Raw genomic sequence first — 72,089 nt, forward strand, 5'->3', positions numbered from 1 at the left:
GAACATATGAAAGTTTAGGAACAATAGATAAAGCAAACCTGCCTCTAAATCCAGCTTAAATATCGTACTGGGGCTCTCATACCCTAAAAATGGCCCGGCCAAAGTACTCCGCCGCTTGAACCTATCAACGAACGAATTCAAGAAGACTTAACTTCACTCTGCATCCTGTAATATGTTGTTGATGTCAATCGACTAATCTTCGTAGGCATGAATGTTCTCCTAAGGATGTAGCATTGCTGGCTGGTCTAAAGGATGGACAATTATGCGTCGCAGCTTAATTCCTACGAGTGCAACTCTTCTTAATTGCGAATGGTGTCATATAAGGTACTGAAGTTGAAGGGTGTACTATAAGACTACCCAGGTCCCAAATTAACCTTGAACCCTAAGGCAATGGGTGTCGGAAGTTTTGGGGGAATAGAGAGTGGTTTTTGCAAAGGCGGGGAAATGGGGAGTGGCTTTCGCTTCTCGCGTCCCACCTGGTAGGAATGTGTGCTGAAACTTGCCATCATTCAATTTGTCTGAACCCACTAGAGCACCAGTTGGTTCCACTATTGGCCAAGTCGATTGCATTTGCTCTGTTCTTGATGGACCCTAGCTAGAGGATCCAGCTGGATATAACCCTCCTGAGGGAGGGTTTTGGTTTGGAAATAGATACAAGCTTGGATAGAGATGCATTTGGATTTAGGAATGGATATGGATCTGGGTTTAGGTTCTAAAATATAAAATGGGTTATAGAATATATTTTGATTGGAGTTTAGGTTGTACTTGGCTTTGAGTTTGGGTTCAGATTAAACATGTGTATTATGGGATTTGGGTTTGGATCTGAATAGTTGGAGGGAAGAGGATTTGAGCGAGAAAAATTGTTTTGGATCCGGTCCAGAGGTGGCCCGACACAGATCAGTTAAAATAAGGCATTTGGGATCAATTTGGGCCCAGATCCGGGCCCCAGAAGCTAGGTTCAAAGCGAGCTGATTTGGAGCAACCCATGAGGTTGGGTCTGCCTCCTTCAAGAAAATGTGGGCACCCACCGGCCCCTTGTTATAGGTGTTAAAAAATATACATGTAAATTTTATAAAAAAAAAGTATAATTTGGCTCCCCTCATGAAAAATTTCTTTGTTTCACCGCCACTCAAGTGCTGCCCACCAATGAACCCAAAAGTTTATGGGCAGGCAAAATCCAGTAGCTCTACTTTTTTGTTTTTAAACTTTTCCCTTCATTTTCCTTACCAAGGAATAGAATCCCACTCAGTGTCATATCACTTCAAGCAATAACACTCCATATTCTCAGAAAATTAATGGGCACATGGCCATAAGGTGCATATACTTTCACATCAGTGGCAGAGCTAGCTACATTTTAAGGCTGTTGTGGGTAATTGTTTACGCCAGCCCATAGAATTTGTCTTATTTATCTATCGTTTTTCACTTTTCTATACATGTGTACCCCCCTTACAGTTTGAAATTTAAAGTGAGAGTGCCTCTTAGCCATAAATTTCAGGCTCCGCCACTTGTTTGCATCATCAATCCAATGCGTGTCTAGTGACAAAGCCAAGCCAAAAGGTGGCTAGTGTGGGCCACAAAATATTAAAGTTATTGAATTAGTGCACTTCCAACCAAAATTTCTTGCTCCGCTACTGTAGCCAACTGCTGCGCTTCAACGCATTTACAAAATAACCAACTAGCTCTGGGTTCGAGTGACATTTCACCCCTAACCATGACCCATCCGCTGATTCGAGCAACCCTTAGGTTTTTGGGGCATTGGATTCTCACCAATATTTGTGTTCCGCTTCATCCACACCAGTAGCGGAGTTACCATGGGGCTGGTGTGGACAACTGCCCACCCAGCCTATGTAAACTTTTGTAAAAACTTTATTTTTTCATGTGTTGGACCCAGGCCTAGCCATATGGGCGCCCACACCAGATGCAGGCTAATGCCTTGTAGTTCTAAGTGCACCCAATCCACTGATCTACACCTGCTCGCGCGAGTGCTCAAATTGAATGTGGAACGCTCCAAACTACCTGTTGATCAAAAGTGGCTTGCTTAATTTGCAAAAAGTTGGCACCTCCATGGGATAAGTTCCATGGACTTAAGTGCCTCCTACGCATGTGAGAAAAAGAATGCTTTCAATTTTTAAGGAGAGTTGTTTAATGCACATGGCGTCTTGATATTCGATGGCCAAAATCAAAATATACTAAAACGACGTCACATTCATTGTTTTCATGCCCACTAACGAATGGTGCATAAATGAAAAGTTTGGCATTTCATCTAAATTGTCTTGTGCTTATTTTTTTCTCACCTTACTGGCTAAAATGATTATTCTATTTTAACTTTGATTTGATAGATGTGCTATCTATGAAAGATAGTGCAGTACAAGTGTCGCTGCATGTGTGTGCGTGAACATTGAAATGACATGACAACTAATTGATAAATAAATGACAAGGAAAAAATTTATTTATATATTAAATGAATTTGATGAGAGCTTAACGTTGAAATTGATGGGTCGTTTGGTTCAGATGTGCCAAATGTTGGATTGTTAAAAGTTAAAATTTGTGATTGTAATTATCATAAATAGCTGTTAACTGTTGGTGCACTATAAATTGTCACTAATGCAATTATATTTTAACTGCACATTCGGTATATTTGAATTTCATCTCAATTAAAGTACTAAAACAAAGATATCAACAGGGTAAGTTTTCCTTGAATTAAATTTGTTAATCTTCTAAATAAGAAACTAAAAAGGCCATATCTTTTGAGATAGAAAGGTGATTCGTATTAAAAAGTTTGTGAAAAAAGCAAGACTGCTTGGCTCTCGCAAAGTATTTCTCCATCAATGTGAATGTGAAGTTCTTGCATGCATGCCTATTTCATATAAGAGAGGAGTCCTTTCCATTGTTTTTAAGCCATTTTTCTTCTTTTAATTAGGTTGTGTTTGATAGCTTGGGATCTTAAATCTAAAGCTGCATTAAAATGTGTGTTTGGGAGATCCTCGCAAACTATACATTTAAAGTTGGGTTGAAAGGTGGAGAGAGGTCTGACCTTAAAATTCATGGATAAGAGTCTCATATCACTATGGATCTCAGGTGAGTGGAAACAAACACAACTTTAATGCTTCGTTAGTGGAGGATTGTTCTAGTTCTTTATCTCCGTTTCTAGTGGAAAACTTGCAAATTTCACAATCTGCAAATGAGCTTGAATTGGTGGCAAATCGATTCGATTCTGTGGTCGTCGATTCAAATTGATGAGCAAGCTCACAAAAGATAAGTACTTTTTAAATATATTCAAAATTTTTATTGTTAAATGTCTCTTGTATATTTTTCTAATCATTTTTTAAAAGATGATTTTTTTTTCTATTTTTGGCCGTTTCATTGGCCGATTGCGTTACATAACGGGATTTTAATAACACGGAGACAATCCAGATCTGTTATGCAGTTCCGTGTCCCACTCTAAACCCGAGTCCAAAAAACCCAACAGATCTCGACCCCATTTACTCTCGTCTTAACTTAAAAGATCCATATCCAAACGTCCCACTTAAAAAACGTGCCGGCCCAACCGGTGCAGCCGTTGGGATCTGTGCACCGATCGGGTGGACCCCATGGGAGTGGGCGGGTCTTCCACCCGTTCCTTGGATCCATTCGCTTTTTGGATCTATCCAGACTGCGGCCGTCCACGTCTCTGCTGTCCACTCTGACATGAGAAAAAGCAGTGTGGGTCCCACACACTCACATGGTCGGCGGGGCCCCTGCGCTGCCCCCCGGAATAAAGGGGACTCCTTGTAGCCGCTTTCACCGGCAAACGTGGTGAGCTGCGATTCGGTTGTCCGCTGAGGGCCGGACGTCTAGGGGACAGGCTGGCCCCACGTCCACCCACATGGGCCACCGGCCGCTGGTGAACGCTGAGGGCTACCAGCCAGGCCCGGTCACAGGGTCAGGGCGTGGGTCGGGAATTTGCTTCATGGCTTGGCTGACTTGACCGTCCGTCTGGTGACTTCAGGCAGGCTGGGCTCGGATACAAAAAACGACTCTCAACAAAGATTAAGTGAACTTGGTTGGCAAGATATGCTAAATGGGTTGAGTAGGCTGGGCCGTAAAACCTCGCCAATGGCCCCGTGAACGAGGTCTTCGAATTTGTTATAATGGTCTAAACCTTTATAAAGGCTGAGCATGAAGCCGACCTTGTCTACACCAGTCTCTTAAAATTTTTTATTTTTAAATGACTATATATATATATATATATATATATATATATATATATATATATATATAAAATATAGAGCCTGGTTGTTTGGACGTCCTCAAAAGGTTTGAATTATTTCCCTTTTGGTGACAAAAGGGAAAGGAAGTAACATAAAAGGGTTCGAACAAGGCCTACGATGCTTTTATAACTAAGAAAGATGTATCATGTCAAGGGAAAAGATTCTGGACCCAAATAACTGGACTGACCAGATTTGTCTTGGAGTTTGCTGACAAATCTTAAATCTAATAGGTTATTTGAATATGGATCCTCAACTTTTTTTTCCACTTACCTGAATATGGATCCAATTTCAGTTACACCACTGTGATCATCTGAGTCCGGTCCATCCTGCACCAATGTACTTGGGGATATCAGAAATTAGCGTTTGAAATCAATGGATTCAATGAGGTCCGATTGCTTTGATTCACTTAGGTATGTCAATTGATCAAATCAGATGAAAACCATATCCAGATTTATCGTATGTTCATATATGCAGATTTCAGAGATTCAACTACAAATAAAGAAAAATTTATATATGTATGTCTTTTTAGAGTCTTCCAACTATCTAACCTACACCGTCTAATTCAACATAATGGGCGGTTAAGAAAGGAACGTTGAAGAAAAAGATTATGGATATTTTCATTCTGTAATATTAATTCATACATGTTTTTTCTTGTTTTTCTCTCAATCATTCATATGTTATATATATATATAACCTGACTTCTGAATTCACAATCCATGTCCCAACAAAATATACTTTTAGATTTGCGTCTGAATCTTAATCCAACTTAAAAGCACAACCCAAACAGAACTGCATTGAATGTTAGGAACTCATTTTCAAAAGTTATGGATATTGCATGTAAGATATTTAGCTAGAACTGAATTTGATTTTGAATCAAAATCTAATCATATGTTAATGAAGAATTGAATCTAAATCAGGACATTAACCGAAGTCTTTTTTCGAATTCAAATTCAATTTGATTTCTTAATTAGGTGTTTTTTTTTTCTATTTGACTATTTTGAAGCAAATTTGGATGGATATGCAATCCAAATTTGATCCATTAAGATCCATAGATTCAATACCAACTGCACACAAACCAAATCTAATCCATATACATTTCAACCCTTAATTTTGAACTCATTTTTTACAATCTAGTAGGTCCAACTAAAAGAAAAAGGTAACATGGAAATAGAATCCAAGATCCACCAACAAACAAAACTAAAATAAGTAGATAATGTGGCCCAAGTTGCCTTCCAAGGCCCTTATTATTGCACGTATGCAAAATCTTAAGAACCAAAGGTTCCCAACTTTTTAACTTGCCTTTTTTTTTTTTTTTTTTTTTTTGCTTCGTGAAGCAATTTAGTGGCAAGGTACTTTTTCCTCGCATAAACTTGTTTATTTCTACATTGGTACCTCATAATCACTTCAACATTTATATATCGATTGCCCTTTAAAAGTTTTACTATTAAATATCACGGGGAAAATCATATACAAATTTTTTATTTTTGGTAACAAAAAGACGGGATGGTGCCAATGCACGACTCCTGATACCAACATGATGATGTGCTAGATTTTAAAAAGAAAGCATCTTCCCGAGTGTCACTGCATTCATCATTATTGGGTTTGGTCTCTCTAGTGGAACTTTCAAAAGGAATCTTCGTACGAATTCCTTTTAGAAGGAAAGGTTTTAATATTTGAAAGTATGAGTCATTCTTAGAGTAATACTCTTTCAGCCAAGGGCAGGCTGGATCAAAAGGAGAACTAAATTAAATAGCTTTCAATCTTTCTTTTCTCTTCTTTATATATATATATATATATATACATATATATATATATATATATATATGAGTGAGAGAGAGAGAGAAAGAGAGAAAAAAAAAAAAGAGAGAAATAAAATGATGATTCTGTTTATCTAGAGTTATCGAGTCATCTAACCAAGATCGTTCATCTAAACCAAATAGATGGTTAAGAGAAAAATAAAAAAATATATATGTAAATTAATATTAGATAACAAAAATATTCATCAAATTTTTATCTTTATTTTTTTTTAACTATCCATCATGTTGGATATATATATATATATATATATAATAATGAAATATGAATACAACAGCCATCTAACGAAGCCATCTAACGAAGACCGTCCATCTAAAACAGATAGATAGTTGAGAAAAACAAAAAAAAAAACTATGAACTATTATATAACGAAAAACTTTATTACTCCTTTTTTTTTATCTTAACCATCCAACATGTTGGACCGATGGTTATGTTATTTTGAAAAGTCAAAGTTACCATTATATATATATATATTGCCCGTAATTTCTTATTCTTATGTATAATTTCTTATTGTGATTGAGAAGACAACAAATTGTTTATTCAAGTGCTTCCCACGTGCAGAATGGGCCCCCTTGCTGCAATTACAATAGATGCTTCCAATTGTAAATGTTTGTCTACGAATCGTATATAATAAAGAAAACAAAATAAATCTAATTTGAAGTTGCTCATGCATGTCAATAATTTCTTCCTGAATTTAAAAATAAACAAATTGGTTTTGCCTGCTTCGCTGTGGTGAAGTGAAGCTCTGTGGATGTGGTTTCTTACTCCCTTTTTGCCCATACCTTCTTAGGAAAATTTACTTGTATGAATGTTGTTCACTTAGTATAAAGGCAGGTGTCTGTGTGGGCAATTGTCTACACATACCAGCAAAAATTGTTTATTTTCATATTGATATTTCAGGGTTATATTTCTTGTTTATATATTAATATCCCTTCAAATTTTAAAATTTTATAACTAGGACGTGACTGATAGCCAGAATTTTCTTGCTCCACCACAGTGTGGAATAGTACCCGTAAAAGCAAGCAAGTAAATGAAGAGGAGAAATGTAGTTTTGCTTAATTCCCTTCTGTTTATGGATTGCTTATACATATTTAATCTTAAATTATTTTGATCTTCAGTTTAACTACAACTGATTAAACACAAATTCGCTATGAATATCTAATCTGGAACACCTTTTTACGAAATAAAAAACAAAACGGTATGTGCTTTTTTATTTCCTAATCCAACCGCCTACTTAGAAGGCCTTACAACTAAAATGTTTGCCGCATTTTAAATTTGGTCATTCTAATTCAAGACAGCTGGTGAATGGATGTAAAGCGAGATCGATTTTTTTTAGGAAAAAAAAATATGAAAAGTGAATATAAATTGGGTGATGGCGAGAATAACAAAAAAAATATGTGTTTTTGGTAACTATGGAATAAATGAAGTTCATACTTTAGTTATGAAATGCTCATCAGACCCCATCTCTTTCTCTCTCTGTTTGTGTCTTTATATATATATATATATATATATATATATATATATATATATATATGAATAGTGATTTTAATTCTTTAGAGTCACATTTTCATCTAACTAGGACCTTTTAACCCAGCATGATGGATGGTTAAGAAAAAAACAAGTAAAAAATACTGTCAGGCCGGGCCAGGTTCACTAAAGTTGAGCCCGATAGGAAAAAAGTGCAACCCAAACCTGACCCAGCCCGACGCCCAAGCCTACATTCATGCGTTGAATGAGGTTAGATGATTGAGTAACTTAGGATAGCTAGAGTCACCATTCACATAGTGAATACAGATTGTTACTTCTGTTGTGGTTGTTGTTTTTTTCACTTTATATTGCTAAAAACCTTGAGAGAAGATAAATTAGCAACAGCTATCGGCTTGGCCATGGGTTTTCAAGAGTGGGGATACTTTTTAGGACAGTTCTAAGCAATACAAATTAAAAAAAAAAAACTATTCGACCATAAAAGTAACCAACTGATTTCAAATTATCAAATATATATAGTTGAGAAGTTGTTCATCAATACTATCAATACTTTTATTGTGTTAAAGTATACCACATATAAAACCTATTTCTTCAAAATCCAAATACATATTTTGTTCTACAAGCCACAAAAAAGAATATATGTCAAAAGTGATGACCAAATGATATAGTAATAGGGAAATGGAAAGAGCATAAAGGTAAAAACACCTCATCGAGTTTAACTCAACATTTTTGTCGGCGCCAATTTGTCCTTTTTTTGCAGGCGACGAAGAAAAAGGCACTTGCACTGCTCGTTCCAATTAGAGGTGGAGTCAGAAATTTTTCATGAGAGAGGTCAGATGAAAGTTTCTAAATTCGATAGTAACTGAAATATCATTTTTCAAAATTTTTATATAAAACAAGTAAAATTTTCTAAAATTTATATGTAATTTTTTTTCGAATGAGGGTAGGGGTTCAACCGGCCTCTCTATGGCTCACCCTCTATTGGAATGATGCTTGATCTTTTTTAAACTATATATATATATATAGAACTGATTGTCACAATTATTTGGTATTATATATTTAGATGTACATGGAAAGGCTTCTGATTGTCACAATTATTTTGCATCGAAATGATGAAAAGGACATGCATTAATATGATATATTTTTTTCTGACATGATGAAGCGAACGCCACGTTCTTGGCAGAAGGGACGCAATTCTTTTATTTGCAAAAGGAATTTGCCAGCGATCGAGAGGCAAAATAATTTAATTTTCCACGCGAATATGGTGTTTGGTGGAATCAGAAATGCAGTCGATCGATCGTTGTTCTTTTCTCTCCCCCGTTCCTTCTTTCAACGGGAACGGTCGATGGATGATGCGGCGTTGAGAAACTAAAGAACAAAATTAATTTAGAAAAAGTTCTCGATCTTCCAGTTGGCCCAAAGGAGAAAGAAGATTTAGGGTTCGGGCTTTCTTGGAATCATCCAGCAGGGATTGGCCTAACCCACTCTTCTTATCTAGCACAATATTCTTTAGGTGCATAATGTTTTTCGAAAAGAGCAAAGGGCCCCTCACCTCCAATTTTATATGCTAATATAATGCCCTCCCACCTCCTCTAAATGTTCATCAAATATACGTTTAACCGATCATCCCACATAAATTTTCTAGTTTCTTCTGCCCATTCGTTGTCCAGCTGCTTTGAGGAATCATGTCAATAAATTCTATTTTATCTGATATCTGATCGGACCTCTGATCGAACCGCATCAACAAAATCAAATAACAATGGATTCGAATTCTGATTTAAGTTAGTATGGGTTGCATTCGAATTCAGATCGGATATAGTTCTAAATAAATATCATATACTCAATGTTTATAATATGGTTTGAATTCAGTTTAAAAATGGGATTTGGATTTAGATATATATTTAGATTTGAATGTTAATCTAAAAATCGTCGTCGAATTATAAATTCGGATATGGTATGAATTTTTTGTCATCCAAATTTGAATACAAATCTCAATCCAAATATGTAGGCATCGAAAAGAAAAAAAAGATATGAAAAGTATATATTCAATTAGAATATAATCTGTTGACATCTTTACTATGGCCTCAAAAAAAAAAATTACATGTAAATTTTGAAAAACTTCACTTGTTCTGTATAAAAATTTCAAAAAATGATATTTCAGCCCCAATCAAAATTTAAAAACTTTAATTTGATCCCCCTCATGAAAAATTTCTAGCTTTACCCTTAGTGGCATGGGTGCGAAACTCCCCACTGCCAATGGACATGTCCTGGGACCCAAACCACACACTGATGTGGCTCTACATCCTCGCTTTCATTTGGGCCGTCGGATACTCCTAGTTCATTTTAATCGGAGTAATATTGCGAGAATCGATTTAGCGATCGAATCAGAAAGGCTAATGATGCATCAATTTAGCTCAATTAGCTGTGAATTGGTGAAAAATGCTTAACAATTCATCTTGTAAAAAGAAAATAATTAGTCAGAAACATTTCAAAGCGACACATGAAACTCTTGGTTCGGCCACTGAATTGAATCGATTTGCCACTGATTCAGTTCGAATTGGCCAAATTAACAGAGACTCTAACAACACCAGATCTAAGCTTTGGAAAATATACACACCATATTTTATTATTTTAAATAATTTTTAGCAGGAAATTTTACATTGTAACTTGTGAGGGGACACCCTTGTTTATATATAAACAATCGTGAGGTTTAGAAAGAAAAATTTGGGGTATTTTAACAGTTGTTTGGTACCGCTAACAAATTGTCACTGTTTAATGAAACTGGTCTAAAACTTAATGCAGATTCATGGAACTTTATAACACAATGTTTCGTGAATATGCATCATATTTTAAAACAGTAACAATCTGGATGCCAAAAGATGAATTTTGGCATAAACTTTTGAACAATTTTTAGATCAAAATCAGTTTCATCGCTTGGTGGTGACTGGTCTTCGTGGTATCTCAAGAACAATAAAGTTTGTGACGTGTTGATGCTCATGGGAAACATATAAAATGTTCAATAAATAACAATTCCAAGTACACGACAGGAGTGTCATTTTCAAGGAAGTCGATATCCCAAGTGGCCAATTGGTCTAAAGTGACAAAGCTGGAAATTTTTTATTATGGGCGACCAACATTATTTGCAAAATATTCACAAGCACCAAACAATATTTTGAGAAATGTTTATGAGGTGAAATTAACATTTTTCAAAACATTAGATAGTAAACTTTCAAAATATGAGGACAAAGCTGAAAGTTGCTACTTTATTTAAAAAAAACAAAAAAAACTGCCCGAAATTTATTTTTGGGTACTCATATTTTAAAATTTAAAAAAAAATGGTCTATCAACCTGAGTCGAGTTGAATTGGAGTTGGTGAACCCAACCTTAATCTGAAAGCAAGCTAAGCCGGAGCGGACTCTTCTCTTTTAAGACTTGAGCTGAGCTCGTGGTGGCTTCGCGCCGCTCAAATTCAGCAGAACTTGCGGTATGGTCCATGTTGTCCATCACGGCAACGAAGGTAAATCTATTACGAAATAATATGGAACATCGGACCATATTGAAGCATATGCTGACGCCGGTTAAATAAAAATATTTTAATCTAGAGAATAAAACTAATTTAAAAATAAGCTAGAGGAGCATAAGTAATTTGTTCTTCCAAGCGCCCATATTTTCCTCATTCCCATACTTTATAACCATAATGCTCATATATATATATATATATAACCAATTAGGCAATTTCGAGCCAAGAATCAAATCTAGGCCAGAAATATACAGCATATTATTATAGCTATTTACAAGAAAAGGTGACAATACCTATTTTTATTTTTCATCACTTCTATATATTCTTATAGCTATTACATAACTTTCCAAAGCCACAAGGTTCCGATTGAATATGAGCCGCAAGTATGTGAATCTTGCTATTTAAAATGTGCAACACTTTACGCTCACATAATTTTTTGCATTGAAAATATTGCCTCAATTCTTAATCACAAAGAACGAATGTTGTAAATATGAAAATAACCCTTCAGAGTTAGGGTGAGCACTTAGGGTTTTGAGTATAACCCTTTAGAGTTACGGTTCCTTGGAAAGCCATTTTCTAGTTGCTAAAAAAAAATTAAAAAAAAATTGCTGTGTGAAATTTTAAATGAAGAACCTTGATATTTAACTCATGTATGTAAGTAGCATTAGTCCAAAAAAGTGTATTCAAGGAAAGACTTGTAAATTTGTTGCTCTAATATAATTTATCTGAAGTCTGAAATTTCAAAATGCATAAGGCAATTGGCGGCAAGGCTGCTCACACTCAAGGGGTTTGATATTTAAGTCTTGTGGTTGTTGATGTTATGGTGTATTACTCTTCTTAGCAGTAAAAGGTACAAAGCATGACAACTGAGTTGAATAATGTATTGTAAGTCTACCTAAGCCGGAAGCAAACTAGAAGCTTGCAGGCATAAGGGTATATAGCCATGAGAGTTTTACACGAAGGGGATTTCCCCTAAATAAAATTTAAAAAAACAATAAATTTATTTGAAATTATGAACACTTCTCCACAACAAAACAATATTCGATCTATCGCCGTGACCAAGCCTTTGTTGAAAATTTTCAGGAGGATGCAATTGCTCAACTTCTAATCAATCGCGTAATCTACAAAACTCACTTTACAATGAAGTCATCACAAAAATGCCACCTCCAAATGGCAAACTAACAGTTCACTGTCTATCTTTTTCAAGTGAACTAGAGGTTAACAACCCCGTACCTAGAGAAAAAGCTTGAAGCCCTCCTGCCTCCTCCAGAGTAGGCTGCATCGGCACAAGGGATGGTAAATATTGGGCCGCACCACTTTAAGACGTAGAAACATAGAGCTCATGAAAATCAAACTAAATATATGTCTCTTCCCACATCTTTCAAGAAGAAAACTTTAAATTAGAGAAATAATTTACAAAAGAGTACTCTTCTCATACTAAAATATTTAAAAAGAAAAAAATAAGAAAAAGGAAAAGATCCTCGCAGACAGAGCGGGTCATTTTTCTAAAATTGTGATCATAGGTTCAGCTTTCATCGGTCAGGCCGTCGAAGTCGAGTTGTTAATTGGTGATGGGAATTGGGTTCATGTAGGTACAACTTGCTTAGTCAATGATTTTGGCGGATACGATATTATGAATGCAGTAGTCCGTGGAGTCCTCGGATAATCACTGTGCATCCTCTATTCACGTACCATATGAGCACAAATGACAAAATGCAGATAATCTTCTGAGATTAAACAGTTCACATTCATGTAAGACACAACCTAAGATTCTGGACCCGACCATCACTGGCGGGGCCGCCTTGTGTGGGCACTTGCCCACACGGTCCCACAAAATCCCTTTATTAACATATTAGTGCTTTTTCTCGTTTATTCATATCGGTGCCCCCAAGTGTAAGTTTTTCTAAAATTAATGCCTTGAGTCACATGTGGGCTAGACATAAAAATTCTTGGTTTTACATATTGTTGTCTTCAACAATTCACTTCTTTATATATATATATATATATATGTGTTGGTGCATGTAAGAATCTAAAATTATTTGAATTAATGCCTCTCAGGTGAGCGAAAGGGTTATCTCACCACTCGAAGCGAGGCCCGAAGGTTTCCCCCTGCTTCCTAGGGTCCTGAGCTGCTTTGGTGTTACAAGATACATGAGCATAGCACCCACGAGAATCGAACTATGCACATGTCGTTCTCAGGCTCCTAACCCGACCAGCTACGCTATGCCCCTTGAGGCAATTAGTGTTTTTCAATGTAAAGTAGTCAAGTCTCAAGTTTGTTCTATCTCTTCTCGCCAAATTTGTTGGCTTAGTTACACTTACGCCCAATCTCTTACATGCTCTTTAGAAACAATAACAGTGTGTTACTATTTTATGCATTTATCTCAAAAACTAAGCATATTCATGTAATGCTGTCCAATGAATCTGATCTATTTTTTACTAGATGCATAAGATAGTATCATAATGTTATTGTTCCGAAAGAGCCGGGCACTGTATAGTGCACCTAACTCAAAAATTGAATAGATTTATTGAACACTTCTCTTTTTGGCACATTCACTCGACAGTAACAATGTTTTACTGAGCCAAAAGCGCCCTTAAAAGGTCGCTTGCTAATGAAAACATCAACAAAACTACTTTATCAAACTACTTCAAAGCTTGAAGCAAACTCATGAAATAATATGTTAATAGTGTTCCATGAAACCGTTTTGTTGCTATTCCAATTGCCAAACGACCGCCTACATCTCTATCAGTCCAATCCGGAGCCTGTTTATGTTCGACATACGTTTTTAATTCATGGTTCATAGGGTTGTAATACTATTTTCAGGGATTTGAGAAGAGATCCCAAAAAATAACCACGTCTAATAATTGGATCGGGTTGGGTGCACTTTGAGACTATCCGCATGGAAATAAGAAACTGGTTCTGAATCGAGTAAATCGTAGCTCCAAAACACCGTGGTCATTGGGTCGTGGGTGCCAATCGATCCGATCCGTTTGACAAGGCACGAACAGATACATCCGGCATATTCAGACTTGACAAGGACGCGTTCTGTACGTAATGCACGGGAGAAGGCTATTTTTGTCATTTCCCTTAGCCACATGGACCGTGTCAGCCTGCCCCAGTTCCCTTCGCTAACCCAAGCACATGGTTCCGCCGTCCAAGCGACAATGACATTCATACCCTCACAGTAACACCCCGACCACGTAAATTTTTTTTTTTTTTTTTTTACTTTTTTGTATGACGACGACTACATGAGTCGATGGCTGCGTTGCTGCCTACGTTACAAGTACAGACTCGTTTATAAACTACTCGAAATGATAAACGAATCCAATTCGAGTTTTAAGAACTCAACTTTCTATTCGATTCCCAAACTAGTACTCTATATAATCTTATCAAAATCGGTTCATCGGTTTTAACTTTTAAGGTAAAAAGAAATTTTCACGAGTTACACGAATTGAACGAGTTACATAAGTTAACGCTTACACAAGTTAAACGAGTTTACGCCAAACGAGTTAAATAGATTAAACGAGTTAAGTTTAAGCTCGATTTTGTGTAGTCGAGTCGAGCTCGAGCTTGCTATAAGAAGCTCGAGCTCGAGCTGGCCAAGCTCGGGCTTGACTCGACTCATGTGCAACCCTAGTTATATAAATGAATATGTAAACATAGAAAATATGCACTTATAAAGTTATGTGAAGACAACTTGTAAAAACTTAAAGGCCGTTTGGTGAAATTAGGGTAGATTGATGAAAAGCTGTATTAAATGTGTACAAGTTTTTTGGGTAGGCACATAGGAAAGTAACAATTTAATTCCCAAACTGCCCCTAAGGGCTCACGTGTATTCCAACTTCTCATGTCATGGGCGACCCGATCAATTTTTGCATTTGGAAGTACTGGTTCAAGTTTGATAAGTTAGATTTAGTCTAAACTGAACTGGATTTGAAACATTTTTTCAGATAGTGTTTCATTTGAATCTGAATCAAAATCTGATCCAAGTATTTCACATGTCAAGAGAATTTTTTTTGGGCAGCTTTATTGGATCCAATTTAATTTTAGGTAATTTTTCTTAGATAGAGGAATATTACATATTTTTCTGGGTTCACATTTAATACTGAAAATCGTAAGATCCAGATGAGAACTGAACTATTTGCATCCTAAGTTATTTATGAATTATGTTGCTGCTATTATCTTGTTTTTGACAAAATATTACCTAAGGCATTACGAACGACTTCTAAACTATAAAATAATGTCAATAAAAAATTAACTAAACTTAATTAAAGTTGGGACTGTCCCACATTTAATTAATTATTTATCCGTTATTGGTAATTTTCAGGAATGAGTTTGACCTGAACATTGAGGAGCCTAACGGCTTTCAATTTTCAGCAAGTTGGACCCTCTATGAATGACAAGATCCACCGGAATAGAGGTTACCCAATTAGGAATTTTGTTATTGGGGCATAATTGGAAATTCATTAATAATTTAGATCAAATGAAGTAGAACTAATATAAATTTCGGGTGGATTACCAATCAGGTTCAAATTCTGTGTAGCATTTTTTTTATTCAAACCCGAAAATATCCAATAAAAAAACATATAAATCTGTAACAAAAATTCAGAAATATTATATTTTCTATGGCTTAATTCAGATATAATTCTAAATCTTATTATAATGAATTTCAATTAGTAAGATATGGTAATAACTATACTCTATCCGAATCCGCTACATCGCCAAACCTAATGGGAATGCACCATTAGCTCTTGGTACCGTGCTTCATCGCATTTAATTAGGGACATAATGCCCGCACAAATCAAACTAATGACAAGGCTCTAACTATTGGACTTGTGTTTGCAATTTGAATTTTCTAGAACTATTGACTAATTTCAGAAATTGATCAAAATTCCAACATGTATCCAGATTGGGTTCAATTTCACATTGTGTTTAATCTGGACTTAGACATTGATGTCAACGTGCACAATGAAAAATTTTATATATATATATATATATATATATATATATATATATATAGCATCGTGAGATCCAACATGAAGGATGATGAAGAGAAAAATAAAAAGAAAAAGATAACAAACATTTTCGTCATATAATATTAGCTTACACGGTTTTTTCTTTGTTTTTATCTCCGTCATTCATCTACTTCAAATAAACCGCCTTGGTTAGATAACTGAATATTTTACATAACTAGAGTTATCGTTATATATATATATGTGTGTGCTGAAATCTGCTGGCTACCATTATAGCCGGACTAGTTGCGATTGCACCTTTTAAAAAATTAACTATACAGCAAAAAAGGTAACGAATTTCGATTCATATATATATATATATATATATATATATATATATGATTCTGATCCATCGAATTTGAACAGGATAGCTGTAAACCCTCTCAGACGTCCGACCCAAATTTGGACCAACTTGTGGATTACAACACGCGCTTCAAGTTCTTAACTCTAAAGGTCGCATGTCGTCGACTCGGACCCGGAAGATTTTCTATTTGGATTCGATAATATGGATTTATCAGTTTGGATCTGGATATGGTTTCCAAAGGAAAAAAAAACGCACGAGACAGTAGTACCAAGACATAGGTAAATGTTTCAGGTGCACTAAGGCGGCGCTTCTGTCCTGCGCTTCTCGCTTCTCATCACGCCAAATCTACATTTTCCTTTCTTTTCCTCTGTTTAAAGTTACTGCTGGGGAAAAAGGGAAATGTCTTTTTTGGAGGAGGAGCTCATGGATTCACCTCAAAACAGCAGGGAGGGAGGTAGCTTGACTGCTTCTTCCTTTGCCTGTCAGTGGATTGAATAGTAGGTTACAATAGCAATCTCTCTCTCTCTCTCTCTTATATATATATATATATATATATATATAATACAAAGTGCCATTTGAACAAATAAGAATCGCCCTCCATACCTGATTTCTTTATGATATATGTAAATATAGGATCTATAGAACAATTATTTTGACATTCATTTTCTACGTCTTTTCCTATTTAATAGAAAAAGATCACATGATATTGACGGGTCTTACTGTGATCGCAAATCCCAATGATCTAATCATATTAGTGTTTATAATTGATTTCTTTTGTGTAATACCATCTTTAATAAGTGCCACAAGGTCTCACCTTTGGAGTCCATCTTTATGGATTTGAATGGATCCGTATGAGGCATTTTCTCTTCCAAATAGAATCCTGTATTATATAAAAGAATGGAAAGGTGTTTCCGTTGTTGTGGAATAAGAAGCCTTCATATCATTTAATTTATTCTGATTGTTAGGGTTTGATCCACCTTTCAGAAAATATGTGTCCAAACATTAACAAAAATGTTTTTAGTAGGACATCTTTCACAATCCGTATAGGGAGATAGTTCACCAATAGTCCAAAGAGACCAAGGGATAAGTAATTCGACTAATTCGCATACACATTATGAATGTTTGAAATCTATATTATGCAAGGAGACATTTTTTTTTTTGCTAATTTTAATAGAAGAGTGGTCTCAAATTAGTCTATTAATTGTCAGCATCATCTACATAGTTAGCACAGTTTGGCATAGTTAGGAGCTCCATATCAAGGTCATCATTATTCATTATCATGATCTCAATATAGATACCATCATGAACATCAATATCCAAATCATCAATAAAATAACATTTACTTTATCCAAGAAACCGTTCAAAATTACCAAAATGAAATGAAAGTATGAGTTTGTCGCTTGATATTTCATAGAATATGATCGTCTAATTCCTATAAAACCTATTACCTAAATACCCTAAGAGTGGGATAGGGCTAAGCAGCATGAAAAGGGCTTTTTAGGAAACAAGACCTGTTAACCCATACTTAATGCAAAAATATTCAAATCATCCACTTCAAAAATACAAACAGTAGAGATTAAATTGCAAATATAAAAGTCATATTGTTGTCCAATATATATAACAATTGATCTTTGCCACCAATTAAGTTTGTAAGCATGTTAATAACTGTTCAATTCAAAGCAGTAAACTGCATACCAAGCACTCGGAGTTAAAAAAAAATAAATGTATATATATTCATGAACCCACGAGAACCATTTTGAGACGTGTAACCAAGTTAGATTGATCAAACATACATGTAATCACATCACAAGTACTGTTTTCCCTCTCTTTTGTTCAATTAGTCTAAGCGTGTTAATTTATCACAGAAATACTTTCATATAAAAATGATGTGATACGTCTCATCGGATCTAAGTAGGAAGATTCTCAATTTTCCTGATCGTCAGATTCAAACAGCACGGCAAGATTTTCGATTCTTTTCCACGGCTATCGTGGCATTCCTTGTCAACACAGAGAGTCAAATCAAATCCCATCTTTACTAGAAGAGTTGGTGCGATGGAAAAGAGAAATGCCTTCTGGAGGGACACGCATAAACTTCCTTACTGAAGTTTTCTCCTATTTTCAAACAAAGATCTTAGATCCTCAGTCTTTCCCAAACTGTAAATCTTGAAGTTTGATAAGAAGATAAGAGTACATGACTGAAGATGGCAAATTCATGGAGTTGAAAGCCTATTTGAATGACAGCTCAAAATCATGTTGTATTCTAAACTCCGTTTCACATGTCTGGATGATATGAAAGCCTAGTTTTGCTACTTCAAGAGAGGGTGTGACATATTTAATTGCAAAGCGTTGCCGAGCAAGTTCATCTTTGTTTAAATTTTTATAGCTGCTATTCTCTTGAACCATAAATGAAATGAAAGATGAGGCAGCCTGCCACCCATTCTTGTCAGAACTATTGAATTAATGGAATTGAAAAAGGGTATGTCGTATTAGCGCGGAGCTACTGTGTGGGCTGCTGTCCACCCCAGCTCTTGAAATCTTACATAGGTCCAGCCGCATGTGGTGCTGAATCAGTGCTCAATCACTTATTCTTCTAAACTAAAGATCGATTAGTATAATTATGTCAAAATTTTTTTTTTTTGGCTCCGCCACTATGTTATGTTCTAGCGTGGAACACTGACCTTCGATGGTAAGTAAGAAAGTATGCACGCCGTACACCGAGCCGATGGTGCGTGTTCGGGAGATGTGCTCGGCGGCTTGACTACGCAACACGTTGCCCCCTCACCGGGGCTCAATGGAAAAACAACTTTCCATTTTGTTATTCTGCCGGCTTTTCTTTATCCATTTTTGAAGGTAAGCTTAGGCACTCGACGTCATGTTCGAGTCCCCAACAAATAACCAACTTAGCGTTGCGCCATATAAATGTTAAAAGAAAAAAGAAGGGGGCTCGGGCGATGGGTTTGAAAACAATAATATGAAACATTACCGGGCCCAGCGGAAATATCTGACAGAAAGGGAGGGTTTTTTAAAATTTTAAAGAAACTTAAAAGTAAAACCCGGAATTCAAGGGGAGAATAGAAAAAACGAAGACAAGAAGCCGAGCGCAAGGAACTAAGCGCAACAGTAATTAACCATGGTCAACGGTCCAGAATTCTAAACCCAAGAGAGGGTTACGGTTAAACCCCCGCCCGGGCTGAGGGGCACGTTGAGTTGTTCGCTTCCCCTTGGTTAAAGTTAAACGGCGGAGCCGACGCCTCTCTGGATCGAGCGCAGGCGCTCTGCCCATCACCTTTACCTTGTCGACTACTAAAGAGCCCCCACCCTCCTGCTCCTTTTCTCCCCCCCACTCTGCTTATTCCTCCCCACTTCCGCCGCTTTCCGGCGGAATTTCCTGCCGCCGACTGCCCTTGTACCTTGCTGTCATGCTCTTGGAAGGACCCTCCGAGAGCCAGGAACCTTGGGAGTCTGTATCGGATCTCTACGGAGATATCTTCCTCCTCAACGCAGCTATCCGGCCGCGTGTCCCCCCACTGCCACCCGCCTGAAATTTAGTCCCACAGCAGCTGCCTGACGCTCGCCTATACCGTCGAGTCTCGAATTCGCTTCAGCAGCAGCAGCGGAGAATGCGACGGAGTCCCTGTGCTTGACTGTCGAGGAGGCGTCCGCGCGATGAAAGCTCCAGCTACGGCCCCTTCCGGCAATCCAGCCGAAGGTTTGTCTGTGTGTGTAGAGAGTGTGAGGGAGAGATAGTTTCGATTTCTTTTGGTTTATCGATCCGTCGCCGGAGATTCGACGCTCGTACGAGCGTGGTTATCTGATCGGCGGCGCCACCTGCAAACTGACCAAACGCGTGCTGACACGTGTCTTTTCGGGTTGAATATGTGGAGCAGGGGAACGGAAGGGCATCAACCCCGATCTATGGCACGCGTGCGCCGGGCCGCTCGTGTCGCTGCCGCCGGCGGGGAGCCTCGTCGTCTACTTTCCCCAGGGCCACATCGAGCAGGTGATGAACGAAACGAAACGAAACCCCCGCTTCTCCTGAAACTTTATCCTCCCGCAGGCCCACATCTTTCCCCTTAATGGCGTCCACGTCCCTTCCTCTCCTCTTCCTCTCTCTTGTGGCCTTCCTCTGCAAGTTAAACTCTACTATTCGGCAGTCAACTATCTTGTCTAACTTGCACGGAACCGACCTTCATTCCTCTCCTCCTCCTGGCTCCCCGACTTGCTCAGTGTGGAGGGGCAGAACTGTCATTTCAAAGCGAAACAGCTTCCTCCCCTGCCCGGCGGTGAGCTTTTCCTCCGCCGGCTGCGGCCGCTGAGCTTCGTCCTCCTCCCTCTCAGCAGAGGACGCATTGGTGGCACGTAAGTCAAGGAGTCCGAAAGGTGGTTTCGTCATGGCCTAGGTGACGACTGATGGTTTTCGAAAGATGGTACTTGGCGGAGGCTTGGAACCGGAATCGGTGGTTTTCCGGCGGCATTAATTAATCGTACAATCAAGTGCTGATCAGGGGCAACGATTTGGGAATTAGAATAATTAATGCTTACTTTTTGTGATGTGGAGATTGATCTGAGCCTTCCCCGTCTTTTCAGAAAATGGTCCAGTTCGTCCCGGAGACGTTCTAGGCTCGAGACTGATCAGTCCTGCATCTGTCGTTCGTTGTTGGGGAATCTGAGCGGAGAATTGGTGGAATCGATGCCTGGGGAAACGCCACCATAGTATTTAAAATCATGCGTGTTTTATGAGTGAAAATATATCGTGAAAATATCGTCACATCCAAGCAACTACACGCACTATAACCTACATGGAAAAATTTGTTCTTCTCTTCTGCGTGAATTTCTCTGCACAACTTTTGCTGCTTTTCTTTTTTGCCTTTTCTTCTCGGAAAGTATGTTCCTCCGTTATGTTAAATTTATATCCGCTTTTGAAAGTATCGCTAAAAGGGGTGCTGCTTTGGGCGGTGGTTCCTGGTCGTCTGGACGCGTGGAGAAGAAGGCGTCCGAAATTTTTTTCCCCAGTAACGAAATTGACTCTGTTTTTCTTTGAACTCGATGGTCGAGTCGGAGACTCGGGGAATGCCTACCCGTGGAAATTTTCCAACTGTTCTTGCCCTTTCGGGGAAAGTTCCTCTGGTTTCTCCTCGTTAGTTCGTTACCGCTCAGCGGGCCACGTTGGTCTTCTTCGGTCAAAGAAAGGACGCTCGAGGAAGGGGACCAAAATGCCCCTGCACCCTGCATAGTGTGGCGCTGGACCATGTTCCAGCAGCTTAAGGTGGTGGAGAGCAAAGTGCTGGAGCATTGATCCATGGGTTTCGTGCTTCACGTGGTGTTCCTAAGCAATTTTGGCGATGGCCGGACAAAAGTCAGGTTGGGATGTCAAAAGCATCTGCATCAAACCCTGTTCGGTTGTATTTCATCAGTGTTGGTTCGCAATTTTTTCATGTCTTCCTGCTGAATTAGTTCTTGAACAGAAGAAGAAGTTGAAGGGATGCAGGAGCTTTTAAATTTGTTGCCATCATTTATTTTGAAGAAAACGTACTTTTTTTGTCCATTTCATACTTCATAGTGCTGGTAGTCAAGGTCCTTGTTGCAGTCTGTTAAAACCAACCATTTTTTCTTTTGCCATCACGATGGCCTAACGTTTTTGTATCCATCATATGGTTTTCTGTTGATTCAGTTCTGAAACTGTTGAAACTTCCTTGTTTTTGTGATTTTCAGGTTGCAGCTTCTATGCACAAGGGCAGCGAGACTCAAGTACCAAATTACCCAAACCTACCATCAAAGTTGATTTGCTTGCTTCATAATGTAACATTACATGTATGGCCTTGACTTTTCTGATGTGCCGTATTCTACTGTTTTCTTTTTCATTTTGCTTTCCTTCTTATCGTTGTGTCAGAACTTCTTGGCTTGTGGATTTTAGTCTGTCTTTCTAAAAGCTTCCCCTGTTCTATGGCATTTGTTTTTTCCATCAGGCTGACGCAGAGACGGATGAAGTGTACGCGCAGATGACACTGCAGCCTGTTAGCACAGTGAGTATTTAGTAAAATGCCTTTTTGCATCCAATTGTTGCATGCCTTTCTGTGAAGATGATGCCCGGCCGTCTGTTTCATGCACAAACTTCACGATTCATGCTAATTAATAGCATCGGATCCGAAGTAGAGATCTTCTTCATGCGCTCTGCGCTGCTCGTCATTTTAATCTGCTTTTCTTTCTAATCTAGTATGACCGCGAAGCACTGTTGGCATCCGATCTAGCACTGAGGACGAACAGACCACAGCCTGAGTTTTTCTGCAAGACCTTGACGGCAAGTGACACCAGCACTCATGGTGGGTTCTCTGTTCCACGTCGCGCAGCAGAGAAGATCTTTCCTCCTCTTGTAAGTGCATTGACTATGCTAACAATTTCTTTCCTGAGCTGAATAATCTACCTGGTAGTTTTCTGGTGTCCTTTCTGAATATTTGTCTTTGTTCTACAGGATTACACGATGCAACCACCTGCTCAAGAGCTGGTAGCCAAAGATCTACATGGGAACTCATGGACATTTCGCCACATTTATAGAGGTAATTCTCATCGTCTTCTTGCTCCGGCAGTTATTATACCAAAAGATATATCCTATAACACTGAGGATCTGCTCTAGTTGGATCGGTGCTTCTTTGGCTGATGCAAATATTGCTCTAGGAAAACTGAGTGAGATTTACTGTTCTCCCAGCTGAGATCATAGCCTTAGAAACATGGAATCAAATTGGTTCATTGAAATTTATGTCCATGATATCTGTAAATGGTCCACATCAAGCTGGTCTTTTTACTGTGAATGCCCACAATGCAGAAAGCAACACTAATTGTAGCTTTCTTCCTTTCTTCTCATTGCAGGTCAACCAAAGCGGCATCTTTTAACAACGGGTTGGAGTTTGTTTGTGAGCGGAAAGAGGCTTTTTGCTGGTGACTCTGTTCTGTTCTTGCGGTATGATAACAACCACTAACTGAATAACGGAATGTGTTAAAACGTACTTTATCACGTAAAAAAAATCTTTGCTGCCAAACACAACTGATTTCTGGAATAGGGATGCAAATCCCTGTTCAGCTGATTCCAGGATTAGAATCCTGGGATTTTTGTCCCACTGCTGCCAAACGCTACCTTACATGTCCACCTTTTTATAGTGTGTGTGAGACCTGCAGTTTTACCTCTTGTTTAACAAAAGGGGTACGCGGACAGTACAAACTAAAAAGGCGTGTATGCTGTTTGCTTTAGTTAATTGGTAGATTTCAGACCACTAGTTCATCTAGACCGTTCAAAATTGATTGTTGATCAAGTGCTGTTTTTTTTTACAATCTAACTTTATTACAGGCATGATCTTGAGATTTTTTTTTTATGAAAATATATGTTAAATTAAAAATTTTATAGTTTAATAGATGTTGTTATAGTAATAAAAAAATGAAAGGCCCTTGTAATAGAAAGTTCAATTTTTCATAAAACAACTTCAGTTTTGAGACATTTTTTTGTGTTAAATTAGTATTTATAAACGTATAGGAAGTTCACCTTTTATTTAAAATATTTGTTGGCTAGAATTTAAGAGGTCTGGATTTTGTCCCTCACGTAATGGTCTGCGATATATATATATAATTGGTGAAAATATTTATGTTTTGAAAAGAAATGAAAAGGTGGGGAAATAAAGGAAAACAAAAAAGAAAAATTTGGGATATTTTTAAAAAATGCGAACAATAGAAATAGTGCATTTTATTGTGTTTTCTTTTTTCGCATAAAATATTTAAATATAATTATTTTTTTTTAATATTTCAATAACTATTTTGGATGTTGATTAATGTCTTTGAGAAAATCATATAAACTCGAATTAACACAGATTTTTATATTGTTATTTTTTTAGGAAAAACAAATTCTCGTTTAATAGTTGAGAAAAAGTTTGGCAATAAAAACCAAGAACGACATTTGTGTGTGTATATACGAGTGACTGGTGTTTCAAGAAAGCCTATGAGATTCAGCAACTTCCCTCGACCACGTCTTGAATTAGTGGACTGTGTCTAGACTCTAGTCGCCTGTAGGCATTCTAACGGTTTGGACTCAGGGGCGAGGTTCCCCATTACCCCTTTTTTCTTCTCAACTGGATCTTCCTTAAACTGAAGTTGGCTTCATTCTTGCGGGATCAGACGAAATTTTGAAACCAAGTCCAGGTTTGTCTCGGATAGGATCGGACTTCCAAGTATAATCCGGTCGGATCCTTGTAGGAATTCAGATTTCGATACCTGAACTATAGACGAAATCCAAGTCTAATTATCATTCAGCCTTCGGGATCCAATTTTGGGTCGGTAATCGGAGCTTACCGATCCGTTTGCACTTCCGGGTGAGCCGGGGGCTATTTTCACGCTCGAGCGAAGGACAAAGCTTCTTCGTTTCTTCCATCAATACTGCTTTTGTTTTGTTGCGTCGGGCTTCCATTATGCACAACAACGAGAGAATTCAAAACAGAAATTGACCACTTACCTGCACCGGCAGTTGGCAACCCCTCGGGAATGCATCCATGGTCTATTGATGTTATAAATTTGTACACAGAGTCTGCTTGCGCAACTGACCAAAAACAAACCCTGTCAAGGTCTCTATCGTGTCTCGATATTCTGCCTCATGTTCTTAAGTCTTTTGGAATCGTTATAATGCTTTTTCTTTTCACTTTTGTGGCTGTGAACAGCAATGAGAAGTCACAGCTTCTCTTGGGGATAAGGAGGGCCAACAGGCAAGCTTCCAATATTTCGTCGTCAGTTCTGTCAAGTGACTGCATGCACATTGGCGTTCTTGCTGCAGCCGCCCATGCTGCTGCAAATAACAGTCCGTTCACTGTTTTCTACAATCCAAGGTCAGGTGAAATGAATTTCTTTTTACCATAATATCATGTCTTAGTATATGTATCATGAAATTTGGATGCCAAGCATATTCGGCTACTTAGTTTTCAACCAAAGGGAATTCTCTTCAAGTTATCTTGTCGAATTTTTTATTCTGCATTTTGAGTCTTTGTCCCATTCTGAGTAACTGCGCATGAAGACAAGTGGTACCTTAACTTTAACTACATATACCCATTATTTATGAATATCGTCGCATTTTTTGTTTGAACTTTTTACTGCTGTTTTCTTGGAACTTTTTAAAAGAACGAATTGGATCCTGAAATTCTTGTTGCATGCTTACAGGGCAAGCCCTTCAGAATTTGTTATTCCATTGGCCAAGTATAACAAGGCAGTTTATAGCAACCAAATATCTCTTGGAATGCGCTTCCGGATGATGTTTGAAACCGAGGAATCCGAGACTCGAAGGTACTCATGCTGTTACCGATGGTAGTATACTCTTTCGCTTGTGCAATATGACCTTGGGCAGGAACCAGATTCATGTCGAATATGGTTTGACAACTTTCTTGTGCAGGTATATGGGTACCATTACAGGCATCAGCGATATAGACCCTGTTAGGTGGAAAAACTCTCAGTGGAGAAACTTGCAGGTTTAAGTCATAACGAATGTTACTTCGTGTGCACATACTGTCCTTTTTAGTTGCTTTAACTCTAGGCGTTGTTTGATTGTTCAGGTTGGTTGGGATGAATCTGCTGCTGGAGAAAGGCGCAACCGTGTTTCAATTTGGGAGATTGAACCTGTGGCTGCTCCTTTCTTCATCTGCCCTCCTCCATTCTTTGGATCAAAGCGACCTAGGCAGCCAGGGATGCCAGGTATACCATTAAGTCTTAACTGTATGCTTGCTTGCTATGTTATTCCATGAGATTCATGGATATGAGGATAGGATGTGTTCAACTTCAAACCTTATTTCAAGTTGTTCATGGTTAGTTATATTTTAGTACTTTACCATTTACAGATTAGTAGTTGTGGAGCATTGACAGTTTGGTTGTTGGACAAGGCCAAATGGCTTAGGTTTGGAATAGGACGACTAACTAAAACACTGTAGGACTGCTTTTACAGATGATGAGTCAGATATGGAGAGCATTATCAAGAGGACTATGCCATGGCTGGGTGATGAAATTTGCATCAAGGATTCTCAAACACAGAGCTCTACAGTGCCTGGCCTAAGCCTAGTTCAATGGATGAGCATGCAACAAAACCCCCAGCTAGCAAGTATGGCAATTCAGCAGGACTACCTAAGGCCGTTGCCATCAACAGTATCGCCTGTACTACAAGGCTATGGTAACACTACGGACTTGTCAAAACAAATGGGCTTGCAATCTCAGATATTGCAACAGAACGGACTGCCATTCAACCCTTCAAAAATTCAGCAGCCACAACAGATTGATCAATTGCAGAAGCTGCCACCGACAATGGCACAGATTGGATCATTAAATCGCCCTCAACAGCAACAGCAAATCGATGATGTTAAACAGCTGCAGCAGCAGAAGCAGCAGCAATGCATACCCAACCAAACTCTCTTGCAAAATTCAATCCAAGCACAAGTTTTACAGCCTCTACTCTCTGGTGCTAATCACTCACAAAAGCAGCAGCAATTGCTTCCTCAGAGCCAACAGGGCGTACCCAGTCTCATCCAAAACCAACAACAACAGCATCAAGGTCAACAACAAATGGTTGTGCAGAACCAACAACAAAATGCAATCCCACATCAGAACAGCCTTTTCCAGCAGCAGGCACTAACTCAAACATCACAACAGCTGCAGCAGTCTGAACAACAGATCCAGTTGCAGGTATTGCAGAAAATTCAACATCAACAACAACAATCCCTCCTGTCACAAACTACCATAACGCAGTCTCAGTCTACCCAGTTACATGATCAGCATAGACAGCTTCTGTCTGAAACACCACAACAGCTTACTCAACCACAAATAATTCCTCAACAGCAAATACATGTAATGCATGTGCAACAGCAGCAAGATTCAGGAAAGAATTTACAGGCTGGGGTCAAATTTACACAGACACAGCATTATCAGCTGCCGCATAAGCTTCAACAGCAACAAAGCTTGCCACCAATGGACATGCCTGGACTGGCTTTACCACCAGCCTCTAATTTCATGTCAGTGTCTGCAAACAGTTTTATGGCAAATGGAACACCATCTGTGATTACAGATGATGTGCCATCTTGCTCTACATCACCTTCCACGAACAATGGTCCTTTAGTTAATCAGCCAGCCGTCACCAAGAACAATCGGAGCAGTGGTTTGATGGAGGAGATGGGACAGTCTGTTGCTACTGTTCTGAATCCTGGTGTTTTGGATTCTATGGCAAATGGAAACAACTTGGCTAAGATACTTCCAAGACCTGAAGTTAAGCCATCAGTTCCTGTCACCAAGCCCCAAAATCAGGTTCCTCAGACATATCTAGGTCCCACACAGATAGATTACGTGGATACATCATCATCTGGAACTTCTGCCTGCATTTCCCAGACAGATGTTGCACTTCAGCAAAATTTTGCTCCATCTCCCTACAATACATCATCGTTGATGTTTAGAGACACTTCACAAGATGGAGGAGAAGTGCAGACTGATCCACAAAACAACATCCTGTTTGGTGTCAACATTGATAGTCAATTGGGCATTCCACTGACACCTGACCCATTGCTTACGAGAAGCCTGGATTCTGGAAAGGACTTCCAAAACCAGGTTTCAGCAGCACCTATCCTTAACAACTACAGTAATCCAAAGGAAATTCAAGCTGAATTATCCTCTTCCATGGTTTCCCAGTCATATGGGGTTCCCTCAGTTGCTTTCAATTCTGCAGTTTCTGTGGATTCAGGAATGAATGATGGCAGCTTCTTGAACAGAGGTTCATGGATGCAACCACAATATCAAAGAATGAGAACATTCACGAAGGTAGATGCGCCAGCGAACTTTTTACTACACATTCTTACATTGAGCTTAATAATGAATATAATTCTTCATTTTATGAAGGTATACAAGCGGGGAGCCGTAGGCAGATCCATAGATGTTACACGCTACAAAGGATATGAAGAGCTACAGCGTGATCTTGCCCGCATGTTCGGAATAGAGGGCCAGCTTGAAGATCCTCAAAGGATTGGATGGAAACTGGTCTATGTAGATCACGAAAATGATGTTCTACTCGTTGGTGATGATCCTTGGGAGTAAGTCTGATAATCCTTTATTCTACCTTTATATGTGCTTTCAAGTACTAATGACAATAAAACAAATTCTTAAGCCCAGAAGGCTGCTAATGGCCTGAACCAACACTTCTGTACCAGAGCCTGCACAGGACTCATGAGAAGGGTGTTTTTTTTATTCTACTGTTGGAATCTAATGAAAGTTGATTGACAAAAAGGAGCTTATACAACATACCTTGAAGATTTATGCCCCAAGGCATTGTAAAGTATTTGAGCATGTAAATTCTGCTCAAATTTCTAGTATCGACTGTACTGCCTATTGTCATATCTTCTCAATAAGTTTTCTTCTTTACCATGATAAATAGATTTGGAATGACCATCCTTAACTGAAATTTTGGTTGTATGCCTCAGGGAGTTTGTGAACTGTGTTCGGTGTATCAAGATACTGTCACCTACAGAAGTTCAGCAGATGAGTCTGGAAGGTGATATCACAAATAACGTCTTGCAGAATCAGGCATGTAGCAGTTCAGACGGTGTGCATGGGTAGAGGAGTCACTCCAGCAAAAACTGGCGCACACCCTCCTTGGATCAAGTACCACTGAATGAGCATTGTGGCCAAATTAGTATAGCCACTGAAATCCGGACGTGGCCAGAGCATCCACATGATATTGTAGATTCGCTTACCACTTTTATATATAGGCAGCAGTTTCTCATTTTCCGGGAGCACCAGCTTCTAGATGAATCATGCCATGCTGTTGTCTGTATCTGCAGTGGAAAATCCTCTCAAGATTGTCGAAAATAGTGTTAAACAACTTGCACTTTCTGATTCAAGTCAGATTTGTGGGGTTGAACAACTCTATGTAATCAGTTATGAACGTTGTAAGATTATCCCCTCGCCTGAAAGTTTTGCCCTTCTAAACAAAGGTCCTTTTCAGAAACTTGTATTGAAAAGGCCCCAATTGTAAAAAAGTAATGTAGATTATTTTTTCCAATGTGCTGGTGTGAAGATATTAACTCAATGGCATTTTTCGAGGCAGATGCTGTTAGAGAGAGATTATTTCTCAGTTTCTGGGTTTAAGTCCTGCTTGAGTGCACATGTGCAACTGGTTGCCAAACAGTATTAATACTCCTCAAAGAGATTCATTCTCCGTAGGAAAACTGATCCATGGTCCATGCTGTCTTATTTTGTTAAAAAAAAAATCAATCGTCGTTCATTTGGGCATGTCACCAATCGCACTCCGGCACACTTTCGGAGCGGATCAAATCGGTCAACAAGAGTAGTCCGAGCCCAAGTGTTGCCAATTGTCCGGAACACCGAATAAAATGCCAAAAAAATATATAAAACTTGTCGTTGGTTTATTAGGGCGCTTTTTCCCTTAAAAAACTTTTTTTTTAATTTTGTCCCACTTCAAGGGATAGAAAAAATTTCTAGGACTAAAAATTAACCATTGGGAGCCTGGCCGTCGGGCTAGGCCGTGGACGGTACCCGGCTCGGCCCATCCCCCACCCGGTACCCGGTCCGGTCGGGCCCCACGGGTACCCGGCCCGTCCCCCCTCCTCCTCCCGTCCCCCTTCCGCCTCCACCTCCTCCTCCTCTTCCCCCTTCCACCTCCACCTCTTCCCCCTTCTGTCCTGTCCCCCATCCCCCCTCCTCCTCCTCCCCCTTCCGCCTCCACTCTTTCCCCATTCCCCATTCCTCCTTCCGCCTCCATCTCCTCCCCCCTCTGACCCTCTCCTTCTTCCCCTTTCCCGGTTTCCCCCCATCGGGTTGAGCCGGGCCCAGGTTTTGGGCTGGATGGGCCGACCTGAGCCAGGACCCGGGATATCTGGCCGGACCCCTGTCTGACGGGCTGACCCGGGCCAGGTCTTACCGCCGGCCCGGCACGATGCCCACCCCTGGTTGGGTGTAAAGCCCATCGCCTTCCTCCCAAAGCGGCCTCTTCCTGCAATCGCAGGCTCGCAGCTGCCCTCTCTCACCTCCCATCGCACCAATGAAACCCTCTGCCAGGTGGAGAAACCCGGACGGTTTCTGATACAGGCCAGCCTGACCGTCCCCACCAGTTTCTCCGCTGAAGTCCTCCACGCCCTATCACAGTACCTCCGGACTTGTTTCTTTTATGTAAGGTTTTGAAATCCACGTAGGAATTTAACTCACGCCTTACAGCGGGATATTGCAACTTGCAAGCCAGAACCGCATGCAGCTCCGGATCACAACTTGAAAATCCCTCACGCGTACTAACTTTTTTTCCTTTGGTGATCAGAATGGCATTTAAAGGCATGCCCTTATTAGCCATTGCAAACTGATCTGCGCAGACGGTCGACTTTTTGAACAGAATACGAGAAAATGACAGCATTGGTATCCCAAGAAATCCTCTGATCCAGAATAACAAAAAACGAATTGCACACTATGAATTTAATTGAGGCTAAACCGTACAAAACCTAAATATCATGGGTAAGTGAATGGTGCATTTTTTTTTTTGAGGCGAACATGACATCATTCCCACAACCTGAGTGAAAGCGGAAGGCCACCCCCACCCTAAAAAATCACAATTTCTCCTCTCCCAAGATCAAGGCTGCTTTATGATACCATGAGATGACACACTATTATGCTTAAACTTGTCTACCAATAACCTCTTTTTCTGCAAATCAATGACCTGTTTTTATGCAGCAAAACAGGTTAACATTAAAAAAGTAGTTCCAAACAATAACTGCTCACCTACCAACCCTCACCCCAACCAATGCACAAATGCCCGTGACGGTGCACAGCATCATTTATACTGCAAAGTATAAATGTACAAATAATACATTCACCGCTCGTTTATGCTACAAATCTAAATTGTTCTAGAATCACCGTGGTGATGCCACATTTTAACTGCTAGCAATTATCAAGCCTAACTAGAACGTGTTTAAGTAATGCAAAAGCGCATCAATTCGTATTACCCAATTCCACAGAACAGATTCACACCGCATCCCACAACTCACTTTCAACTAGGCCGGTTCTTACAACAGGTATTCAGCTCTTTAGGCTGTCCTTCAAAAACGTTTTTATTTATGCTAACATAAGCCTGTCATTAGCAGCAGCGTTTGAAAACATTCGGATCATCTACCAGGTGGCATGCATGTGTGCATCAGTATGTTGCACATGATCACAAGTTTACTCAGTTTCAAGACCAAAATGGCTACCGAAAATCATCCTAACAATGACCGATCACGTGCATTTTAGACAACACAATCAAATAAGAGAGGCGCCTATCTTTGCGCTTGAGGCAGTGACGCAGCTAGTGAGGTGAATCAGAGAGCCTCAGAAAACAATTGATCATTTCTTAAAAAAAGCAACTTTTTGTGAGGCAGTAGATGGGAATATTTTGCATTTTCCAACCACTTGACACACAAGGTCAGAAATGATAATAATCGATCACATCTTTAGTAGAAAGTTCCATCTTTTCTCATATTATGAAAAGAAAAATATGGTACAGAGCCTGGCAATGCAACAGACTATATGAAAAGAATTGCAAAAGGATCTAAAGACTAACCTGCTCTTAACCACAACTATACTTTACAGAGAAACCATGCGTCACCTTGCAAATTGCACACCTCATAGATATAACGAATTTGCAAATATTATACCACGACGAAGGCTTTCACTGCCAGCTGCAAACTTCTTGTCCAAGTCGGTCTCTCCCACTGCTTGAGCAGCCGCACGCAACTGTAATTTCCAAAAGACCAAAGTAGTTAATGGAAGTTAAAAGACTTGACTTAACCAGAAACACGATCAACTAATTTCAACTAAGAAAATAATTCCTTTGAAACTTTAAGGTACCCTCGGTTGGATAAAAGATGGAAACTTCCAGCATATTATTTCCCTAGTACCATTATAGATCTAGGCAATTGCACAGTGAAATATTCCGTTGTTTTTTCATGGACATTAGAACTGTCATCAGATGTGCTGGTAAACAAACTAGAGGATCAAAGTAGACGAGCTTGCATTTAATGAAAGAAAGAGAAAAAAGAAAAGTATCCCGGGTGTCCTTCTGCTGGTTACAAAACCAAAAAGAACAAAACATGTTCACTCAACAGACGATTTGCGAACACTAGGACATTTTAGCCACCACAACCTACAGAAAATCAATCAGCAATAGCTACCATGAAAAAAAAGTTGAGCGGACGTCAATTTTTTGGCATGCCTTAAGCATTCATCACTTGCAAGCAGGAGAAACCAACAACCCAAAGGAGAAACAAACAAACCACGAAACAAGCGAGAGAAGAAGGTAATGAGGTGCATGTGGACAAGGACTCTTTCAAGGTTATAAGACAAGTAGCAGAATGTACTTGAAATAAACACAAAGACCTCAAAAACCTAGATGAAAAGAAACTATACTTGATCTGTGATCTGTTCATCCAATATGAAAAAGTAGAACAACTAAGACATGAATAAGTTTCATTGGATCTAGAACATGAATAAGTAACCAAGAGGGGAATGGAGCAAAATAAACGGGATTGACACATGAACTAACTTAACTAGTAATGGTATCTATGAAATAAACCGCAGGACCATGTGAACACAGTCACAAGAGAAAAATGGAACTTCCAGATGCTGCAGGCAAGACGTAGTTAAAAATTGAGCAGGCTCTGCTAGATAAGAGGTCAACGGTCTTAAAACATGCCTCACTTTTAAATTGTGAAACTTCCAGGTTGTGGAATGAAAAAGGAGCCCCCTGTCATTTTAGCTACTAAATGTGCAATTATAATCTTAGCTCAGAAGCATTTTCCACTACAAAACAATGGCAGCAATTGGTTATTATAAGACGAATAAAGATGCCTCAACCACAGGTGAAATTTTATGACAGGTAAATTCATAACTTCAGATTGAGGACACCTTTCCCCCTATTATTATCAAGTCACCGGCAACTTTTTATCATGATAAACGACACTACAGCCAAGAAAAGATTGAATCTGTTTTTCCTGAAAACTTGAGATAACCACATGTAGGAGAGCAAACTGCCTTGAAAACTAAATCATCTTTTTATTCTATTTAACTTATATCCCTTGCTTACAATGGAAAGTGGAAACTGAAATAGCTATAACATCAATGCATCACTACCTGATTCAAAAATTCATCAAGCCTTCTTGCAGCACGTATGATACTTCCTTCAAAAATATCAGTCATTTCAATAACCTCAGCAAAACTAGCACCCTGAAAAAGTAAAACATCATCAGAAGAGGTAATGTGAAATAGATCAATGAAGAAAACAGACTTCAAGGCCTCTTATGCAATCAAAGTTGCATTAGGTGAAATTCCAAAGCAAGGAAACAAGTATATAAAAGCAACAAAGTATGAGAACCAGAAAAACACAGTAAAAATGCTAAAGCAATCTCATTGCTATGCTTATTGCTAAAGCAGAACGAAAAAAAGTCTATCCACGTTAATATTTGCAAAGCCAGTTTACTTTTCCATGGACTTCAAAATTCAAACTGGCCAGGTCGCACTCCATTTAATCATTTAGACCAAGTTAACATGGGTTTGTAGGAAAACCATTGTAGAAACAGTAAAAGCGAGTAGAACGATGAATACACACGGATGTAACGTGAAAAACCCCTCAACTAGAGAGAAACAACCACGGGTGAGGAGAACTGGTGCCCACTAGCGACCAGATACTCTCTCTCATAAACTTTCATTAATGTCTGGAATTAGGGTTTACATGGGTTAAGTAGGGTCATAACAGTAACACACTGGATCGGGTTCAGACCCAGACCCAGATAGGTGACCCAAATACACCATATGTCAACACTCCCCCTCAAGTTGGGCATACATATCAAACATGCCCAACTTGGATACATTTCTCTCAAATTGAGTCAAAGGTAAGGCTTTCGTCAAAACATCAACAGTTCTGTCTTTAGACTTCATATATGGTAGAATCAGCTCCATGGCATCAATCCTCTCCTAGATGAAGTGGTGGTCAATTTCGACATGTTTCGTTCTTTCGTCATGTAACACAGGGTTGTTCGCCAGATTTATTGCGGACTTTTTTATCACAATACATCTTCATAGGTCCTTCAATCTTTATACCAATATCAGTCAACAACACCTTTAGGCTTTAGCCATAGTAATTCTAATACTCCCATAGCAACAACCCTATATTTAGCTTCTGCACTTGAGCGAGAACAAACATTTTGTCTCTTGCTCCTCCAAACAACAAGATTTTCCTCCAAGTAGAAGCAATACCCTGAAGTGGATCTTCTAGTATCAACACAGCCTGCGCAGTCAACATCAGAATACCCTTCAATCTCAATAAGTCCTTTTTTCACATATAGGAGTCCCTTGCCCGGATTCCCTTTCAAGTAACACAAAATCCTGTCAACCGCCTTTAGGTGAACATCAGTTGGAGCATGCATGAACTGATTCATCACATTAACAACAAAGGTAATATCTGATCTAGTCAGAGTGAGATAGATCAATCTTCCAACCAGACGTTGATACCTCCCTTTAACCTCTTCACACAAAGGTTCTCCATCCTAAATACTGATTTTGTGTCCAGCATCCAAAGGAGTAGAGGCCAGTCTACACCCTAGTTTTCATGTCTCCTTCAGTAAATCCAACATATACTTCCTTTGATTTGACACAAGGATCATACCAGATCTAGCAATTTCAATACCAAGAAAGTATCTTAGTTTGCCAAGGTCCTTAAGATCAATTTCCGCAGCCAGTAAACTCTTTAATCTTGTTATCTCATCTTCATCATCACCTAACAATCATATCATCAACATAGACTAACAAAAGAGTAACTTTACTCTCATTCCTCTTTACAAAGAGAGTACGGTCTCTGTTTCCTTGACTGTAGCAATGTCGTCTCATTACACATCTAAGACGTTCAAACCATGCCCAGGGAGACTGTTTGAGCCCATACAAAGCCTTCTTCAGTTTACAGCATTTTCCCGGTTTCTCATACCCTGGGGGCATACACATATATACTTCTTCTTCAAGATCTCAGCATTCTTAACATCAAGTTGGTACATTTTCCACTCCTTCAACACTGCTAGAGAAATAATAACTCTAACCATCTTCATCTTCGCAACAGGAGCAAACAACTCCAAGTAGTCAATCTCATATTTATGACTAAACCCCTTGACAACCAGGTGAGCTTTGTGCCTCTCAACATTCTCATCTGGTTTGTACTTAATGGTGTAGACCCACTTGGATCCTACCAGATGGGCCGCTTCAGGGATCTCTACCACTTCCCATGTCTGATTTCTGCTCAAGGCATCCATCTCTTCTTGCATAGCATGAGTCCAATTAGGATCACTTTGAGCCTCTGAAACATTCCTGAGAATCACAACCAGAGAAAGAGATGATACAAAACATTTGTAATTTGTGCTCAGTCTAGAATATAACACAAAATTATCAATAGGGTGTTGAGTACATGACCTGACACCCTTTCTCAAGGCAATAGGAAGCTCCTCATTTTCAGTTTCTGTCTGAATGTCTTCCTCAACAGGTTTCTTCTAAGCACGACTTGGGTCATCCAGGGAAGAATTAGGATTGGGATTAGGAGTAGAATTTTCACCATCAATCACCTTATCTATACGAACTCTTCGCCTTGAGTACACCTACCCAAATAAGCGATTACATTCCTCTTCTGTCCCAGTGGAGCACACTTCATTCCTCTCATGTTCAAGCACCTCAACAACCGGTGGACTTTCTTCCCACTTGTACTCCAAGAAATCTGTAAATTGAATTTCTTGACTCGAAGAATACTCTTCTCCTCACATAGACTTCTCCCTAGAAGAGGATTCTTACCGAAATAAGAGACATGTTCTAAGAATGTGACATCCTTGGTAACGTAAACACGACCAGTGGTAGGATCAAAACATTTATACCCCTTTTGAGTAAGAGGATAACCAACAAATATTCCCTTGATTGACCTTGGATCAAGTTTTTTAACATTAGGGCTGTGATCATGAATGAAGCAAACACACCCAAAGGGGGAAGGTAAAAGGGTTGATGATTCCCTGAAAGCATAGAGTGGGAGTCCGCCCATTTAACGCACGACTAGGCATGCGGTTAATCAAGTATGCACTAGTAAGAACTGCATCCCCCCAATAATGTTTGGGAAGATTCCTTTGAAACAAGAGGGCTCTAGTGACATTAAACAACTGACAATTTTTCCTCTCAGCGACCCCATTTTGAAGAGGGGTATAGCTACAAGATGTCTCATGAACAATCCTCCTTTTCCGAAAGAAATCCTCAACAGCTTGACACATACTCACGAGTGTTATCAGACCGGTGGAGGCCGAGGTCGCCCCTATCGCGCAGAGAGAGAGGCGGTCGAAGATTGTATCATTACTGCCCGCTCAAACATCTATTCCAGTCGAACTTGGGCTCGTTGGAACCGCAACGAGCGGAGGGTGCCATCTGAGCAGTATGGGAGCCAATGGAGGCAAGCGCGCGACGGTGAGTAGATAAACAGGGGCACCGGGACTCCGTGGCTGAAAAGAGGGGCGGCCGGAAATCTTGCGATTCCGGCTGGCAGGGTGCACCTCCGGGATGGACTTGGGCTCGTTAGGATCGCCACTCATCGGAGGTGTCGTCTGAGTTTTTTGGCAACAAATGGTCACCGGAGATGGCGACGACAGAGCGAAGAACAGGCTGTCGGGGAAAACGCTCTTTAGACGACGAGCTTCTTCAAACGCTTCAGTCGTGGTCGTTTTCGACCCGAATCGCCTTGGGTTTGCTTCAGGGGAGTCGTGGGAGGCAGGCGATGTCCGAACCAATGAACACCGGATTTCGCCAGAGCAATCGCCGGAAATGGTTGGAACGCGTTGCCTGTTCTTCTCTGGAAAAATGGCAGGTTTTTAATATCGGGCCGAGCCAGGCCGATCCGGGCCGCACCATCAAGCCCGGCCTGGGACCCCGTTTTCCCGGGCCTGGTGCCGGCGGCAGCCCGGCCCGACGCCCAGGCCTACTTGTGATACCAATCGGTATTACCGTCTAATAAGACTGCAATGCCAATTGCTATCATGCTATGTCCATTAAGCAAAAAACATATTTAACAGACTAAAAAGTAAAAACACAGCAGTAACATTACAGTAAGCAATATCCAACACGTTATAGCATATAAATTTAAACGAAAAACAACATAAACACTATACAACACACACGATATACACACTTAAAAAAGTAACAAAAACCCCAATTTTAGGATGGAAAAGGGCCCAGTCAACTTTGACCAAATCCAAAAATAGACAGGTACGGTCATGGGTGCATTGACTATATATAGTATGTTTTATCTTTACTTGTATGAGTGTTGTACCGGTTGGACAAGGGTACTGCACCATTTTAGTAGTATCCGTGTGATATAAATATAAATGTATCTGTGTGTGTGTGTGTGTGTATATGGAAATCCGTAGATGCCACTATGTCAGGGACATAAGCCAGACGGCCCAGACCTTTTACATTTTTGTTAAAAAGATATTTTAAAGAAAATAAAAACATGCTAATATGTTTATAAAAACTATAATTTGATATAAAACATGCTTAATTTTTAGTTGTTACGAAAAATCAGATTTCTCGATTAACATTTTGATGTTATATGGGTTGTCCAATTTTACGTCTTATCAAAATATGATTAATTTTAAAAAATAATGAACTTGATACATGTTTCCCATCAACTTATTTTTGAGATCATAGCTGTAAGGTTAGAACACAAAGAGAACACCTTAATTGATGCATTTTTAAACGAGCTGGTTTTTATCCCTGACCTAGTGATCTAGGACCTACCAATTACTCTTAGTATATCTATCTATCTATATCTATATATATATATATATATATATATATATATACACACACACACACACACAAGGAATATTTTGACGTTCCTTTTGCCAACATGACACAAGCTAAAAGAAAGTTATTTTTCTATAGACTTCCTGTTCCACCAATAAAAATCATGCTTTTGTCATATTTTTGGAAATCAGTTCATGAGCTTTTAATCTATCAAGTTTTGGTCTAATCATTGACCTTTTATGTCCTTAATCTTCCACCCTATATGTCCAAATAATGTGATTCACATTTGTGTCTTTGCTAAATAGACTGTTTGATTACATCTATCAATTGCATTAAACATCAAATCAATTGCATATATATGTGTATGTATGTATGTATGTATACATACACACACGCACTCATAAATAACAAAAATCATTAATTTGTTTGTAGTAATTATTAACCAATAAAAGCAGCACAACTAGTGCATGACATTGCATAAAAAAAAAACCCTATTATTCATGTTTCACAAATATACACACATCTACAGATAATAAAGTGAAGACACAAAGGTATGATAACAAAGAATATTCATATTATTAAAGTTTCTAAGATTAAAAAGAAAAGGTATATTCATAAAGGCATGGTTTAAAAGAAGTAAATTTAATCAATAAAAAAAGCCCAATTAGCACACTAAATTGAATTGAAAAGACCCATTATTCATGTTTCACAAACACAAACATATTTTCACACAATAAAATGAAAAAGCAAACAAGTACCATAACAAAGAATATTTATATTATAATACTAAAGTTTCAACAACAAAGATTTTAATCATTTCACTACAATACAAATATTTTTGTAAACTCAATTAAAATTGCCTTGAATAAAACTATTTTCAGTTTCTTGACAGAATTAGACTTGGTTAGGCTTGACTGAATCCAAATTTGGACTAAAACAGACTATGTGCATTGACCACACCCAACATTTCTTTGGTCGTGCCATAGCTATGCCTGCAACCGTGTCAAGCCATGTCAACACAGGTGCAGCACTCAAATGGAATAGCCCATGTGACATAGATCACATGTCACATTGAAGCATAAATCTGAAACATGCATTCAAGGACTTCAGACACAGGAAAAATAAAAGCACGCAATAATATCGCTAAAGATATTGCCAAAAAGGATAATAGTAAATCAGGTTAATGTAATCAACGTACACAACCTTCCATGAACATACAAGATCATCAAACTGATCACACCTAAACGGATTTAATGCATGACAGGTTCAGGCATTAAACATCAACAGAATAGCCAGTTGAAAAACTTATGCAGAAACTGCTTTTGCGCTCCTAGGGCATGTCTGGATGGAGGAAGTCAGAAACAGACCTGTCTTCAGAGTACCCTCCCCATTCAAACCTCTCCACCATAACACAAAGGAAACATACAGATTTTCCAATTTTTCAAAAGGTTGTGCATTGGTGCCTATGCTGTTAAGGCCTCACCTAGGCATGAACTAAGTGTCAGTTGGAATTCTGTCGAGGCTCTGTGTTTTTGAAAGAAAAAAAAACCTAATTTTTGGACGAAAATGGACTTGGTCAACATTGACCAAGTTTGTTTTTTGAACGGCTATGGACCTGGGTACGTTGACCGTACCCAGTACTTGTTGACCCGTACTCGTACCGGTAGATTGTAATACAATTTGTTATTCATGTTATATGTACTGTAATATGCGTTATATATATAACTGTTATGTACAGTTTGTTATACATATCATATAGTATTGCATCAACCTATTATGTGTATATAATATATATATATTGTTAGCTTGTTATATGATATGTAGCATTGTGATACCTGTTATATGTATCTGTTAGTATGGTTACGTACTTACATGTAAGTTGTTTTTTCCCCCCTTGTATTAGATTAAGTTTAATGAGTAATGTTAAACTTCTTCTATTGATTTTGCATGTTCAATGAAGTCAACAATTAATTTTTTATTGTTTACGTTGATTATGCTTGTTATATTACTATTCTCCAAATTTCAAATATTACTAATAATTAATCAAAATAACTTGACATATTAACATAACTTTTTAAAAAAAAATTGGTTGCCTTTTTTGCCTAGGCACTAGCCGTTGCCTGCATCTGAGCACCTTGACAACATAGATTGGTGCATTACACAACCTTCTTCACCATGTGCAAACACACTCTGAAGTACAATCTGATCATCACAAAAGCTTCTCATGAAAGACTTCTTAATAGTGTCAGGGGCAATTTGAATTAGTTAATACTTCTATAAAGAAGCAAGCCACATGAAGTGGTGCACATGCGTTATAATGCATATACATAGATTATAACATATACATAGACACCGGAAATATTTCTTTGAAATCCTTGGTTACAAAGGCACATGTATATGGAAGTAAAAAGCAGAATCCTTTTCTCAGAAAGCACAAAATATGGAGACCATTTTGAATTGGCAAACAAAAAACAACCATTTATATTATATATATTTTTGTTACATTCTTGGATGCTTGCACCAAGACATTGCATGTTCCACAACTAGATTATGCAAACTACAATACTTTTTTCGTACACCATCAACAAACCTATAAAAATAAAGCAAATAGTGTAGTTAATATTTGCAAAGAAAAGTGAAGCACCACAACCATAAAATCGAGAATGGAGGAGCTGGGAAGAAGTTGACAGACAAAAATGAACTCAAATTGATGCCAACCTTGGACCAGCAATAGATAACATCCATCAGGTATGGAGTTGTAGTGGATTCAACATATTCATCCACATTGATCTCCAGTTTGCACTCACGTTGAATCTGCCATGAATAAATGACATTAATAACTGAACTTTACAGTAGCTTGAGACACGCCAAGAGAAATTCATTAAGAACCAAACTAACCTCTGCAATTCTTCTTGCACTCTCTTGAAGTTGCTGCAATGGTTTTGAAAGTTCATTCCGCAAATGTATTTGCTCATTTGATTTTTCCACTGGAATGAAACAACTCGCAAGAGCCACAACTTGATGATGGTCAAGATCACTGAATGTACCTACAAACACAATGATCTTCCTATGAAATACATGGCAAAACAAATCATGTTTACCAAACAGATAAATTGATAAGAAGATCTTACCATTGAACATCAATTCAGTTACTAAGAGTTCATCACCAGTGTCTATTAAGCACGCAGCTCGACCCTTCAATTGGACAACACCATCAGCATCAATATGACCAAGCCTTCTTAGCACCCGAGAACGATTCTTCAACTCATCTCTAAATTTTTGAAGCTGGAAATGAGATTGACTAATCAGGGTCCAGAATTCCAGGAAGCACATTATTCTTCTCAGATGCATTTTCCTCCTTTCTGTTTCAATTCTTCTCAAACAGAGAATTGTGCAGCAAGAAAATAAACTGTGCCGCAAACGCCATAGATAACCTTGATCTAAATAATTAATATGATATCAAAACCTGTGATTCCCGCATCTTTGATTTGAGTTGCTGGATCTCATGAAAAATTTCTGCCTTTCTTTGAAAGGATTTGAACTGCTCCTCATTGTGAAGTGACTGCACAAAACATAAAAAACTATAACCAAGGAAAACCATGACACAGAAGATAGCAAAAAGTGAAAGCAAGAAACATTGAACAACACAAAAGCCAAATTAAAGTTGCAAAGTACGGCAATGTTACCTTATGCAAAGGGTGAGCGAACAACTGCTTCTCCAGTTCCTCACTTTTAGTTACCAAGTTGACAAACTCTGGATCTTCAATGCCCATATCCTGATTTAGTCGGTCAAAAGGTCACAAGAAACTTACGAGAGAATCAATAAGTTGTAAAGAACATATAGAGGATAATGCATTAGTGACAGCATAAAGCTGCACAACAATATAGACTACAAAATAAGACCTCGTGTAGGCACCCTAAAGGCTTAACTAGTTTGCACTACAAAAGGAGCACACCTTTTTTTTCATGTTGTTAATCCTTCATTGCTTAGTTTGTTGATTTGTTCTACTTTCTGTTCATTTCGTTTCTTCACTTAGATTTTTATTTCAAGTTTTCAACAATATCTGGCTCTCAGATGAGCTTGAATCTTAAATTTGAAAAAATTTTATTCATCTGGATCTTTCTTTTCATGTTTTAGTGTTCTTATATTATTGTGATTCTAATATCACACTTTCTGTTTGAATTAGACCCATGTCGCAGATATCACGAGATCTTCAAAAATCTCACGGTATGTATGAGAAAAAAAAGTAAAACGAAAAGTATCGGAAAAATCTCAGCAAAGAATGAATGTCTAGCTATTTTCTTGTTTTTTTATATTTTTTCATTTTTTATTAGTTTCTCATTTATTCTATTTTTTCTAATTATTACGATTTTTATTTTTTTAAATTTCCCAAGATTTTCCCCGAAATTTTTCTGAGAGAAACAATTTCACCAAAAAGATACCCGAGAAAAACCTTAATGACATTTTTCCGAAAATAACATTTGTGAAAATGAATTATTATAGGTCAATACCAACAGCTACTTCTAATGCATCAAATGAAGACCCACAGTAGGCCTATGTAGAGAAAGGAAAAGCTCCAAGAGATGGTGATGCTCCAAAAAGTGGTGAAATGTTGTGTCTGTTTGTTCATTTTATGGACTAAAACTAATGGATCATTTACAAGAGTGAAAGAAATGCCAAAAATCAAAGGACTAAAGGTATTCAAGTATATAAAAAGATAAATGAGTGATAGTATTCAAGAGTTGAAGAAGGAACAAGAATCTTTTGAGAAAAGGAAAAGAATGCTGCCATCCAGCTTTTTACTAAAATTAATGTTTCATGGAAACTTAAAATAAGCACAGGGGTAGAGCCAGGGGGGTTGGTGGTAGCCATCCCCTCCCACCCCCCCCCCCTTCCCAAAAATAAAAACAAACACCCTGTTCATGTTTTGAAAAATCAAATTTTACTTATTGAAACTTTCAGAAGTTCTGGTTTGGCCCCTGTCAAACTTTTAAAAACTTATGTTTAGCTGATGTAGGCTCAAGGTGCTACATCTTCATCCTATGAGAGGTTACATATTCACATATTAATTAAAAGAAATAAACTTAATCAAATGCACAAGATTTGGTTTACCAGCATAACCGTGAAGTGATTTCACAAAACAAATGTATATGTTATATCCAAACCTTTACCGCTGTACACAAATCAGCATCCAAAGCCATGTGAGTTAGATGCACAATTAACCACCTTACTATTTAAGTAATATACCAAAATGTGGTTTCTGAGAATTAACAATCACTGTGAAAAAGAACTTTAACGCTGCCATGATAGGAGTTTGGAAGCAAACGTCATTTTAAAACCAAGAAATTGCATTTATTGATCTATGAAGACATACACCAGGACAGCACCAGCACCAATATGAGCATAATATGTATCTTAAATTCCTCTAACTTAATGAAGAAAATTTTAAACGTAAACCTGAAAACAGTAACAATAAATTTGATGTTGTAAAAGTCATATCATAATGCATATCAGTCAGGCTGACCTCTACACATACTGTATATTATTTTAAAATTCATAAAAGTCAGAAAAATAAGGAAAACTAGAGAAAAGTCAGAAAAAAAAGGAAAAATCAAGAAAAATGGGTTCTATATAAAAAAACTCATCACACACATAATGAACATTCATGATTCATCATTCATAAGTCATAGTATAATAAGAACATGTTAATAAGATAAAGTTTAAAATTTGTTGCATCACATCAAAACATATAACTAATAATTGTTTACTATCAAATGAACACTGCAATTATGTTTATGATTAAGCAACATCATGATCACAATCAATCAATACGATAATCATCTTCTTCTTCATCTTCACTCCCATTTGTTTCAATGCTTGTTTCAGTGCTTTATTGTCCCTCTAAAATGACAAAAACTTACCCTCCCACAGCTCTTAAGAACATTCAAAATGAAAGAGGAGAGAAGCGTTTAAAAGAAAGCTCAATAGAAAGGGGCATCAGGCCTTCTTTTGAAAAACCAAACCATATCGTAAGATACAACCTGTATCGGCTGTATTGTACAACACGGGGTATATGTCTGATACAAGCACAATACACAAAGATACAAGCACAATACACAAGCATCTTGTATATTGATGGTGTATCATATAGGTTTTTCCAACCTATATGATATGCATCGTAGGACACAGCTCAGTATCACCTTATCGTATGATATGGATTACACTAATGATAATATTACTTTATCATCAAATTATTTGTTTTGAGGAAATTCATGTTTGTCAGATAATATGGAGGAAATGGTTCAAAAAAATAAAAGAATAATGTATGAGGAGAATTAGGGTTCATCTAAGAGTTGTGCATTGAGATGAACATGTGACTTCTGTTTATCGATAGAAAACAGTCTAGCATTTGTCCACTTTGAGATCTTTCTTTTGGATGGAGTTTCAAAATCACAAGCTTTGAAATTTGTACTACTTTGACCACCCTTCATAGCTTCATTTGCTCTGTCCAGAAATATTTACCTTCTTCCAGAATTAGACCTAGACAATGCAAGATAGGTCTACTTCACAACAAACAGGTCCATAGGGACAAATAACCATGAGAAATCTGAAATGCATGAAAATAAGCATATTCTTTCCTTTACGTAGAACAATAAAAAATGTGATCAACATAGTTTTTCCTTCTGACAACATCGGCTTTATATATTTAAAGGACTCTAAAGTGAAATAGTTTTATTTTTTCTTGCAAATAAATATCATGGTTATTCATCTTCAATAAAATTTTGAATTTACATCTTCATTCTTAATTTCTTTTCATAAGGATACTTTCTAAAGTATTCCAACTGATACTTCGCCAATCATACAAACCAAACAATTCTTTGTATCTAGTAAGCCATAACAACATTAAACCATGTAATTATTCATTTTTCTGCCAATGATGCAAGAACCCAACCATTTGGGAGCATCATCTTTTTCTATCACAAGAATGGTCCAAGGTCACTGGGCATCGTGCCACCTCAATGGTTAAATAGCAGCTGAGTAGCACAAGAAACAGGACAGAATTTACAGAATTGCATGTGTTCTGTGTGTGTTTCAGGTGCGGGGTGAGGAGAGACTCCGTCTGTGTGCTGGTGTATGTGTATGTAAGCATGCTAGATTTGGGTACTGTCACCAGCATGAGCATCAGAACAACATTCCTGTAATACCACCTCCCTAGCGTGAGAATTCAAATTGAAAGATGAGATGGATTCTGCCTGGTGACATATGATCATGCAAAACTCGTTTTGACATTCTAGAAATTCTTTATCCTCTAGCTCAAGGCATTCAGAACAGAAAAATTAAGGCCATCTTAACCAACAGAACTGACCTTGATGGGGTCAAGTTTTGGGAGCCCATTGGGGAAACGTTTACCCAACTCTTGTACTGCCAAAAGAACACTTTGCCTTGCTTCAATAGGTCGTAGATCAGATGGAATAGACAACCTGATAGAGCTAAGCGCACACACAAGAGATAACTGAACAGGTACCTACAAAATAAACTTCAATCATAAATATTCCATTAAACTATCCATAGGTAAGAAAGCCCTGAAAAAATGAAATCTACATGGAACTGCTTAGCTGGTGAGAAAACACAAACTAACCCTGCTTAAAAATTGATGCTTCTGAGGAGCTTCAACTCACCACGTGCATTTCACCCTTTTCTCCAGAACGAGGTGGACATGGCTTAGGGCGAGAGCCATTTGTTAGGCCAGAAGAACAGTGCAGCAAGGTGTCCACTATATATGAGCCAGTCCTAGCAGCAGCCAATGAAGAAGGCAATGAGCTTGATGCAGAAGTGGGCTTCTTCACCACATTGACAACCACGCCCCATCCCCACTCTGTTACACCATCTCGAACCTTAACCTGCAACATCAGGCATACAATTTCAAGTTTCGACACCAAATGAGACACGGGTATGAATTAACGTTATCTTCATAATCTATAAAGATATTAGAAACCAATTCACAAGCAGAAAAATTCAAGTTCCAAACGTATGTGGCCTTAAAACTTTCTAAGTAAGAAGAATTTGTCAAATACATAATAGCAAGCGGCAGAAATGATATTATTATGTACATTACCTTTTATGCAAAGTTGCAAACGAAGTGCACAAAAATACACATTTGAAGTTAAAATCAACATATTTATACTAGATTGGCTACAATATTTTTCAGATCCTAAGGTGCTCTCATCATATGTACGTTTAAGTTTTAACACTCCTTTTTAAAATGTATATGTGATCAACTCATCAATTATGAATATTTTGTTTAGATCATTGTCATTAATCTGTTTAATCTTGCTGAAAGCCTGGAAATTTAAAAGCAAAAACACTTCTAGCAAAGAAAACTGCAGGTCTAATAGCAGAACCGCATATTGTTGTTTAGCTCATTGTAATTAATCTGTTTAATCTTGTTGAAAAACTGGAAATTTAAAAGCAAAAACACTTCTAGCAAAGAAGCAGCTCTAAGAGCAGAACCACATATCGTTGTGATGACTTGTCCTTCCCGAAGAGGCTCCTTAACCATGAGAATATTCTAAGGCAATTAACTGCAGGTGACTTTTTTGAAATCCATAGAATCTTAAACGAACTACTAGAACAAATTAAGAATAAATAGGAACTTTTATATGTGATACACAAGGCTGGGTAAGAAAACTAATAATAAGTACATTCACATAAGCATACCCTATGGAAACCTTAGATACCCAATCCTGTAAACATATAACACTTACCAGCCTACCGGGGACAAGAAAACATAAAACCCTCTCAGGTCGTGTTATTTCTGACATCATTCTCTTCTCAAGTTGCGCAACATCAAGCCTTAACTTATGATATTCAGCAAGTTCAACCTATAAAAAGCAACCAAAAATTAAACATGGAGGAGACACAAGGAAGCAGAAAGACAGCACCTTATTTTTTTTCTAATACCTCACTGGATGCATCAAGTGCCGCAGCTTCAGATTCCAGCTTAGCAACCCTTTGTCCAACATCTGGCAAGGCCTGGGGCAGAACATAAGTATATTATATATAAATGAATGACAATTCCAGTTGGTGAGACATGCAATCCCCAAAAATTAAAATAAGATAGCAGTCACCTTTTCGTACTGAAACTGATGAAAAGAATTCTTTATTACATGCTCAGCAGTGAATTGCCCCTCAGTACGACTCATTAGGTTGAGAATCGTGTAATAACTCAGCCTAAAAGTACTCACAAGAGGTGCAGGCTTTCCAAGAACCATGTCCTTGAGAGTGTTCATTTCCATCTGTAACATAAAACATAAATAATGTCAATTACAAGAAGGAACAGTTATAATGTTTTGTGTCAAATCTCTCACAGCCTATACGCAGCCATTGTCTGGTGCCATGACAAAAAAACAGAACAGCAGCTCCAGAATGTTACATTTTTGCTCGTAATCTAATATCCAATGACCAGAATCAAGAGCCTTGTATAGTACAAATGAAGATTGAAAATAATACCATAGCGATAAAGTATAAAGGTCTAATACACATCAAACTGAGTTTGAAACATTTGAAGTGTTTTAAGGCTCCAAATAATTTGAAATACAACATCTCATCTCGAGCAATAAAAAGGAAAAGTAAAGCTACCAAATTGTCCCCAGACCCTCAAAAATTCATTTACATGTTTTATGCTACAATAGATCCAACTGCATCTAAACAAGCCTAGCACCAGAAGTTAAGATCTGATTGGAAAAAATATTCCAGCCTCCTGAGTCAAAACAACTCAAACTTGTTGATCTCAGACAAGTCACACACCCACTACACCACGACTACTATGTCCTCACTAGTTATATATATTAAAAAAAAAATCAACTTAAAATCACCTGTTCATCTATAATTATAATGCAAATGCCACGTTCATCTTTGCCCCGACGTCCAGCTCTACCGCTCATCTACAAGTATGAATTTGTAGTTCAGACTTCAGAGTCCATCAAAATCATAAAAACAATGAAGAGCAATGAAAAATGAAGTATCATTGGATGTAATAAAATCCACCTGTATATATTCACCAGAAGAGATGCAACGATTACTGTCACCATCCCATTTCTTGACAGATGTGAAAACAACTGTCTTTGCTGGCATATTTAAGCCCATAGCAAACTACATAACATGGGGGAAAACAAATCAGCTTGCATGAAGAAAAGCATATGCTCTTTTACAGTTCAAAGTACTTCTTACGTCCATACAAATGGATTTCTAGCCATTTAGGTCAAACATTAAAAAATTAGAAAGAAAAACAAATATTGATATAATAAATATCTAGGCAAATGGAAAATCAGCACGAAAAGAAATGACAAATCATCATCTTACAGTTTCAGTAGCAAAAAGGGCCTTCACCAGGCCTTCTTGGAAAAGAAGCTCAACTAACTCTTTAATGACTGGGAGAAGGCCAGAATGATGGACAGCAATGCCACGTTGGAGAAGTGGCAGCATTAACTTAATTGCAGGCAAATCTCTATCTTCTTCACTCAAGCAAAGTATTGCATTGTTGAAAACATGTTCAACATCATCTTTTTCTTCTTTGGTATTGAAATCAAGCTTAGCCATGGACATAGCATGTTGTTCACATTCTCTTCTGCTGAAACTAAAAATTATCACTGGTTGAAATTTGTGCTCCATAATCATCTGATGATACAAAACATAGAAATACCCAATAAGAATATGTTATCTTCTTCCATGAATATGAAAGGAAAAAAACCAACAAACAAGAGGCTCAAAGGAATTTGAAAAAATATAGTCATACACCTAAAAATGACATCATCAAATAACAGTTCCAGATATGAATCCATTTTGCAAAATAACTTAAGCAACCATATTGAATCGGGGTGAGCCAATCTATTTTGATTTTAAATAAAAACCAATAACAAAACAAGTAATAAACTCAAAAAACATTGAAATAAAAAAATATGGAATTTTTCTGTTCAGAATAAAAAAATTGAAAACTTTGTCAACCAGCAAAACAAGATCAAATAAAAGTCCCAGCAAAAAACTTCTTTCTAGTTTTTAATGGCATCACATCAACTCAGGGACAAGCTACAGCAACCATGTCAAATATAGAATTAAATATTGCAGAAGCTAATGATCTCTTTTTCATACACGAAAAAAATCCTTAAATTATTTCAATATATCCTCAAAATTCTGGCAAAAGGCATAGCGGACCTTCCTAGTACCATTAGCTGCTTTAATTTTATTTCCATAACTTTCCGCTTGTTTAATTATTTGAGTGTCAAAATGAATGCATAACTTCCTACCATCCATTTCCTACCTTGGATCCAAGATACTAGAGACACATTCCTGATTTGGCACACCACTTTCAATATGAAATAATTGACCTGTTGGCCCAACAATCCACAGGTGAGGACAAGACTGGTAAGGCTCATAAAATAGCCTCAAAGAGAGTTAATTAGTCTCCTTGCCTCCATTCTACCTGTTTACATCACATACAAAGCTACCACCTTTTATTTTTTAAATCAAGAAACAGAATAACTGAACATACAAAACCAACCAAATCCACCACCTTGGAACTCATATTCTCACTTAGACAAGACCAGTCACAAGCCATAACTAATTACCAGGCTCATAACCTCCTTCAAGTAAAAGAACCTGAAATCTAACTTCGTTCACAACTATAGACATATTGTCGTGCAACAAAGCCCCATAGAAGGCACAAAGGAAGCTGTTTTCATCGTAAACTCAACCACCTCAGATTTTCTCATTCACTAACAACAAGTAAATTGAACAGTGGGCAGACAAGCACGAGAAGAGAACATCTGATTTGCTGCGACAGGTCTCAGCATTCCGCAGTAAATTATTTGCATCCAAGGGGTACCAAACCAGTCGCTTCCGGTGACCTTGACAACGGAAGCTTCACTCATTCATAAAGGGCCAGTGAATTGAAAAGTTAATCCACCAACTCAGGATGGGTATTGCTCATTCGCAAACAGCAGGTGAATTGAACAGTGGGAACACAAGCCCCTATGGGCCATGAAGGCCACTGCTTTGAATGCAGCCTTGATGACACACAAGCGCGAGAAGAGAACATCTGATTTGCTGTGAGAGGTCTCAGCATTCTGCAGTAAAGTATTTGCATCCAAGGGGTACCAAACCAATTGCTTCCGGTGACCTTGACAACTGCAGCTTCACTCATTCATAAAGGGCCAGTAATTGAAAAGTTAATTCACCAACTCAGGATCCGTAAATTGCTCATTCGCAAACAGCAGGTGAATTGAACAGTGGGAACACAAGCCCCTATGGGCCATGAAACCCACTGCTTTCAATGCAGCCTTGATGACACACAAGCCTGAGAAGAGAACATCTGATTTGCTGTGAGAGATCTCAGCATTCTGCAATAAATTATTTGCATCCAAGGGGTACCAAACCAATTGCTTCCAGTGACCTTGACAACTGCAGCTTCACTCATTCATAAAGAGCCAGTGAATTGTAAAGTTAATTCACCAACTCAGGATGGGTAAATTGATCATTCGCAAACAGCAGGTGAATTGAACAGTGGGAACACAAGCCTCTATGGACCATGAAACCCACTGCTTTCAATGCAGCCTTGATGACTACAACTTTACTGAATTGAACAGTGGAGAACCAGTTCAAGGATTTGGCCAGATTGGACTTGTGCTATTTTTGATACATTGCCAAACTGCAATTCACTTTCAAAAGATCTGTCATTTACTTCATTTTTCTCTTTTACATTCTTAGGTTCTTTTGAGTTACTTTTATTTCACACCCCTTGGTATGTTCCTCCAGTAGCAAATGGAGTCGTGCAAACCATAGATTAGTCAAAACCTAGAGAACCTACCCAAGATCTTGCAAGCAACTTTCTCTCCCGGGGTCCATGTTACCTGTAGAACATTTTACAACATTATCATACTTGATACAGGCAGGTCACATGCTGAAGTTCAGCTTGCTGGCGTTTAATACATCAAGCCATAAGCCTGTAAGAAAAATCACTTGCCTCTACTTGTTACACAAGTGTTTGCTCTGTCAATATATACTGAACCCCCTATACTTTCAACCCAAGCTCTTCAGCTGAATTGTGGGGACATATGATGTATTTCCACACCCAAAGGACCCACTTTCAAATAAAAGTGACAAAATGTGCTAGTGTGTAACCAATATGACACTTAGAGGTATTTTGGCATTCTTCTTCCTTTGGCCTTTCTTATGGTTCAGACAATTGGTGGCTTGTCCGAAGAAGAAATATTGATGCCTCAATGTGAAATTCTCTTAGACCTGGCATTATCTGGGAAGCTCATCCTCCCATGTGCACCAAGCACAACAAAAGGTACTGGAGCTAAGAAGTAGAAAAGTACTCTGCCAAATGATTGGTCCAACAACAAGGAGATGATGTTAGAAGCATGAAGTTAGCAGCAACTACGTACCTTAACGATCTTATATATGTCTGAGCCCCCTGAGGCTGTCCCTCCCTTCGCAATCCTACCTGCAGCTTTGCCATGTCCATTCCTCTCCGGATTACACTGAACCTTCTGCTTTGCAAATGTGTCCTGGAGCTTCAGAAAATTGTCTTCCCGAAACTGCTCTTTCTCGTCTACGACGAGATACAGCCCCGAACCGCCATTCGGGAAAACATAGTGCTGGAGAGGTGTAGGCCTAAAATCCGTGTAAACCACATGGCAGGGCTGGTTCCGGAGCTTACATATCCACTCAGCGAACTCAGTGGCATTTGACATTGTCGCTGATAAGAAAACCATCTTGATAGCTGGCGGTAGAAAGATAATGCTCTCCTCCCAGACAACCCCCCTCTCCCTATCCTTCATGTAGTGAATCTCATCGAAGACCACCCATGCGACCTCCTTCAGCACCTCCGACCCCCGATACAGCATGCCCCGGAGTATCTCTGTCGTCATCACCAGACAACTCGCGTTGGGAGAGAGCGTCACGTCACCGGTCATGAGCCCCACGTCGGAGAACTCCTGGTTGAGCTCCCGGAACTTCTGGTTGCTCAGAGCCTTCAGTGGAGACGTGTAGATAACACGCTGCCCGTCCCGAAATGCCATAGCGATCGCATACTCCGCAACGGCCGTCTTCCCAGCAGAGGTGTGAGCAGAAACAAGTACTGACTCACGGCGCTCGAGGCAGGCAATGGAGGTCTGCTGGAAGGGATCGAGAGTGAAAGGATAGGTCTTTGCCAGTTTGCCGTTGTAAACAGGGTTCGAGAGGGTGCCGTGAGCCGACTCGTCCTTGCCGGATTCATAACCAGAAGGGACGGCGACTTCATGGACGCAGGTGCGAGCGACCGCCCGGCGTTTGGGTTCAGGCTGATCGAGGAGCTCTGAGGCCTGGGTTAGGGTTCCGTCGGAGGATTCGGAGATTGCCTGAGAGTCGGCGGCGGCCTTCCGCTTAGCCGGGGCCTGGGGTTCATCTATCGTATCTATCGTGGACTCCTCCATCCGTAACCGAGGAAACAGGAAGGGTTCTAAGGAGCTCTGGAAAATCACAATTCGAGCAAATGGGAAGCTCCAAGAGACAGAGAGAGAGCGAGGGAAAGAGGGAGATTAGGGTTTTTGGAATCGGGCGGGGAAGGGGAATGGCGGGGAAGCCATGCACCGAAAATTAGTTGGATCTCCTGAAAGGGAAAAGACACTCAAGGAAGGATCTTTATACGTGCCAAAGTTGGACTCCGCCGACGATTGCCTAAGGCGCTGCCAAGAGCGACGAAAACCAAAGTGAGGGTAACATTTGAGAGTCGTCCACATGCGCTACCGTTAAGTGAGGTAACATTTGAGAGTCGCACATGCGCTAGCGTTAAGTGAGGGTATCGGGCAGCAAGCATAGCGGCCACGATATGCATTGAATTCCTTAGTGAGGGTAATGCGGGGGAGTACCTTGTGGACGCCAAGGGCCGAAGCGTGGCTACTTGTTCTCAAGGCGCAGACAAGGTAAAGCAAGCTGCGGAATGAGATGTGGAGCTAAGGGAGGTTACCATCTTTGTAGCGACGAGCCATGGACAAGGCAAGGCTGCCAAGGCCGAGCCTAGTGACTTAATCAAGGACGTCCTTAGCATCCTAGTCCATCAAAATGAAGAAGGTGTGTTGCAGCCACATCAAGCAATGGGCAAGCATGAGGAGACATGAGGAGACAAGTGGATTCGGACTCACCAAGTGGATTCAAGAACAAAGAAGGCTCCACGTGCAAGTGATTGAAGATTTCATATGGAACCCAGGAGGACCGACCTAGATCCTACCAGCACCATTCCAACATTGAAGAACGAGCTTAGGCATCACCTAAGCAAGTGCGGGCCTAAGGCCCAAGATGTTTCAAGTTATTTCATGTTTTCGCTTTTGTTAAACTCGTATTTGATTCATGTACCATTCCTCTTTTGTTTGAGTAGGTTTTTATAAGTCTCATACCAAGACAAGTTAGGAACCGGTTCGTCCTATGTCTAGAAAGGCACGAAACCGATACACTTTGGGATTATGCAATTCTTTTGAAATGAAAACGTGAGAGTTTCTCCCTCTTTCCCCCTCGTGGAGTTCTCTTGGCCCCTAGGGTGTGGCCTCTTGAGGCACTACAACCCCAAATCTCATTATCACGTGAGAGTGATTGCTGGAAAATCTAGAGAGGTAGCGGCTGGAAGCTACCATAAGAGGATTTGACAACGATCTTCCCATCCTACGGTGCATTCCCTTCGAACACGGGAGGGTTTAGAGGCCGCGAAACCAGCGGGAGGAGTGAAGGCAACGGCGGTGCCCGTGGTTCTGGCAGCGCGTTCAACTTCACATTCGACCATCGGTGGCAAATCTAAAGATAAGTACCGATTCTCTTAGGTACTTGCTATAGTTTTGTTGGTTTGCGTCCGATCTAGGAGATCAACGTGAGCATCTCTTGAGTATCCGAGAGAAATCTCGCCTAAATCGAGTATAATCCAAGCGGTATTGATTAGATCGATGATCTAGACATTTGGAGAAGTTAGGGGAGGATCAGTGCATTCAGTTGTCACCCACGGCAGCAGTCTAACTCCGATATATTTCCTGGTTTTCCATGGGTAGTTATCAGTTTTTCAAGGTCCTGGTGTGCTCGAATGATTGACTATTATTGATGTTTTGGATCAAGGAAGAAGGAGACCCCATGGAAGAGGTAGCGAGTTTGTGAAGAGAGCCGTGAAAGATCCGCCTGATCAACAAGCTATATCTGGCGATCCATTGAGAGTTAGAAGGTGTACAATATACCATTGGAAAGATCTCGACGTCCTTTACAACATGCTAAATTTTGGTGGTGATCGAAGTTTGGTAATGTGTTCAAATCTACAAAGGAAAATCACTGGTTCCTCTATCGCTACTCTACCGCAGCCGCCACAAAACTGTCTGATCAACATGCTATTTTCGGTGAACCGTCGAGAATCTGAGGACGTGCAATATACCGTTGGAAAGATCTCGATGTCCTTTACATTGAATTTCACAGTGATCGGGCATCAGTTGATTGATGAACTATTACCAGGAAACTACTGGTCTGCACCAACCTTCTCGCTTGGATCCATGTCTTAGAGCTTCATCACCGACGACATATCCAACTAGCTTCGGCCAGTTCTGGCCATTTCATGACTTTCAGTGAATTATTCTCATTTTACCCTTGGATTACAATAATTTTATTATTATTATATCAGAATTATACGAGGGCATTTTGGTATTAAGGAAATTATTAATGCCGGAAGAAGAGGGGAGAAACCCAGCTGATTAGGGTTTGGGAATAGTTAGCGCTTGGGATAACCTTTCCTAGAATTCCTGCAACATTTTAGGAAATGGTGGGTGCCAGCCTTGCCCAAGAATTCATGGGAAGACAGGTGGCAAATCAAGGATGAAGGTGTTGTCTAGCTGGGGCGACAAATTGGGATGGATTTCAAATGAAGGAAGAGGTGTGTGCCAAGTGTCCCGCGTTCAAAAAAGAAAGAGGTGCCTTTCCCTTAACCATTCCTATATCGGTGGGAAAGTGATCCACTCGCCCTCTAGATTCATTGAATCTGGACATGGCTGGATAAAGAAGGAATTCGAAGGAGGAAACATGGAGGTCCCACGTGGCTAGGGGCAGCTCGCCCAATCTAAAAAGGAAACTCCATTTCCTTAATTGGCTCCTACAAATAAGGAAGGGGCCTTGCGCCATTTGAGGAAGGATCTTGGCCCACACCAAGATAGGAAGGTGATCATGTCCAGATGGGAGATCTTCTTGGAAGGAGGGTCATTGAATATAGACGACGCCTAACTTGAAAGGTGTTCCTTGCGCCATCTTTGGGAGGAGCCCAAAATGGAAGGAGAAGAAAGCGGAAGGTGCTGCCTCCTAAGGAGGAGATCAATTTCGGAAGTTAAGGAAAAAGGAAGGATCTGGTCTAGCCAAGTCTAGCCCTAGTCAACCTTTCCTAACTCGGTTCTAGTGGAGTCAACGCAGTCAACTTGACCAAGGAAGCATGGACGAGGACCACTAGTCAGCCTTGACCAAGTTGGATGTGGACCCGCAACCAAGTCAGCTAGGTGTGGACCTACTTTCATGCATGGACCATGGAGGCTCGAACACACCTAGTGTAATGCTCGACATCTTTCAGGCGGGCCGGGTCGGGTCCAGATCCAGACCCGAACCCATTTGCGTGAGGAGCCCGATGCGAGGGCCCTTTTCGCTCGCCTCCCTCATGTCTCCCTCTTCTTCCTCTTCATCTTTTTCCTCTGCCTCGACCGTGTGAGAACATGAGGAGGATGAGGGTGCAATGGCGACGCTTGGGCCAGCAGAGGAAGGACGGTGGTGGCGGCATTCGGGTAAGCCCTCGACCTCTCCCTAACTCTTCCTTCTTCCTGCTTCTCCTCCTCCCTCTCCTATTGTTTTTGTCGACTCCCCTCTCAGCCGCACGGCCTCCTCCTGCGCAATCCTCTCCTTCTCGTTCTGTCGAAATCTTTCCCACTCCCTCACCCACGCTCTCTACTCGAGCACGCTCAGCCCATGCTCACCCCTCTCTGTCAACACCCTCATTCTCTCACACCTGCTCTCTCTCTCTTTCTCTCGCCACTCTCTTTCCCCTCTCCGCCAGCTCTCTTCCACATGGTCCCTCTCCTCTACTACCCTCTCACCTCCTTCTCCCTTCTCACACACTCTCACCCTCACTGCCTTTCCCCTTTGACTGAACTCTCTCTCTCTCTCTCTCTCTCTCTCTCTCTCTCTCTCTCTCTCTCTCTCTCTCTCTCTCGTTTTCAGCCTCCCTTGTACCTACCGTAGGCTTTTCTAATGGTAGACCCTTCTCTTGCATTATTTCTCATTGATTTTCACTCGCATGTGTGTGGCTGTTGGATTGGATTGTAGTTTGGGGACGCGTTCCTCCCCTCATAGCAGCGACTAGACGGCATTGGTGGTGGCGGCATTGCATGATTTTTGTCGTTTGTGGATCGTTTGAACGCTTGAGGTGGCTGTCGGGAACATTGCAATAGTTTAGACTCTAAGATTGGGGTGAGCGAGGCCTAATCGAGCATAGATTGTTGAATATTTTATGTTGGAGCATGTATAATTATTTATTGAGCATGCTAGAATTAAGAATTGATGATTTTAGGATATGTTAGTGACTTTGCTTTTTGGGAAAGCCTAGGATTGTTTTGAAGAGACATTGATCCATGCTTATAATGACCTTTTTAGCATGATGAGTTGATTCTCAAAGCTATTTGAAAACATGGTATTGATTTGAAGGGTTAAGAAGACTTAGAGCCATTTTTGTAGACACGTGGCGCATGCGTTGGTCATTGGGCGTATTGCGTTGTTGGTTGAGAAAGAGCTGGTGAGTAGGATGTAATTTGGGGAAGAGCTCTTTTTGAGGGCCTTGTGGGTCGATACTACTCGTCAACACCCTCTTGAGGCGATGACATGCCTCAATGCTTGTGTTTCATATTTGTATATATGGTAAAGCGAAGCGAGTGTAGAACTTACCATCTGATTGTGTTTGCAGGTACACTGGGCACGTCCAGTAGACCTTGAGTGACTAGATTTGAAGCTTAATGCATTTTGGATAACTTGGCGACGTGCGACAGGTATGGTGGCATTCTAGGCAGATCCCGGCCTGGGGCCAACTTGAATGTGTGTTTTGAGGATCCTTGGATCCTATGACTGTGATGTGATTGAATGATTATGATGTGATTGAATGACTGTATACATGAGAATTGAATGTTTATGTGATAAGTTTTATTTTGAAAATTATACGCAATTGCATGTGCATGCTAGAATTGATAGCTGCTTAGGACAGATGAGGTGGGGTACTAAATCGAGTGTCTCCTCGACCCCAACTGTGTATTAAAAAGCATCCTGGAATGATAACTACATAGGACAGCTACGAGCCAATCACAGATTGAGACTACTTTATATGGTTTGGCTAAGTTTTGATATGATTGATGTGATAAGTGATGTGAATATTGTAATGTTTTGTATGCATTGCCTTGGGCATGATACAAATGAATGGAATTGAAGGGTAGTTGTACCCGTATTGCTATGACAGCTAGCTAAGAATGTTAATTATATGTGTAGCCCTCGTGTGGAGGCATTTGGAAGTATGAGTGCACTTGTCGAGTGAACCAACCCCATGAGTCAACTGGTTATTTTTGTGAATGTGTTTTCATAATGTTAAGTAAGAAAGAATAAGAGATGAGAGGCCAGTGGATTGTGGCAATGTGTTTGAGAGACGTCCCGATTTCGCCACTGGTCTCGCCTGTTCGGAGCGCTGTTGTGTGTTGTACTTAGATCGTTGGGCTCCCGCCTTCCCAAACTAGGTGTCTTAGGGAAGGCTGAGTATCTCTACTTGGAATTCACACATCCAGGGATGAGTGCTCTTCTGCTGCAGCGTGAATGTATCCATATCGATTTGGGCCACCACGGGGGTTGTCTCTCGGCTGTAGGCCGCCCGCGGTGTGCACGTGCCTGTGTTTTGCACTAACATGAACTATCAATTCACTAAAGTTAATGTAAATGATAAGAATGTGAATGAAGTGAATGAGAATTATGTGATATGCATAGTTGCATGTTATTTGTGATTATTTCATATTTGAGGCCTTACCTTAGAGGTTTAGAGATTTTTCTGGCTTGTTACTATACTGCGAAGGCTAAGCCTTTAGTTGTTTTTCTTTTTCCAGTTTTGGCGGACCCGGGCAGCAGGTTGATCAAATGGCTTCACTCACATCCTACTAGGGAGGTTTTTGGTGTCAATTGTAGTGTCGGCGCGTCTTGTTTTGGTTTTATTAATGTCTTGTTTTTGTTAGGTATCAATGTTGTGACTTTGGGGCATTTTTGTCATATGTACAGATGAACTGAAATTCTTATATAATGGAAAGGTTGCCCCATTGTTTTGAATTGTTTGGCTCATCTCATTTTGAATTGTTGTGTCATCGCACCTCAATGTTTTATGTCAAGAAAAAAAATTCTTTTTGAGGGTCAAAAGGGTTGGGGTGTGACACCTAGCCTAGCACCGAACCCACCTTGAAGGAACCGTGTCTGCCAAGTGGCATCGGTGATTGCTTCCCCCAACTGTCTTTGCAACTTAGGGTTGACTCGGGTTCCGGTAAATGCATCTAATAGCCTCAAATCTTTTATTATTCACTTGCTTGGGCCGTGACTTCTTTGTGCTTGTCTTGAGATAAGGTGTTATCGGGAGAGCCATTGGTGATGGAAGAAGGTGTAGTGGGAAGGAGAACTAGCGACAGACATGTGTCACTCAAGCAAGGCCTAGAAGTGTAGCTGAATATCAAAGGGCAGTAATAGCTGCGGCCTTAACCTTCGACCCTCTAGCTTGTGGAAACTTCGGGCGTGGTCCCCAGAGGTGAGATCTTTATCACCCTATAGTACGTGGGTGGGGTATGGTTTGCAGCAGACTTGAGCCAATCCAGCCGACCGTGGGTTCCTCCGAAACACTTTGCTTAGGACACAATGCCAAGCTAATTAAGACCACCTAGGGTTTTGGGCATGGTTTGTACGCCTAGGCATGGTTTGAGAGGATGGTGTGAATGATGAATGTGTATGGCTGAGTGAGCTTCAGCGTATGATGTATCGTTCTCGGTTGTAATAAGCCACCCATCTTGTAGTTTTCTGTAGTAGGTTATACTTGGGTTGGGATAACACCTCTTGTATTCTCTACCTAGAGTTATTATTGAGCTGGGATGTCCAGTAGGGAAAAAAAATTGTATATCTCAAATTAAGTTGGTTCTAGTGCGCCTCCCTCCATAAATCTTGGGAGTAAGTTCAGCCTTCAGCGATAAAATTTTATCAGCTGCAAGTCCAACCCTAACAATCTTTAAGCCATGTGTACGTCTTAAAATGTTGAATTCCAACCGAGGGGAGAGGATACCGAACTAGACGAAGCTCCACTCCGTTTTCCGATATCTTATGTCACCTGAGTGCGGGATGCGGAGCCAGCGCGGCACATCTCAAAAAATTTTGGTGCAATAGTGCGGCAAGAGTATTTTATTATTATTATTATTATTATTATTTATTATAATAATATGTATATAATATATATGACAAAAAAATGTCTATAAACCACAAAATTATTAAATAACAAGATGAAAATTACAATTTGCTAATCATGATATCATTGTCAATCATCAATTCAACATTCAACAAGAAATATACTCTAGTTTTGAGTTCACAAAATTACAGTTCGTACAGTCATACATACTTCATAGTTCATACATAAATACATATTATATCATCAATCAGAGTTGTGTGAGTTGTGTTCCACTTCCACTTCCACCAATATCTTGATTTTCTTGAATGTTTTCAACGATCTCATCATCATCAAACGCTTTAGAAGGAATAATCGGATAAAAAAAAATCCATGTTAGTAGTATATAAATTGTGTTCTCCATTGAAATCAAATTCATCTGAATTTACATCCCAATATTGATATTATCCATAACTACATTTTATTAAAGATGAAAGTTAAAAAATAAAAAATATATACCACAAAAATATAAAAACTAATACAACATAAGAAATTGAGCAAAACAAAACAACCTAATAAAGAAATACTTGTATTCTTTTTCTTTTCTTGAAAGAAGATGCAAATTAGAATGCACATGAACCAAGTCCTTTGCACGTTGGCTAGTGAGTTCGTTCCTTTTCACCACAAATTGTATACCAACCATAATGACCATATATGCTCCAATTTCTTTAACAATACGATGATGTAACAGGTTGTAATAGTAACCTCAAAGCAAGTTTATGAAGCATGGGCATTCCTCATCCATAAGACACCCACCAATCAAAAGGACTCAAGTCATCATCTTCTCTTGCTTATGCTGCACCTTCTAAACTAAAATCTCCTAAAGAAAATTTGTTATATTCACAAATAGCTTCTCAAGAATCTGTAAAAAGCCTGTCCATACATGATATTCTTTGAGCGTTTAATTTATTATCTAGATTTAGAGTAACACATCCAGGAGCTCCTTCAATCCATTTTTTAGTGTAATATTTGAGATTTAAAGAAAGAGTCATGCAATGCAATGGTGTATTTCTTTTATCACATCTTTCAACTAATATTGTACTTATGCATCAAAGAACTCTAAATTATCAAGTACAATGTCTTTTTTTTTTCTTTCTTAAAAACTATACAGTGAATTTGTTCAATCATATCGTCCCACATTGCGTAAAAACTTTATAAAGCATAGACTCATCTTTATCAACAGCTCTCAACATAGACCAAATTGGCTCTATAAAATCTAAGAAATATGCAATTTTATCCCACCATTTATCTTCAACAATAAGGTTTTGAATACTTTAAACTTTAGCCTCATCTTCAACCTGATAAAAGCTCCACTCTCTACTAAACACTATTTGAATAAGTGCATCTCACACTCTTTGAATTCTTTTCAACATGACAATTATTGAAGCAAATTGTGTCTTTGCAACCTTTAACAATCTCAAATCAGCATAACTACTAAAAAGAGACAATGCATGTTGATTATTAACAATGAAATTTCTAATATTTCTTACATCTTTTTCAATCTCTTGAATCCATGAGAATAACTCATGTCCCTTAGGCTCTACATCTTGACTTGGAGGATTGCATATGTCCTTCAGTGCTAAATTCAAAGTATGTGCAACACATGGAGTCCGAAAAATATGTGAAAAATTATACCTCAGACTAAGTCCAACACTTTTGCATACAACAACATTGTCTGTAATGAGCTGCACCACTTTATCAGAACCAACCTCCTTGATGACTTCTACAAATAATTGCTTCAAATATCCAGTATCTTTATATTTTCCAGATGCATCAATTGCCTTCAAAAATATTGGTTCATCATGTGCAATGACAATGAAATTAATTAGTGAACGTCTTTGAATATCTGTCCACCCATCAGAAACAATTGATACCCCAGTCGTGTTCCATTTAAACTTTTTTTTTCTAAACTTTGCTCAACCTTGTTTTTTTCATTATGAAGAAGTGATGTACGCAACCTTTTTGAACCGGAAGGTATATATCCTGATAATTTGCTATTTGCAAGCATAGTACAAGCATTCTTCAAATATGGATTTCTACCTACATTGAAAGGAATGCAGCTAGAATAGAAAAAATTAGCAATCACTTTATCTGTTTCTGCTCTTTTGCAAGAATCAAAATATGTCTCTATACTCTTTCTTTTTCTATCAAAACTCTTAGGATTTGTCACAATAATACTTGTTTTCTTCTTGTTGTGGATTGCATCAGCACGATCTTGCAATTTTTTGAACTATCGAGCTTTTTCTGTAGAATGTTTTTTACATCCTCGAATTTCATGACCTGACAACTTCAACAAATGTGCCTTAATTATTGCGTAAGATCCTATAAATGTACTTTGACAATATTTGCATACAAAATGCACATTTCCACCGCCACTGCCTACATCTTTAGTGACCGCTTTCATTTCTTTCCATAGTGTATGTTCTTCAGATGCAAATGTTTCACCAAGCACCAAGTAGTGTAGAAAACTTTGAAACATCGCATTCATCCACATTCACACTACATGAAGAACCTATTGTAGGAGAATCTGAAACAACTTCTTTCCCTTTCGTTTTGTTTGTCATCTTTTATGGTTTTACCTTTAAAATTCAAAATAAAAAATTTTAAATATAACAAATTTAAGTTTCTAAGAATAGATAACAACATAGACTATATACTGCGTAATTGTAGCTATCCAGATTTCACAAAAATTAGAAAATAAAACAAAAGTAGCCTGCAACGCTGGTTTTTTAATCATAAACCAGTAGAGAGCCAGAGAAATAAAAAAACAAGGAATATACTAAAATCAGCTCTGTATATTTAATGATTGTGAATAACGATTTTGTATCCAATTTGTACACCATTTATTTGTTAGAAGTTGTATTAGAAGTCAAAAGAGAAAAAAAAAACATAACATGTGCTTTAAATGTGAATACAGTTGAAAAAATTTTATGACATTGTGAACATAAGGTATCAAAATCTTTTTTGCTCCCAAAGCACATTTTATATGTTTGAAAACATGAGCTTTATATGGATTTCTACGTTTCCAAATTTGCAGGACCACATTGGGATAGCTCTTTATTTTTTTCAAAAAACTTATAAAGTTAGACGGTTCAATGGCATTATGTGCAGGCTTTTTAATTTGATCGTCGACCTTTCCAAGAGCTTCTGGTTACCTTCTACACATATAATCATATGTTTTATAGTGACCAACAGGTTTTTAAGTTGCTAAATTGGTATTATCTACCGTTTATAAGTTTCTCAAATGCATTGTATTGAAGCGTTAGTGTTTTAGTTTTTTCTTTTGTAACACATTTCTCTTCTGCCTCATTCATTTTTTCCCCTTTTTTGTTCTAAAACTCTTTTCGTCGATATCTAATTGCTGATTTCTGAAGTCATGAGCATTCGTTTCCCCGCTTCATCCACAATGTTTCAAGTCAAAGCTATTTTACTCTCATTGCCATCACTGAGCGCTCTTTCCCCCCTTTGCTCCTTTCCTTTCTTCTACCTCTAGAGATTGCCCGTCGTTTTACATTTTAATTTGTTCTTGTTTATTTTTTGTTTTTACGAGAGATTTATTTCCTGTCTACAAAAACAAAGCTTATTTTCCTTGTAAAATAAAGCCAGGTGTATACTAAAATACAGAATATACTAAAATCAGAAGGATCGATCTACAGAAATCAGAAAACGCTTTCTATTAGTCTAATAGAATGACTAACCTAAGGTTGGGTTGCTGACTGTGGGAATAAATGGCAAATGAGTTGATGGCAAGCTACTGTTCGACTTCATCCGGCGGTGGAAGAGAGGGAGGTGGATAGAACCAGACATTGACAATAGAAAATGAGAAAACCTAAAAATGAGAAAAAAAAAGAGAGAACTAGACCAAACAAGAAAACCCAAATATGCAACACCATTCTCGAAATAGAAAACCGAGAGAGGGAGAGTGGGCAAGAGAGATTGCTACTTACCTCAAATGGAGGTCACCCTTCCCTGCAGGCTGCAAGCGACGAGTTTGATGGCTCCACCCAAATGCGATGTGTAGGAGAGGGACGAAGAAGAAGAAGGGACGAAGAGAGATGAAGGTCGAAGAAGAGGGAAGAAGAAGAAGAAGGGACGAAGAGGGAAAGGTCGAAGAAGAAGGACGAAGAAGGGGCGACAATTGACTTTGTTAAAAACTTAAAAATAAAAATAACCCTAAAAATTGGACCAAAGTAGACTTTCTCGCCTTTGACCGCACCTGACTCGGGTCAAACGCGAGTTGGGTGTGAGTCAGAAAAAGACGATTTTAGCCGGGTGCAGTTAACTGCACCCGACTCTTGTTTGTCCCATTTGGGTGTGCACCAGGGGTTCACCCGCATCCCGTCGATGCGGGTGTGAGATCAAAAATGGCACACCCAGGTTTCATTGCTGATATCATGGTAGAGAGTAGTCTATTGTCCCAACTATATAAGAAGCTTGTTTAAACAAATGGAACTAAATCGTAGATAAAGTAGATATGGAACTTTAGTTTAAATGTTTTTAAATGTTTTATAAGAAACAAAAAAACGGAGCTTTAGTTTTGGGCCTAAATAGGTACAAACTTTAATAATGAAACAATTTTTTTCAACCGTTAGTTCTAGTCTCCTTCTTGCATCTTTTCTTAATTGAAATGGTATTTTAGTTGCATCATAAACAAAAACATGGAACAAAAAATACTTGGAACAAAAGTCTAGTCCATGAAACAAAATGGGGCATATGGGAAGGGTAGAAAACTTCTATAAAATGTACTTGATACAAATACTAGATAGTCAGCATTTTTATGTCTGGTATTCTAGTTCCACCTATTTCAAATGGGCCTTAAGTATGCACCATCTTTTTTGCAGTTTAGAAGAGTAAAGTCCAAGGAAATCAAACTGACGACAGACTTTTTCCTGCTCTTTAGTCTGGCCAGCCATACTACGCCCTCTCAACCCCAACCAAAGGAGAAAATAGGCAAATGAATGAGACGTTTCTTTTTCATTCCCATGATTTTTGGACAATTTATTCATTTGTTTTCTTGAACCATGTTTGGCAATTTATTGTTACTCTTGCACAATAACAACATTTTCGCTTGTTTAGAATGCATTTGTAGGTGAGTAGGGAGACCCACTACTTGACAAAAGGTTGAAACCCCAGTCAACTCATTGTCCTCGTAAGGTACAAGACCTACTTTAGGTACTTTAGAGGTCATTTGATTGATGTCCATTGGGACATGACAGACAAAATGTTCTGTCCATCACACTACTGTCCTGTCTTCATGGACAATGATGTTTTTGTTTGTCCTGTCTAACGTTTGTTTTTATTATGTCCTATCTATCCATTCTGTCTAATGTTTGTGTCATCCATAATTAGTTCTTTCTATCCTGTCTATATTTATTTATGTTCTGTTCGAACTGTATGTTTGAACATGTTATAACAAAACAATTACAAAATTCATAACAACATGTTATATGCACTAATCTAACTTCCAAAGTGCTAATCGTCACAAAATGTCTTCTCAAAAATTTTACTGGCTGTAAATTCCATAGCTTCTTGATCGTCGCGACTTTCGTCACTATAGTCTAGTTGAATATGATCCTTAATATGATATTCACTAATACACAGAAAATTAACCTTAATTATGTACCATGATCATGGTTACTATAGATTAATGGGAGAAGAAGAATAGAAAGGAAAATAAAATTAAATGATTAAGAATGTAGCCTGCATGATTGTTACACAAAAAAAGTAAGTCAAGTCATAATTATAAAGCATAGACTACATATTCTTTACTTTGACAAAATCCAAGAGCATGCAGCAAACTTATTCAAATTAAGAAGGCATTATAACTACTGCACTGCATATATGCGATTACATTCATCTTTTATTTCATGCTACAACATTTATTCTTGAAAGAGCTATGAAACTTTAATTAATCTAGAGGCGGTGGAAGTATCCCAAGTTGAGACCGGTGGCTGGCCTGGTGCAGACAGGTCGTGGAACACTTCGATTTGGTATGTCTTCACCCTGTATGCTACCTAATTCTTAACCGCAGCCTAGTCTTTAACCATATTTTGGGGCTGCATGTCTTATCCATTCCCTAAAACCCACCAATCTTAGGGTGAAATTAGGGTTTCCAAATGAGAAATAGAAAAACAAAAAAATAAGAAAAAATATGTGAGAGCATGAAAAAGAAAAGAAAGGCATAGAAGAAACAATAAAAAATATAATTATAAAGTTAAAAAATATAGGAACAAAAAGGAACATGAAACTATGATGTACCAAAGTTTATGACATGTAAATGCTACATTATTAATCTTCAAGTCTATTAGATCCGATTTACTAGTTGAATTTTTGTAACATTTTAATCTTAACTCAAGAAGCTAACAATTAATACACAATATCATCCCACAAAGGCACAAGAGAACCAGCTGAAAAGGACACATTCTGCGTTCCTGCAGCTATTCTACGTTTGCTCCTTGTAGACCCAAGAAACAAGCCAGAAAATCCAATAGTGCACATTTATGTAAAGTATCAAGACACTGAAGTGGCCCTATTATGAAGTTGAGAGGATCTACAAGCACATGGTTCAACTGTGATCAGGCTGCGGGTAAGATGGATACTCTTTTACAGTAAGTGGATATATAATTCATGGTGTCTCTATTCCCTATGGAGATTCAAATTGAGGTGGGTTCATCCACAACGGCTCTATTAAACCTAGCTAGTTAGGTAGGTTGGTTCCAAAACATCTAAATTGGGTGTATTTAACAACTTGACCCACAATGAACTCAAACGTCTAGTATGGCAGGTCTCAACTGGTTTTTTTAATGATGTTGAGTCCCAACACAAATGCCATGCAATTACCAATTTTAGTTTGCATATAAAGGCTAGACTAGTACTATTGCAGATAAATACACAAAGCCTTTTCATTTATCTCTGATGCTAAATGCAAAGATCCCAGTCAGAAAGTGTTTGTAGTAGTTACATGCCAACATGGTGCAGGCAACATTTCCTTCCCATCTATCCCATCCATGACTGAAGCAGACAAAGCCTTTTATCACTAATTGGTTTTGTGTACAAGCTTCAGACAACAAGTATTGACCCATCACCAGGTTTACTGCTTTATAGTAGGGGTGAACACGAGCCAAGTCGAGCCTGAGTTCAGCTAGCTCGAGCTCGAGCTCGAGAATAGCTCGATGGAAGTAACTCGACCTCAACTCAGCAGTTTCTTGTTCAGCTCGAGCTCAAGTCTAAGGCTCGACAAACTCGTTTACAGCAACAGGGGCGACAGGGGAAGGTCAATCTGCAGAGGAAAAACTTGTCAATCATGGGTTTTTAAGGGTTTTAGAAACCCTTTGAGCAAGGGGTTCAAGAAACCCTCACTCAGTTGAGCGATAGGGTTTCAGAAACTCTCGCTCTAGCAAGCGAGGGCATCAAAGAGAAAACTACTTGAGCGAGGGTAGAGCAGAGAAACCCTCACTCGCTCAACCCTCGTTGAGTGAGGACTTCTAAAACCGTCGCTTGAATGAAGATTTTCTGAAGCCTTGGGAGTTTAAGATTGAGAGAGAGATTGAGAGACAGAGAAAGTATAGCACCTTGGGCATTGGCTGATCTGCAACAGAGGAGAAGCGATTTGCAGCCTCACCGATCGCCCATCGTTGGTGAGACAGTGCCGGCCTCCCATTTGGATGAAAACAAAGAAAGTGAGGAGAGAGAACACATGTCTAGAAATGAGACTCAAAACAGAAGGAACAAAATAACTAATAATTGCATTTTGCTATTCGATCTTTACTCGAGCCGAGTCTAGCTTAAAAGTTCGAGTTCAGTGAACTCGAACTTGGCTTGACTAAAAAAATGAGTCGAAATACGAGCTTGAGCTCAGCTCGTGTACTAAAACAGCTGACTTGAACTCGATTTCAAGCCGAGTTTTAACGAGCCGAGCTTGATTGCTCAGCTCGTGGTTCACCCTTACTTTATAGGCTGTGGACCTGGGTTGTCTTCAATACAACTAGCTGTTAGCATTATATGAAGGCAACTATACCAAGAAGCCCAAGGTTGTTCATCAAAAGGGATCTTTAAAACATGGGTACAAAGTTCACCCAACCTTGTTTGTCAACACGATAAGCTACTCAGTCCACGTTCCAACTGGCCAATAAGCAGACACATGAAAGAGAGAGAGAGAGAGAGAGAGAGAGAGAGAGAGAGAGAGAGAGAGAGAAAGAGAGAAAGAGAGAGAGAGAGAGAGAGTATATTGATGATCATTGTATAAACTCTGCCTCTCAAAGAAGCCCCAATGAAGATAAAACCAGAGTTACCCCATTAGTCAGCATATATTGATGTGAAATTGTATGATAATATTCACTAATGATTGAATAAAATATTTTGTTTGCTCGTCTCTTGTATAAATAACTATATGTTAAAGCAGAATATGCCCTGGGCATTATTTCTCTTTGAAGAACAACTCAGGTTTGCAAACCCTTTTTTCCAAAAGTAGTAAAACACTAGAGATGATGCATTCTTAATTGTGAAGAAGTCTTCTCCTGTCATATCTATAAAAAATGACTATCAATGCACATATTTTGCACTCTTACTCTTTGAATTCAAGCTCAAGACTTACTGCTTTTTGTATTTAATCTGGTAAAAAGTACTGAAATGAAATGAATGCAAGCTCAAATGAACATGGATTTTCACTCACATTTTTTTTCAAGTCCAGAAGGGAAGAAATATCATCACAAGAAAAAGGAAACTGAAGAATAACTTAGGTATAGAACAGGATAGATGATCATATGACAGAACTTTCCAACAAAAGTAAAAATGCACTTCTTTTCCTATATTTATGCACAAATATCATCACAGGAAAAAGGAAATGGAAAAGGAAGAAATTACAATTGGATACAAGAGAACATAATCAACAAGCATAAGGCAGAACTTTCCGAACAAAATTTTTTCCAGTTGTCAGCCAATTTAATTAACCATGAACGCAACCAAGTCTAAAAGAGTAAAACATATCAACATTAATTAATTAATCACTACCAAGAGAATGGGGTTTCCATTCAAAACATGCCGTATTACTATCTCTAGTTCTTGACAACAGTTTTCTAATTGATGTGTCTCCATTCGATCTCATCCTCCTATATCTTGTCTCTCAACTTCTCCATTTCAGCCAGCTCATTTCTGTCGAACTACCTTGTGACCTGCTCAATTGCGTTCTCTATCTTCTTCCTGTCTGCAGAAGCAAGTTTTGGCACTAGTCTGTACACTCCAATATTCCTTGATAGTGTTATTCACTTCATGATACACATAGTTCAGAAGCATATTCTTTGCTTCTACAAATCAGAGACAAATAGAGGGAAGAAGCAAGAGAGAAAACAAGAGAAAGAGAGAAAAATTCACATGAATAAAGCTATTCACGACAATGGAGCTCTTTGCAGCAATGAAATGGGTGTAGAGAGCAACAGAGAGTGCAGGGAAAAAGGGATAGAGCAGTGAGCGAAGGGGAGACTTAGAAGAAAGAAGGAGGAGAGACGAAAGAGAAGGAGAGAAAGAAAAAGGGGACGAGAGCTTGGGGGCGGAGATGGAGGAGAAGGAGAGAAAGAGAAAGGGCTAGGGCAGTTCAGGGTGGAGATGGAGGAGAAAGGGCAGCTCGGGGGCTGAGACGGAGGAGAAGGGACAGCTTAGGGGCGGAGACAGAGGAGAAGGAGAGAAAGAGAAAGGCCGAGGGCTTGGGGTTGAGGGCGACGACACTGGGGGGTGAGGGAGGCGTGTTCTGTTACATCCTATTCCGGACAGTGTTTGATTAAAAAATCAACTAGACAGGACACCCGGACGGTGTTTGATTAAAAAATCAACTAGACAGGACACACGTTCCATTTTGCTTGTCCTATGGCTATCAAACGACCTCATAGTTGTACCGTAGGACAGAACAGACAAGACATCCTATCTATCATACTACTGTTCTGTCTATCTTGTTAATAGTGTTCTCTGTCCATTGTTTCAGGAACCAACACCACGTTCCTATGTCCAGCGTTTGTTTTATCTGTATCTGCATTGTTTGTCTTGTTCGTTCTGTCCAATGTTTGTTTCTTGGAGTCTCTTGTTCCATAATAAGAATACTCAAAACAAGTGTCTGAATAGCCAATATGAAGAAATAGTTCTCTCTCTCTCTCTCTATATATATATATATATATATATATATATATATATTGAGAGAGAGAGAGAATCAATAACTCATGAAAAAAATAATTTTTGCTATTTATACAAAAGCAATTACATTGTTCATGAATCATCAACCCTTCATCATTGCATGTATAAATATAAACAGCCTTCTCTACGTCCCTATACTCTCAATAGTGGTCTCCCCATTTCTATATTCTTACTATAATAGTACTGTACAATGGCCATCAAGAGTCTGCTCATCATTTCCGTTCATCTTGTAAACTTGATTTGGGTCATGTATTTGCTTCCTGTGAACCATAAAGATTGAACATTTTCATATTAATTTAATATTAGAAGGTAAAATATAATAAAAGAAGGGGAGAAGAGAAGGTGTTTTATTAAATATAGACTTATGAGGAGATAATTAAATTGTGCAAGGAGTGAAGCAGAGAAATAATTAAAGAAGAGATAGAATGAGAGAATAAAAAAATTAAATGCCAGCATACACTTAGACGATAGAAATGAGACGCTCAAATACTACCATGTGAAAGACCCAGCTGCGCCTGCACTAGTGAAGAAGAAGAAAACAAGAGACACATAGGAGTGAAGAAAAGAAAATGATGAGCAGAAAGCGACATTCCCCTGTTCTCAAGTTCAATGTAATGTAATGTCCAAGTTGATGAATCTGAAGCTACATGTAAACCATAATAAAGCAATGTGAAATTTGAGTTGGTCATGCTGTAGTCTCAAGCATATGGATCTGATATCTTTTAATAAACAAAGTTACATATTCAGTGACTAAAATGTGTCATGAAACCAAATGTCATTTTGGGCCATCCTAGAACATGCATTTTACAACTGATAAAATGGTTAGTGCTATTTGGCTACCACCCTAATATACCAAGATAAACAAATTTTTCAGTTTAACTTCGCTTTGATGGCCGGTGAAAGGAGCATTATCATGCTAAAAGGAAAGAAGCTTATATGTTAAAAGGGTAATCAATGGTCAATCAGTGAATCCAAAATCCAAGCAACTTAGACCAAGAAGTTTCTACTCTCGCTCTCCCCCTGCCTGTGTGTGTGTGTGCGTGTGTAGGCAATGTTATAATTGAAAATGACTGATTATATATTCTTCTCTAGTAAAAGTGAAACTTACGGAAAATAAAGCATAAAAGAAATTTTAATGAGTAACTCTGACCAACTAACTAGTCAAACAAGTTCCTCCATCAAAATGGCATGAAATCTGAAACGTGTGGACCTAAAAGGAGAGCATGTTCCCATCTTGTCACTAAGAAAAAGAAAAATGTAGGATTCCCTTGATGACATGCTTCTTGTCATATATTGACAAGACTAGATGTCACACTCGTTTTATGGAGCGGGTCCAGACCCGGACATGAAACCTGTGGCATGAGAGCCCGACGCGAGGGCTCTTCTCCCTCGTCTTCCTCCCAGTTTCCCCTTCATTGCCTCTCGTGCCAGCACAAAGAAGAAGAAGACGAAGGTGGTGCAGGGCGGCGAAGAGGACGATGGCAACAGAGGTGAGCCTCCCGACCTCTCTCTGCTTCTTCCCTCTTCCCCTTTTTCCCCTTCGCAGCACTCTCACCCTCTGCCCATGGCCTGTCCCGCTCGCACAGCTTCCCTCCTGCACAACTCTCTGTCACGTGCTATCTCCCTCTTCTGCCACTCTCATGCTTTCTCTTGCCCTCTCTGTTTGTCTCTCCCTCTGTCCCGATTTTCCCTATTGAGTCCCCATCTTCCTCCCACGCTCTCTCTTCCTACTTGGATCTCTCTCCCTGTTTGCACGCTCTCTCTTGTTTGCACCTGCTCTAGCTTTCTCCCTCATCCGAACCCTTGGTTTCCCTCTCTCACTGTCTCCCTCTTCCCACTCCCATCCACTCGTGCACTCTCACAACGCCTCTGACCCTCAGCCAAACCTCATTCTCACGGCTGACCACCTTTTTTCTAGTGGCAGACCCTTATTTTGACCTCTCTTTTGCTAAATCTTACTCTATTTGTTGCTCTTGGGTTGGATTGCAGTTGGGGACACATCCCCCCCATAACAGCGACTAGACGGAGTTGGTGGTGGCGGCATTGCATGATTTTTGTCGTTTGGGGAGACGAACTCGTGGAGGTGACTGTAGGAAGGACTGCAGTAGTTAAGACTCTAAATTTGGGGTGAGCAAGGCCTAATC

General features: G+C 39.1%; 2 protein-coding genes and 1 long non-coding RNA gene across 4 annotated transcripts; 1 reads left to right on the top strand and 2 right to left on the bottom strand.

Annotated features, from left to right (window-relative positions):
- Positions 1-19,643: 19,643 nt before the first annotated feature.
- On the top strand, positions 19,644-29,438 carry LOC116266770 (auxin response factor 19-like). Of its 2 annotated transcripts, XM_031648107.2 has the most exons (14): positions 19,644-20,096; positions 20,275-20,387; positions 22,100-22,198; positions 22,354-22,410; positions 22,602-22,757; positions 22,857-22,941; positions 23,252-23,342; positions 25,081-25,245; positions 25,574-25,696; positions 25,803-25,878; positions 25,963-26,101; positions 26,349-28,201; positions 28,280-28,470; positions 28,858-29,438. In XM_031648107.2, exons 1-14 carry the CDS (start codon positions 20,054-20,056, stop codon positions 28,991-28,993), a joined length of 3,327 nt encoding a protein of 1,108 aa, XP_031503967.1. In that variant the 5' UTR covers positions 19,644-20,053; the 3' UTR covers positions 28,994-29,438. The 2 variants fall into 2 exon arrangements, with proteins under 2 accessions (XP_031503967.1, XP_031503968.1); XM_031648108.2 differs by lacking the exons at positions 19,644-20,096; positions 20,275-20,387 and adding an exon at positions 20,397-21,748.
- Positions 29,439-31,841: 2,403 nt separating this feature from the next.
- Positions 31,842-53,005, bottom strand: LOC116266772 (DExH-box ATP-dependent RNA helicase DExH10). Its single transcript, XM_031648109.2, has 16 exons — positions 51,677-53,005; positions 48,594-48,908; positions 48,279-48,383; positions 48,107-48,175; positions 47,360-47,527; positions 47,193-47,264; positions 46,997-47,113; positions 45,911-46,132; positions 45,598-45,756; positions 41,917-42,006; positions 41,697-41,792; positions 41,362-41,515; positions 41,129-41,277; positions 40,949-41,044; positions 33,548-33,640; positions 31,842-32,152 (listed from the first exon to the last, which is right to left on the bottom strand). The coding sequence occupies exons 1-16, from the start codon at positions 52,703-52,705 to the stop codon at positions 32,042-32,044; spliced, it is 3,045 nt and encodes a 1,014-aa protein (XP_031503969.1). The 5' UTR covers positions 52,706-53,005; the 3' UTR covers positions 31,842-32,041.
- Positions 53,006-65,428: 12,423 nt separating this feature from the next.
- On the bottom strand, positions 65,429-67,469 carry LOC116266773 (uncharacterized). Its single transcript, XR_004175421.2, has 3 exons — positions 67,338-67,469; positions 66,728-67,045; positions 65,429-65,857 (listed from the first exon to the last, which is right to left on the bottom strand). It is a non-coding gene; the product is annotated as an uncharacterized LOC116266773 (long non-coding RNA).
- Positions 67,470-72,089: the final 4,620 nt, after the last annotated feature.

Source organism: Nymphaea colorata, chromosome 13, assembly GCF_008831285.2.
Source record: "Nymphaea colorata isolate Beijing-Zhang1983 chromosome 13, ASM883128v2, whole genome shotgun sequence".
In the NCBI taxonomy this organism is placed as follows: Eukaryota; Viridiplantae; Streptophyta; class Magnoliopsida; order Nymphaeales; family Nymphaeaceae; genus Nymphaea; species Nymphaea colorata.

Excerpts from the sequence above, each read along its gene's own strand:
- LOC116266770 (XM_031648107.2), top strand. The coding sequence starts at position 20,054 with ATGAAAGCTCCAGCTACGGCCCCTTCCGGCAATCCAGCCGAAG. Across the intron at positions 26,102-26,348 it reads TAGGCAGCCAGGGATGCCAG|ATGATGAGTCAGATATGGAG; the intron begins GTATACCATTAA and ends CTGCTTTTACAG. Across the intron at positions 28,471-28,857 it reads GTTGGTGATGATCCTTGGGA|GGAGTTTGTGAACTGTGTTC; the intron begins GTAAGTCTGATA and ends TGTATGCCTCAG.
- LOC116266772 (XM_031648109.2), bottom strand. The coding sequence starts at position 52,705 with ATGGAGGAGTCCACGATAGATACGATAGATGAACCCCAGGCCCCGGCT. Across the intron at positions 47,265-47,359 it reads ATCAGTTTCAGTACGAAAAG|GCCTTGCCAGATGTTGGACA; the intron begins GTGACTGCTATC and ends GTTCTGCCCCAG. Across the intron at positions 45,757-45,910 it reads AAAAGGGTGAAATGCACGTG|GTACCTGTTCAGTTATCTCT; the intron begins GTGAGTTGAAGC and ends TTTATTTTGTAG.